The 72,089-nt window shown below is 36.4% G+C and overlaps 6 protein-coding genes across 6 annotated transcripts; 4 read left to right on the forward strand and 2 right to left on the reverse strand.

Moving 5' to 3' along the window:
• Nucleotides 1–8,929: 8,929 nt before the first annotated feature.
• Nucleotides 8,930–13,348, forward strand: LOC126794800 (mitochondrial inner membrane protein OXA1-like). The gene is made up of 9 exons (XM_050521582.1): nt 8,930–9,637; nt 9,855–9,945; nt 10,128–10,184; nt 10,548–10,606; nt 11,065–11,140; nt 11,227–11,358; nt 11,672–11,779; nt 12,499–12,553; nt 12,744–13,348. Exons 1-9 carry the CDS (start codon nt 9,162–9,164, stop codon nt 13,007–13,009), a joined length of 1,320 nt encoding a protein of 439 aa, XP_050377539.1. The 5' UTR covers nt 8,930–9,161; the 3' UTR covers nt 13,010–13,348.
• A 6,954-nt stretch (nt 13,349–20,302) lies between these two features.
• On the forward strand, nt 20,303–28,147 carry LOC126794795 (long chain acyl-CoA synthetase 4-like). Its single transcript, XM_050521576.1, has 19 exons — nt 20,303–20,536; nt 21,141–21,204; nt 21,316–21,405; nt 21,489–21,545; nt 21,773–21,821; nt 21,961–22,037; nt 22,243–22,282; nt 22,380–22,474; nt 22,880–23,047; nt 23,173–23,283; nt 23,368–23,455; nt 23,775–23,841; nt 24,087–24,162; nt 24,266–24,383; nt 24,531–24,776; nt 24,868–25,007; nt 25,322–25,504; nt 25,600–25,719; nt 27,773–28,147. Exons 1-19 carry the CDS (start codon nt 20,379–20,381, stop codon nt 27,824–27,826), a joined length of 2,001 nt encoding a protein of 666 aa, XP_050377533.1. The 5' UTR covers nt 20,303–20,378; the 3' UTR covers nt 27,827–28,147.
• Nucleotides 28,148–29,429: 1,282 nt separating this feature from the next.
• On the reverse strand, nt 29,430–32,433 carry LOC126794797 (receptor-like protein 53). The gene is made up of 6 exons (XM_050521578.1): nt 32,206–32,433; nt 31,973–32,127; nt 31,547–31,764; nt 30,677–31,286; nt 29,870–30,415; nt 29,430–29,787 (listed from the first exon to the last, which is right to left on the reverse strand). Exons 1-6 carry the CDS (start codon nt 32,373–32,375, stop codon nt 29,675–29,677), a joined length of 1,812 nt encoding a protein of 603 aa, XP_050377535.1. The 5' UTR covers nt 32,376–32,433; the 3' UTR covers nt 29,430–29,674.
• A 17,098-nt stretch (nt 32,434–49,531) lies between these two features.
• Nucleotides 49,532–50,581, forward strand: LOC126795391 (probable protein phosphatase 2C 8). The gene has a single exon (XM_050522234.1). The coding sequence runs from the start codon at nt 49,532–49,534 to the stop codon at nt 50,579–50,581; it is 1,050 nt and encodes a 349-aa protein (XP_050378191.1).
• An 8,116-nt stretch (nt 50,582–58,697) lies between these two features.
• LOC126795392 (uncharacterized) lies at nt 58,698–59,345 on the forward strand. Its single transcript, XM_050522235.1, has one exon. It carries the CDS (start codon nt 58,698–58,700, stop codon nt 59,343–59,345), a length of 648 nt encoding a protein of 215 aa, XP_050378192.1.
• Nucleotides 59,346–67,326: 7,981 nt separating this feature from the next.
• On the reverse strand, nt 67,327–71,387 carry LOC126794796 (endoglucanase 6). Its single transcript, XM_050521577.1, has 8 exons — nt 71,048–71,387; nt 70,723–70,935; nt 70,277–70,477; nt 69,478–69,567; nt 69,204–69,368; nt 68,713–68,997; nt 68,276–68,624; nt 67,327–68,181 (listed from the first exon to the last, which is right to left on the reverse strand). Exons 1-8 carry the CDS (start codon nt 71,249–71,251, stop codon nt 67,826–67,828), a joined length of 1,863 nt encoding a protein of 620 aa, XP_050377534.1. The 5' UTR covers nt 71,252–71,387; the 3' UTR covers nt 67,327–67,825.
• Between the last annotated feature and the right edge of the window lie 702 nt (nt 71,388–72,089).

Below are 72,089 nucleotides of genomic sequence, written 5' to 3' on the forward strand. Positions count from 1 at the left end.
GTCAAGCCGCACCGATCCACCGCTACAGGCTCGAACCGGCGTGATCTAACGCCACAGGGAGGAGCAGAACTGGGTGGGGAACCAATATGGGTCGGCACCGTCAGCACCAGATGTCGGAGGATAGAGATAGAATTCGGTCCAAACGGTTCGGTTTTGGGCTCAAACCGGAAACCTAACTGAAATTGAACTTCGGTTCGGTTTGTTTCGTGGTTCTCCGATAGACCAAACTGAAAAACCGAACCGTTCGGTTCGGTGTTTTCAGCTTTTTTTTTAACCGGACTGAATCTGGGGCTCGTCAACGGGCCTTGTGGGCTTGTATATGAAAAAAAATATAATACTCTAATTTAAGGGTTTTAAACAATAAAAGAATTATTATAAAATATTCTAAAAAAAGTCACAAATAAATTCTAGTTTCGAAATATTATCTATCGACACCAATACATGTGATCGATATATATATTTAGGGACCATGTAAAAATTTTATCCATTTTGAACATGGTTTGACCGTTCATACTAACGGTTAACTAAAAAAGATGCGTTTTCACATAATAAAATTCCATTGATCGGAGCTTTTCCAAATGAGTTTCCTCGTTGCGACCACACACGATCGATGACAAAAATTTAGTGATTTCAAATATGTAAACAGTTTTCCACATTCGCATTTTGATAATGGGTCCCCCCTTATGGCATATTAATGTTGTTTTTGGTTTACCGAAAATTCTGACGGTCAAACGAGGTTCGAATTGGATGAAATTTTAAAATGCTCACTAAATATATATAATGATCACATCGGATGGTGTCAATCAGTTCCGAGAAGTTTCCTTCATATAGTCGTTTCATAATGTGATATTTTATTATAAACCTAATATAAAAGTTATGATACATTAGTGGACACTTTGGCGATCGACAACTCCAATTTGAAATATGGTCGATCGACACCAGTAGATGTGATTGGTATATATATTTAAGGAACCCGTAAATATTTCGTCCATTTTGGACATGGTTTGACCGTTCGTACCAACGGTCAACTAAAAAAAGTGTTTTGACATATTGAAACCCCAATGACCGGGGCTTTGCCAAATAAATTTTTTCAGTGCGCCCACACACAATAGTTAACAAAAATTAGGTGATTTCAGATATGCAAACGTCTTTCGGCGTTCGCATATTTGTAATAGGTCCTCCCTAAGAGCATATTAGTGGTGTTTTCGATTTACCGAAAATGCCGACGGTCAAACGAGGTCCGAATCAGATGAAATTTTTATAGGGTCACTAAATATATATACCGATCAGATCGGCTGGTGTCGATCGATCCTGCAAATTTTTCTTTATATAGCCGCTTCATAATGCGATAGTTTTATTTTAAACCTAATGTAAATGTTTTAGTAATTACACAACCGCTTATATATATATATTTGTTTTAGCAAACCTATTTGAAACATACATATATGGGCATACATATATATATATATATAGATGATTATATATACATATGTAACACTACAAAAGAGAAATATATAATTATATATTATATAAACCTAAAATCACATTAATCAAATTAAATATTCTTTAAGATAAACGTAAAACGACATTGTTTTATGAATAGTTAGGTTTTTCGGTTCGGTTCAGTTTCTTATGTGCCCAAACCGGAAATCAAACTGATTGATTCGGTTAGGTTTGGTTCAGTTTGTGTTCGATTCGATTTTTTTTTGGATTCGGTTCGGTTTTTTTTGGTCTGAAGTGCCACCCCTATTCGGAGGAGACGGTTCCAACCGGGTCGAATCCCTAAATACGGGTTGGCTGAGAAAGATTTCCTGGGTTTGTAACTCTTTTGGTAAATAATTTTCTCGTATAATTACCGTTCCCTGATTTAGTCTTTCTTCCAAAAGTTAAATGGTACAAGTTAAATCAGTAATTAAATCAATAAATTGGAAAGTTATTTGTGGAAGGTAAATTAAATTCGATTAAATCACATATATATGATTAAAGTGACTAATCATGTATATATTGTTATTTTTGCATGTGATATATTCATAACTATGTGACGAGCAACGTGTACTTATGAGATCGAGAATAACTTGATTTGCAGTTTATTTGGCAAACTTGCAAGTAAGATCTAAATTAGTGTTGCCACTTTTATTAAATTGCATTCATATAAATGAAATTATATATGTTATGTGAGCAAAGTACTATCTGAATATTGTGCATGTTACATGCTATGCTTATTATCAAAATTTGATTGCTTAGCATGTCCACTAAAGAAATAAGGATTGAGACCATCTTATGCAAAAGACACTTGCATTCTCATTATGTTCATAAAGTACATTGAATCCAACAAAAATTATGTGGATTAATTCAACCAACTTGCAGACACTTTAAATAATTTATGGTGTTGGTTGATGTGTCAACACGCTGGTCACGTGTCATCACATCATTCACTACTAAAACAAATGTTGTTTATATTAAATACAAACCCACTTGGTCTCACAGAAAACGACTATAATAATAGTCTTGATAGTGGTAATGTGCACTAATGTTTCCATTTACGGTAATGTAATTTTTGCAAATACCTCTCATTCACGTATGCCAGACCATCACCATCATCATTGTAAATGAACTTACAATCAAAAATATCAAAGGATTGAAATATTTGAGCTCGCCAGGATTGACACGGATTTACAATCCTTGAATCTAACCAGATTAACCTATGTGTCAAATGGCGACGCCACATCGCATAATGGTGAAGCCAATTAATGTGAATACGTGTCTTATTGGAGACAAGCATCCAGATAGTCCGCTATATTGCAACTTTGACAAGCGATCTCTTTTTCCGCTAGATATGTGGAATATCACTTTGATGAGACAGTCTTCCCGTTGTTACGGGGAGATAAGAACAAAGAATGTTCAAGTGGAACGACATGAATTGTCGTGGTTTGTCCCCATTGTGTCTCATCTTGATCCCCACTATTGCACAAAGTGATGAGATCACAGATATTAGCTGCAAATATGCTTGCAAAGTTTAATGTCCTAAGAAGAGGGCATGACGCCACCCAAAAGCAATTGGGCATTGCGTTGCCGCCATAGATGGTGGCATGTTGACACCATAAAGTGGCATAAATAGTGTCATAGGCCGTGGCTCTCCAAGGAAGAGGGGGAGACCACCTTATGTTCGATATATGCTCGATTAAAGGAAGAAAGCGAGTTTGGCACAATTGGATCCATTGATCCATAATCTCAAATCCGCTTCATGAGAATTCCTAGATTTTGGTTATCGCTGGGGGACGCCTCAGATGTTAGAACAAATCCTTGCAAATACAGAGATATCTACAAATACAAACCACATGAGGATGTATGATATTGAGTCTTGATATCGAACTATACTTCGTTGAGAAATACCAACGTAGTAATTTTGGCCTAATGTAAAGAAGCGATCCAGCATGAACTAAAGTTCACTAGCAAAGAGATAGGTATTTGGGCAGGTGAAGCCAACACCGCAAGTGTAAACCCTATCATATATCTTTATTAGGATGCGTATGAGAATTAAGAGTATAGACTCACCTTATGGCGCAATGTCTCTCACTAAACGCACTTGAATCGAATACGAGAAAATATTCATTTGTAATTAACCACAATGAGATATTCTCATAATGGGTGTCATTGCACTCCACTACTATATCAGTTTGGTAATTTCCGAAAAACTGACAAATGCAGCTCTTGAATGTTGTAACAAGATATCTCTATGTGAGATTGAAATTAAGAGATATACATGAAAGTCATAGAATAGACTTTATTCACCCAAGAAATGGTACTAGACCACGTTACGCTACAAAAGGAATTGAAACGTGCACGAAGTAAATACTTGATTTTGAATAGGGATCAGATGAATTATGTCACTGCGTATTCAATATAGATTTGCACAGTCTTTTGATGAACTAAAAAAATGTCACCATTGTAAATCCTAAGTCAAGAATGAAAAAGATCATTGGGAAAACACAGTCTTAAAATGGATTTTGAGGACTGTAATATTGATAATTAACCATCAATCGCCTTCAAGCACTCTAAATGTTAAAAGTGAGGCTCATATAACTCCCATGATCAGTCAAATTCTTTAAAGATAGACCCGTCTTCGTCTAAATGGAAGATGACGAGTGAGTGTTGGGAAATATGATTCCCTATACAAGTGCAGAGACGCATCATTGCACTTAACACAATATGCAAGACTTGACCTCTCATTCGTTGTATAGCTTTGCACCCACGCAATAACAATACCTAAAAGTTTAGGCTTATTTAGTCCCTATACAGAAAAGAGAATACAACATGGTAAAGATGAACAATATCTACGTTGTCAGATATGCTTAAAGTAAATATGCAAAAGTTATCAAAACTCACACGATTAATATAAAGATCAGGGGGAGGTGCAGACATCAGGGGGAGTTTAGCACATATATTTTAATCTCAAATGTCATATGTGCATTGTGCACTTTTCCCTTAGACCAAGATTTTATTTTCTCACATTGGGTTTTGTTACTTGATAATGTTTTTAATGAGACAACACCTTATGCACCATTATATATTCAACTCGGCATAAGGGGGAGTGTTGAAGGAAAAACACCATTAGTGTGCCTTCGTTAAAGTAAATAAAATAATGAGTTATAACGTTTATGGTCAACGAATGTAACAGATCAATCACCATTATGTAGCCTTAATTACCATTGTAATTATCATTTGCTTCTATTGTAATCATGACCCCTATATAAAAGGGATCATCAATGAGATGAGTAAAACCAATTTCATTTTCCCTACAACACCTACAAATATATAATTAATAAAATAATAAAGATTACGAATCTATAATTAAATATTAATATATTATATTTGAAAATTGTCTTTGTATTTATCTGTATTAGACTGCAACCATTATTTTCATACTAGTTGCATATACGGTGGCTTAGAAAGAACCCGACGCGCCCTCTTTATCGGAATCCACCAGAGCGCTGGATGAAAATATAAGTCCCCGATGACAACTCTAATGTTTTTCGGACTCTTTCTCTATTTGCACTTTGCAGGAATATGTGCATCAAAAGTCAAAACACACATGAAAGGTGTATATGGGTGTTTAGGACTTTAGGGTGTGGATTTCCACTTTTCAGTGTAGATATTAGATTCTCACCCTCTAATTGGGCTGCATGAGGCATTTGGGCCCAAACTTTTTACCAAACTATACATGTAGCTCAACCAGATTTTTTTGTGGTCTGAAATTATCACTTGCTTCTCTTTCTTTTAATGAGCAGTGAAGGAAGAGTGTGACCCCAAAATTCCAGCGTACAATACAGGTCTTCAGTCTTAACAACAATCCCTATACTCGGAGCATGAGATTGACGTGATGATCAAGCTAACAACTACAGCTAGTAACACACGCCTTTTTAAGCTTATACAATTGCAACACATTACCCATCGATCTTAGCTACTTCGATCATAAGCTTGCAATCAACTTGTGAATTCTTGCCATCATTAATATCAGGCCAAACATGTCTCAGTTAACCATGATCGCAGCCTTCTTGGTAATTGTACTCGTCTCCTCGTCCGCCATGGGTGCACCCGACTGTGTGTCAATCCTCAGGACAATAGATCCCTGCCTTCCCTACCTGGTGCAGAACCCGGGCCGCGAGGACAGTCCAACGAAGTCTTGCTGCAATGGTCTGACAACACTCAGCGCTTTGCCTAACATTAAGGATGAATGTGAATGCATCAAGGCCTCCGTGCTGCTGACTCCTTTTGATTTGCCTCGATTTGCCGCTCTTCCCACTGTTTGTGGCGTCAAACTGAAGATACCAGCAATCTCCGGCGACATGGATTGTTCTGAGTAACACCGCAACCCTCTGTTGATCATGTGTTCTTTCACTACTTTTGTTATTAATCATGTTCTCTAAAGAAAATAGTACTGACGAGTTTTTCCGCTTGTTTGTACAGGATCAACAAGTAGGGTTAAAGTCGAGGAGTTCCAAAGACTGGCCAGCTCGAGTATATTGGCAATAGTAAATAAATGTGGTTCTTTTCGGTCAATAAGCAATATGGAGTTGCTGCAAAATGAAAATATACACCATGTATAGAATTTCAACATATAAATTGCAATGAGAGTAATACACACATACTCGTTTAATCTAGTACCTTCTGCGGGATCTCTTACTAATATATAATTTCAAGATCATACCATCTCCACGAAATCTAATCAATCAAACATGGTGATTAATTATTGCTACAAATAGATTAATGGAATGAAAACCACCCAATGTGTTGGAACAAGAAACCACATTAGATTTTAATCGAATAGATATATATATATATATATATATATATATATAGTCCCTATCCAGAGTAAAGGTTCACTCTGAAGTTTCAGAGTGAAGTTCCAATTTTGACACACTTTTCGGTCAAATTTTTTCAGTATAAGCGATTCAATATTTAGGTATGCTATTCAAGATCATCTCTACAAAATTTCATCTAATTCGGACATCGTTAAGGTATTGAAATTAAATTAAATCAATGAATGAATTAAAACTGTTCAACGTGAACCGTTCGTGTAAATCTCAATTTTGAAAGCTCAAATCATTGTCAAATTGGATGAAATTTTATAGAGATGATCTTGAATAGCATATCTAAATATTGAATCACTTATGGTGAAAAAATTTGACCGAAAAGTATGCCAAAATTGGAACTTCACTCTGAAACTTCAGAGTGAACCTTCACTTTGGATAGGGACTGTATATATATATATATAGTCCTTCTTGGCTGCGGAGGTCCGCACCAAGATTTTGGTGTGGATTTCCATTTTTTTACCACTTTTTGATCAAATATTTTCATCTCCACCGTCCAGTATCTAGATAATATTGTGTATATTATCTCTGGAAAATTTCAGCCAATTTGGTAATCGTTAAGGCCCTCAAAATTGCGTTTTTCTGTTAAAAATATGAACGGTTCATGTTCGACAGAATTCGGTCCGTCCATTTGTTATTCGATTTTGAGAGCCTTAACGATTACCAAATTGGCTGAAATTTTGCAGAGATGATCTACACAATATTATCTAGATACTAGACGGTGGAGATGAGAAAATTCGATCAAAAAGTGGTACAAAGATGAAAATCCGCACCAAAATCATTGGTGCGGACCTCCGCATTTGAGAAAATCCGTATATATATATATGTATATACTCTATAGTATAGATTTGTTCTTTTTTATCAAGATTATATTTGAGCTCTAAATCTCCACTAGTATTTCATCGAGTGTTGAAACTTTCAGTCAATTTTAGGGTGTGTTTGGATGAGGGAAAAAAAAACTGGAATTTAATTAAAAGTGAATATTTTATAATTTCAAAAGACAATTTCCTTTTTTTTTTAATCAAACGCCAACTCATTTGTATTTCAGTAGGTAGAACAAAGATAACACACCTCAATGCGGACAAAAAGAGCTACCTCTGACTCAACTAACCAAGACATCCCTAGAAAAGCTAGTAACCACTAGCACTCCCGAGAAGAACACTAGCTAACAAAGCCAAGATTCACCTACTTTTTCATGGTCATGAAGTACAAGAACACAAATTACAAATAATGTAGAAGACACAATAAATTTTAACAACTATATCATTGTAACACTGCGACGCGACTCAAACTAAGCCAGTGCAAAATGAGCCATAAAGACTCAATCCAACCAAATCCATACTAGTAGTGGAGCCCACACTTGAGCAGCCCCACGAGTCCAGATCCAGCCCTCTGGTCCAAAGAGAATCCCATTCTCAACCGCCACCACCAATCCTTGCCGGAAAGCAATCCCCCCCCCAAGATTCGAAAAGCTGAAATCATCACCACCAACAACACGCTTTTCCAACTCGGCTTCCAACCTCTATCGTTGTAACCTAAGTCACCAGATTCAGAACCACCAGCCATCTCTCTGAATCCAAGTCGGATTTGAGTCTCACATCCGAAAAAGAAGGAAGAAACTAAGAAAGCCCCCCAAGATCCAAATAATTCGAACCCTCCCAGAACTTCAAGAGAGTTCTTCCTCCTCGAACAAACCTGTCAAAACCCCGCCGATCCACTTCAGTGGCCATAGAAGAATTCATCACCGTCAGTACACCGCCAACCACGATGCACAAAGCCCACCATGGCCAAAAATGCCAACACCAGTCAGCGAAAACTCACCAGAGAACGAGATCCTTGGGCACCACCAAGGATCCAGGAAGGGGGCTCAAAAACGCCACCACCAATCAACTACTAAAACCAACAAAGTCGAAGTAAGTCCGGATTCAAAAACACAACAAAGAAATATAAGGAAAGTGACAAACCCAAGCACAAGGACGCAAGGGTAGAAGGTTTTTGTGGCCACCACCATAAAATTTGAAGATTTTTTCGCCTCCGCTAGAGAGGAACCCTGGTAGAGCGATAGTTAGAAGAGTACACATAAAATTCCCTCGTTTGACAACTATAAATTGGAAATTCTAGATTTATTTGGAAAATAAAAAATAAGGAAATCGTTGTTTAAATTCCACACTTGAATTCCCCACAAAATATTTTTCATTTGCAAATTCATTTTTTCAGTGTTTAATTATCTTTCCAAAACAATATTTTTTTATAATTCATCTCTTTAATTTATTTCAAACTTTATTAATCTATCATAAATTTCAAGTTTCACATAAATATGAATAAACAGTAGAATTCGTAAACTTCAGATTGATGGATTTTAAGATACTATTATTTATAAACTCCTATAAATTTAATAATTTCTTTATCCAAACGCAATATTACATAAATTTGTAGGGAAAGTTCTTTAAAAAAAAAAAAAAACCTTTTGTAGTAACATTTTCTAGTGCACTTTGACCGGTCTACCCTTTTAAGCAATTAAAAGCAGGAAGTCACCCAGTTACAGTACAACTAAAACCGCCTCTCACGAATCTAAGAACCCGCCATAGCTCATCAGCCTCATCTACTAAACCCCAGCTCATCTTAAAGTCCGATACAAACCTCCGACTGTCTCACGTTCGGTCCCAATGTTCCCACAATCATGGAACTCAAACTCTAACCAGGTTCATGATCCATATTTTTCTTCTGGGTTTTGTTTAGGGTTTTAAAGATTCAATCTTTCACCCAATCGATTTGAACTGAGAGACCCACATGGCTTACTGGCGAGGCCTCTCGTCCAGAGCAACCATCATAGCTCGGCGAAGGCAGCACCATCCCTGCCTCTCTCACATTCTCCACGACGACAACGACAACGACGTCGTTTTGGAACCCTCCTCTCCTTCCCCATATACCAATCATTTCCTGACGCAAAAGCGCTTCTTTGGAAGCACTTTGGATCATAAGGTTTCAAGCTTGGGTGGATTTAATCAGAACCGGAGGATTTCGAATGCTCTGCTTTTGTCGCCGGCTGCTTTCGGGTTCGGTCGGAACATGTCGACGGCGAGTGGGGGAGGGTCGGAGAATGTTGGTCGGGTGTTTAGTGATGTGCCGGATATTCTGACGGAAGCTGTGACTTCGCAGCTGCCGGCGGTGAATGAGGTGGCGATTGCGGCGGCTGATTCTTGGTTGCCGGTGAAGGGCTTGCAGTACTTGATTGATTATGTTCATACTACTGCTGGAATGGACTGGTTAGATAGCTGTTTTAGTATCTGATTTTTGGATTCTTAGTTTTCTTTGTTTTATGAGTTCTCTGTGAATGTAGAGAAATCAATGTGAAATTTGCATTTAAGTTTAGATGAGAACAAATTCTGAAGTTAATCTTTAGAGTTGTGCAGCATTTAGAGGGTAATCTGGTTTAGGATTGCATAGTGAAGGTATTTAGTTCTGTTTCTTTTATTGTTTCAGGTGGGCTGCCATAGTGGTAACAACTCTTATGATTCGAACGCTCACGGCTCCGCTTCTTGTGAACCAAATGAAATCATCAGCAAAGCTCACTGTAAGTTTTGTTCCTGGTGGTGTATTTTCTGTTAAAGTTTTCTAATTATATCAATCATGTCGGCCACCTTTTCGTGCCTTATGTCTCTCACTTTGAGTGAGAAATTCTAGATGAAGTAGTTTTTACGTTTACGACTGTCTGTTCTAATTGAGACTTCTTGTTGTTGGTGTCACTTTCTGCAGCTCATGAAGCCACGCCTAGAGAAACTTAAGGAAGAGATGGAAAGCAAGGAAAGCAATGTATGATGCCTGATTCTTGTGTTAAGCTCTTGCTTATAAACTTTACATTTTCATGCCTTAACTCGTCCCGTCATTACCACACCATCCACTCTTTAATGCATAATGCCTGATAAAATACTGATAATGAAATACAACTACAACTTAGCAACTCTGCTGTCTTTCTGCTAGTTTAGATTTTGTTCTTGTTATGATTTGCTATGCTTTCCCTTGATCATGTGAATAATTACCAGTAAGATGCTTTAGAATGATTCTGGTATGCATTTTATGCTCAAACCAAGGAAAATACTGGATATACTGAGCTGTCCCTACGATTATAGTAGGAATGCGCGAGGGGATTTATCAATTGTCTTATATCTTTATCAGGGTATGGATGTCCAAGCTAGGATTGAATATCAACAGAAAGTAAAGGGGCTATTCAAAGAGTAAGCGACTTTTACTTGGTGTTAGGGTAGAGTATCTGCAGAAATTTACACTTTTTTTAAATCTTCATCGCATGTACTTGTTTGATGTTGAAGAACACAAATGTTTTGGCCAAAGTAATTTTCATCAATTTTATGAAGCAATTGGAGATTCTATTGTATTTGCTTTCTATTGAGCTTCCCTTCTGTTGGCTGGCAATGCAAAGCCTTTGATTTAGTTTCACCTTACTTTGGTTGTACTTGGGTTGCCATTTATCACATGAGAGATTTTGTTTACTTTAATGTTGCCTGGAAAGAATTTGATTGTTCAATTCTTCTTGAATGTATTAACATCATGAGATGCGTGTGTATTGATTTTTTTCAAGAAAACCTATAATCTTTCTGCATATACCATTTTCTCATTTACGAAACCTTTCTTTCCCAATCATTCTCATTTCTGTAGATTAATTTTGATTTTGCAGATATGGCTGTACTCCTTTAACTCCACTGAAGGGACTCTTTATTCAAGGCCCTATCTTCATCAGCTTTTTTCTAGCAGTAAGATCTCTATCTTAAAAGCTTCCAGCATATAAGTCTGATTCTAGACTTGGGCTTTCATTGTCTCAACTAGATTTGTTTGGCAGATATCGAACATGGCAGAGAAAGTGCCATCGTTTAAAGAAGGTGGTGTCTTTTGGTTTGTTGATCTGACAACTCCTGATCATATGTACATTTTTCCAGTTTTGGCAGGATTGACATTCTTAATAACAGTGGAGGTAGCTTTTCTCTAACCGTAGTTTCAAATTTTGTTCGGTTTTCCATGATGAAATAGCGACATGCTTGTCGAACACTCAGTTGCGCTCTAAAATCTTTCCTTAACTTATATTAGAGTGAGTTTGCATAGGTATAGATCCGAATTCAGCATTTTCTTTCCTTGTAAAATCACCAATAAAGTTGAGAAAAAAAAATAGGTGTACTTCCATTTGTTCATTTTATGTTACTCTTTTTTGTTGTGAGGAGGTTGCATCTTTTGGTGAGAAGCTTGTTTCAACCAAAGTTATGACTTAAATTGTTTATTTTGTTCATTAGTCCAATATGCTAGAAGGTATGGAGGGAAATCCAATGGCTAAAACCATGAAGAATATCTCAAGAGGGATGGCTATTCTTACAGTTCCATTTACCATGAGCTTTCCGAAGGTACTTTGGCTGATATTTTGTTTCTTTCACTACATATGCTGTATGCGCATCTTTCCGGTCCTTTTTAGAATAAATATGAATTAAGCTTTGCGCTGTCAAGGCAGGAGATCTGAACCTAATGGCACCTCCTCCTCCTTGAAACCAGGGTGGAGGCTGATTCCAGGGTTCAATTACCAAGAGTGGTGTGTGTTGTAATTTATGTTCTCAAAGCATCTTGCACTGCCCATTGAATTCAATGAATTGGCTGTGTGTTATGTTCATATCTAGATAGTATGAAATGCTTCAGTTGCTATATATACTGCCTTTGGTCAATCTCTGTTGGAAGTTATGCTATTGAAATGTGTATGCCTTCTACTTAAAAAAAAAATTTAGAATAATAATACTAATTTGTGTGAATGCCAATATATTCCGAAGGCCAATCCATCTTCAACCATATGGCACTTAGTTCCATAAGGCTGGAGAGTCACGAAATGGTCTGATACAAGTCTTGAACTGTTGCATGTTTTTTAAGGTTGTAGTGGTGTCAATTCTGGTATCTGTTGTATAATATTTCTTTAACCTTTTTATTAATGAACATAGCTACCTTCATAGAAGATTTTGTATTATCTCTTATTGAGTTGTGTGGTTTCATTTTTATACCGTCAACCAAAGTTGTGAAGCAAAATAGTGTATTGAAGTCAGACTAATGAAAACTTTACTTGTTCTTATCAACTCTGCAGGCCATATTTTGTTACTGGGTTACATCCAACTTGTTTTCGCTTGGATATGGAATTGGTGAGTCCTTTTTTTAATATAGTTTATGAGCAGTGGAACTTTCCCACATCCTCCCTCCATCCTCTTTTCCTTCTTTCCCCCAGTTCAGTCTCTTTTCTGGGAAGTGATTTGCACATTATCTGTGCATGCACAAAAATTCTCCACTGATAACACTTTTCAACTAATAAATGATTCCACATTTTGTTTTCAGCACTTAAAAATCCTGTTGTGAAGAAGAAACTGGGTCTTCCTGACCCGCCTCCTCCTCCTCCTCCGTCACCACAGGGATCACAACAATCTGCATTCTCACTATTTTCACAGATGAAACAGCTGGCTGCAACCTCAGAGGCCGCCTCATCAGCCTTTCAACCAGCGAAGATTCAAGATCGGAGAACATCGTCGACATCAGATCTCAGTCAAAGGATTAAAAGTTTAGAGAAAAAAGTAAAGGGAAAAAAGAGAAACAAGAAGAGGTAGAGAATTTGCTAGTTTTACTAGGTCAACCAATAGCATCACCATTGATGAGGTTTCACTGCCTAAATTTTTTTATATCATATTCTTTACATCGATGACTTGATATGTATCTTACCAAGAGAGAATTTTTGGGTTTAGGGTTATAATAAACAGACAAAACAGTATGGAAGGTATCACTGCCTGAAATTTTTACAGGAAAAGCTGGAGAATTTTGGTGAAACTGGAAGTGCTCAACTACTCTGGTTGAGGGAGGTGTTTTTTCTGTATCTTACTATGGATGAATTGTCAAGGTCCCCATTTTATTGTAAAAAATAAAATCAAGTTATACATCATCGAATTAGTTTGTTTTCTTGAAAACTTGTGGTGGTGTGTTGAGTGTGTTCCTATGAGCTTATCTTTTCCATTCCATCAACTCATGCTCCTTCCCTTTCTTTATTCTTAACACGACTATTACTAACAAAAATGAAGAAAAAGACCCTGCATTTGTCTCTGACGTTTTAGGACCACAATAACAGCTATTCTGCTGTTTGGCAAGTCTCCTCTTCTTCAATCTAGACCCAGCTCTAATTAAATTTTCTCCTCCTCCTTTCAGGACCCCATTATCAGATTAACAAGATTTCAATGCCATGCTCTCTTCCTTTTAATTCACTTCAACTTCCATCTACCAATCTCAAGTCAAAACATATCAGCTATCCCTTTCTGGTTTGTCTTATAGAGTCCTAACCATAACAGCTTGTAGCCCTCTGCGGTTCTTCCTTTTTTGGGAAATATTGCAGCCAACAGTTTCTAGTTGTCGGTACATTGTTGTAAACAAACTATCATCGAGTTGCCGAAAGTAATTTTTTTCCCTAACTAATCATTACATACCTAAACATATCAATTCCCATCAAAATTATCGGTATGTGAAATGTGACCAAACCAACTATGATGAAGATGTATTGCTTGCCTGATAAGAAATTTGGAAAATTATATGATCTTCTTGTAGTTTTTACTCCACAGTGCTGATGAGGGTGAGCAGATATTATTGTAAACAATGCCGATTAATGAAAGATTATGCTTTTGAAACGGTTTATGATGATCATATCTCAACAAACGTGTTTGGAATGGACCAAGGTTGCTACAACCCACAACTGCTTGATGTATTTGCTTCATTCATTATCCACCATTAACGTATTCATTTGGATGAAGAGAACAAGAAAAGGAAATAATGTATTCCCTTGGACGATTAGGAGTCCATCCGCACCGACACCTTTCCTATGAGAATCATTTTAAAAGTACCTAGGAGCGTTCAATCAATATATTACACCAAGAACAAACATCAAAATATTAGATAACACAAGAATTGAGCCACAATGCAAAAGCCTCTTTGAGGGAAAAAGACATTGTGATTAGTAAATGAATTTAACTTAAAATCCTTTACAATCACACTTGTCTCGTTCTAAAACACAACCAAATGATTTCATCAAGTAGCACTACAACACTGCTATTGTTCTAGACACCTTAGTTCTATACCACAACTAAGACCAAGAACAACCTACTCTAACACAGTAGGATTTGATGAGCAACTCTTTTTATCACAGTTGCAACCTCTTTAAGAGAACAAGAACTTTTTGTCACAGTCTTGATCTCTACACAGGTTCTCTCTTCACTCTTTGATTGACATCTCAATGCTTTTAAGCTACAGTGTTCTTCACAAAAGCACACGAGCACACATGATGCAAGATGAGATTGTTCTAGACCCTTTGAGCACTCTTAGATGCATACAGCTAAATCAGTGACATGCACAAAAGAACAAACACAGCTATACATAGAGGCAAAGTCTAAGATCCTTAAATCTCAGACTCCCCCATAAATGATAGCAACAATCAACTTGATCACAAAGATAATTTTCCGAAACCGTTTCATTTATTTCTTTAGTCACACACCTAAACAAGGAAAAGATAATATTTTGAAAACCACCAACATAAAAAGATTATCTTTTTCCAAAACAATTCACAATCAGTCATTATCGCTTCCTAAATAAAACAACTTTACCAAGAATATATAAGATTAGGAAAAAGATAAAAAGATCTCACAGTGTTTGAGTTTTGCACAACTCATCAAGATAGGTTTCCTGAGTTGACTAGGAAAGCCAATATCTTCACTTTTTTTTCGGTCTGGAATTTAGGACTATATTTTTCTTTTTAGGTGTGCAAAATGGATTTTTTTTAGGACTATATAGGTTCACCTTCTTGAATTTTGCTGACTTGGCATCACCACATCCACAACTTTGAGGCCATCCCTTTTCTTTGACTAACAACAATTTGTCTTCCGTTTGAGGGGTTTAAGAGACCAAAAAAAGTAAATTTATTTGACAAAGTTATTAGTTCTTCTCAACATCAACTCTTCAATTACCACCCTCTATTTCTTATCTTTCTCTGAGAACCCAACAACCTCTTTAATTTCTAAATTCTTCAACATCTAACTCCCTCTCTTATTCTTAGTAAAAACACACAAAATGTGGGATTTTGGTGAAATCGAAAATGTTGTCGGGTTTGCCTCCTTGAGTTTGATGAGTGATTTGAGAATGGATAATTAGATTTGATTTGGAGATTTGGTGAGTCACAACGTTGGAGGGGGGAGTGAGCGGCGATGATGAGGAGGAAGATGATGGTGAGGACTAAGGAAAGTGGTAAACTGGTAATGAGTTTTATTTGATGGGGTAAAGCTTAAAAGTTGGAATTTTTTGCTGAGTTTACTAGAGAAAGAGGGTTTTGGAGTGCATGCCATGAATGGAGTAGGACGGCAGACGACAACATATGGTTTTTAGGTGGTCAATCATTTTGAGTTATAAAAAGATTTTATTTTGTAAACACTTGTAATTTTGGAATGAATCACAAAATGGAATTAAGTATTGAATTTAAATACTTATAATCTTAGAATGAATCAGGAAAGTTTCAATTGCACCAATTGCTAGAGGGTGGTATTGGCAATGTATAAATTTTTGCGGAATTTTTCGGGTAATTATGACATTTTAAAATTATTTAAAATAATTAAAATAAAAATGACATAGACAAATAAGCGGCCAGATTTGCGGCGCGTGTCCCTTTATTTGACTTTAAGTTAATTTTAAATTATCTAACATTTTCTAAAAATCATTAAAAAAATAGTTCTGACACTCTAAAAAAATTCTTCAAAAATTACCACACAATCATGATAATTAACTCTATCTACCCATGTAAAAACTTTAAAACAATTTTAATTGCGCGACACGGCTTCACTTAAGGGGTAGTGTTTAAATTAGGGTTGTCGGGTAAATCGATACCCAAACGATTACGAAATTTGGTGAATTTCATACTGTATCAATATCTTAGTAACTTGATAACATCCAACGGTCAAAATCTTATTTTATCAAATTTACTCACGTGAATCACAATGTGCTTACTAACGTTGCATAACATTCATATTAGGTTATATATAAATGCGTCTGTTTATAAACTAACTATAATAAGAAAATAAAATCTGAAAAGATTAACCGTAGGATATCATCGCTATAGTGTATTATGGTTGTAATAGAAAATTCACGTGTGGCTCTTAATCCACATTTAGTTCATTGTACCCCATGCCCTCTTATTGAGAGTTATGTTATACAAACATAATTATCTAAAAACATTTGCATGAGTTGATAAAACACGGTATTGGAAACGCATAGAAAATTTTGCAGAATTTTTTGGGCACCTATGATATTTTTAAATGTTTTTTGAGTTACAAAATCATTTAAAATAACAAAAACAAAATGACAGAGACAAACAAGTGGTCAGCATTGCATGTGTAAACATTTAAATATTAATCATTCTACCTCTCTAAAGGTAACCATATCACGCGGTTATAAACATGTCAACGTATAAACGTGAGGGATTAATTTTTAGAAATTTCTTTTGTAGCGCCGAAATTATTTAGAAAGATTTTCACAAAATTATAAAAGTTTTGTTAAGGTCTTTAAATTATAATAAATGTGTAACAAAAAAATTATAATAAATGTGGCAGCTTATTATTAGTCATGCGGAGTCTTTCTCTAGGTAGATTTGGCCACATTGAATTTTTCCTGAATTGAATTGTCAACTGCTTATTGATACAAATGATTTCTATCAAGGCTTTGACACATTGAATCATGTCCTTTATCCTTCTCCCACGGACCCGCCCCTTCTCCCTTCTCTGCACATCAATGTCTTTGTTCTCTTCAGGTTTTCAATGGTTCAAGTCTTAATTAACAATTAATCAACTTCAAAAGAATCTGAAACCACAAAAGATCCTTCAAGCAATCTAATTATGTTTGAGGCATTAGCGCCTTTAGGTTTGTTTCTTTCTTTTGACCGGCCAAAATTTACGGGATGGCACAGTAGTGATGCCAAGTTTTGGGTAGAGTTAGAATCCTAGTTAGCCATGGAGAGGCCGAAGATCAGGCGAGGGTAAGTGAGAATCTGAGATAGAATCGGCGACGGAGAATGGCAGCGATGGTGATGGTTGAAAACTATGTTACCGGGAACGGTGTAGTTTGGGTGGATAACAGGGGTAAAATTGGGTTTGGTCTTGACAATCTGCTTTTGCATTTTGCAATTAGGGGTTAGGTAACAAATTGTAACTCTGTTAGTGCATGTTGTACACGCGTCGTTAGTATATGTTGCTACCAAATTGATGAGAAGGAAGAGAGACTTCGAGAGTCGGTCCACCGTTTGGAAGGTTCTAATTCAATGGAGGGATATCGACGGTGTGGGCCGGACTGTGGACCGAGCATCGTGTACTTCTTTCGGTCCTAGTTATTGAGCTGCGGTCACTTGCCTCCATCTACCTTTGAGATTTGTGACAACGGCCACAACTACCAAACTTGCTCAAAGGAGCTTTATTTTTGATATTACAGATCTTCTTTTGGTTGTAGAGTATTTTGAAGTTAACTCGTTGAGTAAGTTTTCCATAAAATGTGGTAATTTAAATGGACTAATGACACGTTTACTAATTTAGAATGAAATTAAGAATATATTAATTGATTCCGGATTTATATAATTAGATTATTTACTAACACATAAATTAATTAGATTTAATATGGGTCTCACCTTTTTATCAGGAAATTGATTCCTAACAAACTCCCTAACTTGATACCCAAATGGGGAGATGAGTATCAGAATAAATTCCTCTAATAGTTCAGGTATAAATATTTGTTACTAAAACTACCCTAATGTAAATGAAAATATTTCTAAAGTGTCCAACTCAAATTGATATATATATATATATATATATACATATATAGTATTGCTTAAACTCAAAAATAAACAACCACATATATTCTTTGGGAGTATTTAAGGTAACTTCTTCTCTTTCTCTAATATTTTCTCAATTTTTTTCTTTTATTTACATACTATTTGATCGATAGGTGAAATCTAGTTGAAATTATATTTGTCTTATTGAGTGCTAAGAAAAAAATTCTTGTAGTGACCTTGTTTGTCGTTTTGTTGGCAAAAGAATTGGTGTAGCATAGTAGCACTATTGGTAAGTAGAAGAAATAAGTATATATATAGAGGTATTTTAGTAATCAAATTAATTTTAATTTGATTCCGATGGCCGGTAAACAACATCAATCGTAATTAGTAAATAATATATTATAATTCCATGTTGTAAGTGAACATGTCAATGAAATTGAGATCTCCACATCCAAATCCATTAAGTTTCTCATTCTTGATGAGTTATATTCCAAAATTAGTAAACATGTCATAAGTTACTTATTGTTCAGATGACTTTGATCGAAAGACCAACACAATAAAATTCGAATCATGATACAAAAACTAGTAATGCCAACACAATCTGTGGCAACAAAAAGAGAAAAAAGAAGAGAGAAAACGACATAGGCTCATGACATATAGGAAATATGGAACATTGAAGGAGGAAACTATTTTAGAGTCCCGATTTGTCATCACAAGCTTGAAGCTTCACTAAATGGCTTGATTTTTTTTTTTTGAGGAGAACAATACTTGCAAAAGACGTTGTATCAATAAACCAAACCAAATGCAATATGGCGTCACAAATTGTACAACTCAAGAAGCAAAATGTCCTTTGTCTTTTAGAAATATATATTTTTGGTTAATTAAGCCGATTATCCCAAATCCATAGGAATTTTCTGATAATTGAGCTAAAAAAAATAGGAACACGTCACAGGCATGATTTCATTAACGAAACGTATGAAAGTCGACGACGAAATCCGACCGTCAAAACCATCGAAATCTCAACCAAAACCCGCAAATCCAGAATCCCCCGGTTTAACGTGGGACTGAGATCCTCTCCTAATACCATTTCTCCTAATATTGCCTAATAAACAAATCTTAACCATTCATTATTAATTAATGGCTAAGATGAGTCCAGTGGTTCATAAATGTCTCCTACCCTATCACAGCCAATTCTCTCTCTCTCTCTCTCTCTCTCTCTCTCTCTCTCTCTCATATCCCAAATACTCTGTTCGATCGTGTGCTTTCCTTTTAGTGTGGGATTATGACGGATTCTATAATTGATGTTCCTAGGAGCTGAGAAATGATGCTCCAAATTATATGGCCTCGATTGTTTTGTAAATGATAGAAACCGAGCAGAAGTTGCAGTAGGCCAACACAACCGTGAAGTAATTTGATACTGAAAAACCAGTGTAATAGCCATGTCATGGTATCCCGAACACCATCGAACCAATAGTTGGGTCATTATAATCAATCAAGTATAAGTGAATGCTGCATCTTTATGACTGGCCACCAATCCATGCCTTTGGTTATATGATGTAGAGAGTGATATTGTTTAGATGACCAGAAAAACACCAGAGAGATTGTAAAAAGGTTTTTCGCCAGGAATCGAACTCGGGTCTCCAGGTTTTTGGGCAGAAAAACCAAATATCCTAATTGCAGATGATGCCGGAGACGAGGGTTTATGGGCGGCGGCAGATGTCCATCTCGGCATCCCAATTTATTTTTTCTCTCAGTACGTTGTCGAAGAGTTGAGGATGAGAGAGAGAACTGGCTGTGATATGGTTGGAGACACTTATTAACCACTGGGCTTATCTTGACCATTAATTAATAATAGATGGTCAAGATTTGTTTATCAGATAATATTAGGAGAAATAGTATTAGGAGAGAATCTCAATCCTTTAACGTGTATCCCACAAGTCAAAACCTCCCGCTGACAGCCGTAACCTCACAAAACTACGTCCTCAAATTACCAAAACACTCCCGCCCACTGTCTCCTATAAAATATTGACTCCCTATTTCTCAGGTAAAAGTTTATATTGGACTCAAAATTCTCAAACAGCTTCTGTCGGATTCTTCAGAGTCTGCTACATATTCCATCCGGTTGAGATTTGAAGAGAATGGCGCAGACTAAGTACAAGTATCTGATCGAGGTCGAGAAGAGCAAGGCGGCCAAGGACGGCCGGCCGTCGAGCGGTCCGGTCTACCGGAGCGTCTTTGCCAAAGACGGTTTTCCGGCGCCGATTGCCGGAATGGACAGTTGCTGGGATGTTTTCCGGTATATATGTTACTCTCTTTTAAGATTCTGTATCAGCTTTCGAAATTAGGGGAGTGAAAAAAGTTGACTGAGCTTGGTGCTTTGTAATTATCGAAGTCTGGATTAGGATGATTCTGAATTTCGGGGTTGTTTTTGTTGAAATATTTAACTGGTGCTGTGACTGTTTTGCTGAGTGATTGAGCATATTCCGATCACGATTGAGTTGAGGAGCATCTTATGATTCTTCACGGAGATTTGGAGTGTTGGAGTTTTAATTTTGTGGCCGGAAAGCTTCTGGCTCTGACTCTGTGAGGAAAAAAATAATTCTGAGATTATTTAGCTTTGACATTTTGTGATGTAATAAATGAACTGAAATCAAGCTATATTGCTTCAGTAAAAAGCAATGAAGTAAGAAATTTTTTACTTTTGGAAGCTGAAAGTGCAGTTTAGTTGGCCGTGTGATGAGTTGATGCTCTGCTTGTATTTGTGTGTGAGCCAAGTTAGCTCTGGATTTGGGTTGATTCGGTTCCTAATGTCGCACGACACTGTTTTTGTGAAGGAATTGAAAACTGAAGTGAATCTGGATGATGAATTTTTGTTTGATCTGAATTTACTTATTTTGCAGCATGTCGGTGGAGAAAAACCCTGGAAACCCAATGCTTGGTCGTCGCGAGTCTGTGAACGGGAAGGTATATGATAGATTGATAGTTGGGGACTATTTATGACTTTTTTGTGCACAGTTAGCTGTCTGACTTGCTCTTTAAGCTTGTAGCTAATATGGAGACGTTGGCTCTTTGCAGGCTGGTAAATATATGTGGCTAACTTACAAACAAGTATATGACGTGGTGGTAAAAGTTGGAAATTCCATGCGCAGTCTTGGTTTGGAACAAGTATGTCATAATCTGCTCTGATTGGCTAGGGTTGTTGTCAAAAGTCTTGTTTGTGTTAAATTTTGAGTTATCGCTGAATGCAGGGAGACAAATGTGGTATATTTGGCGCCAATTGTCCAGAATGGGTTGTGAGCATGGAGGTATATTGTCTTTGTTGAAGTTTCATTTTCATGTGTAGCTTCTTCTATTGTCTGCATTCTCTCCATTGGATGTATACTTTTTCCATAATCTTAAGTATACAAGGTAAAATATATGTAACATTTGAGCACTCCGGTTCTTCATCTGTTTTCGTTTTTGCGTTCATTACTGTTTTATGTTGACTATCATTCTTATGTTAGGAAGCTTCACTAATAATGAACTTATGCAGGCTTGCAATGGTCACGGACTATATTGTGTTCCTTTATATGACACCCTGGGTAGGAATGTCTCTTCTTTACAGTTTATCATCTACCCATATCTATCAACTGGTTCCACACCTGGTTTTATTTGACACAAGGTGCATTCAGCTTAACGCAGCATCTTTAAAAGCCTTCTAATCTCTGATGCATGGTTTAGGTGCTGATGCTGTGGAATTTATCATATGTCATGCTGAGGTTCCACTTGCCTTTGTAGAAGAAAAAAAGATATCTGAGGTACACAGGTGTTTCATGATAACTGAATAAAGTTTATTTGTGGTACTTTGAACAATACTGATGTAGTGTGATCTAACTATTGGCATGTGGAAATTACTGCGTAATAAAATGCTAAGTTGGGGCCAGGACAGAGCTAAAGCATTCTAAAGCTTGGAATGGTCATTCTGTAATATCGTAATTAAATTATATACATGCCCTCTTTCAGCTGTTGAAGACACTGCCCAACGTGTCAAAATATCTAAAGAGTATGTTGCATGTTTCACGCATCTTTCAAAATTCTTTGCTCAAGTGTCTTTGGCTGTCTGTAAGCAAAATAATTTATCTTTTCTCATAATCACGCAGCACTTGTAAGCTTTGGCAAGGTCACCCCTGAACAAAAGGAGTCAGTTGAAAAGCATGGATCTGTCATATATTCATGGAATGAGTTTCTGCAACTGGTATGTTGTTTTATCTAATCTTCTAAGCCTCTTGTGCAACTAATTCTATTCTTGAACCAATGAAATTTGTTTGAGAAAAGAAAAACGGAAAAGGTCTCTGTATTGCTAAAGTAGAAAAGTAGTAGTGAAATTTGGTATTGGACTATTCCCCTTGAATTAGAAGAATAACATTTTAAAGTTGTTTGTGCTTCATCTCTATCTAGTATCTACAGGGGAATAACTATACTGCTAAAGAAGTTCTACTGTCTTCTACAATCTTCATGATAATTTTGAGTTATACCTGCAAGTTTTCTAAAGCAGAGTGATTGCCTAAAAATGTCATGTTTCATGTGTAATTTGATTATTAATAAATTTCTGGAATATCAGCATTTTTCTGTTTTTCAAGTTTTAAATCTGTTTCTGCAGGGTGATGATAAAGATTTCGATCTTCCAGTAAAAAAGAAAACCGATATCTGTACTATAATGTATACAAGTGGAACAACTGGTGACCCCAAGGGTGTACTGATATCCAATGAAAGCATCATCACTCTACTGGCTGGGGTGAAACGCCTGCTGGAGAGTGTCAATGAGGAGGTGAGCTCCTATTCATCTCAATGTATGCATCTCATTTTCAGAAAATATAACCAGTAGGTTTCTTTTATTCTAGAATGCTAACTTTGTACAAAATTTCCATTTTTTTTTCTGTTTCATTCATCAAGTTGGACGCAAACGACGTATATCTTTCCTTTCTTCCTCTTGCACATACCTTTGATCGGGTTATCGAGGAGTTATTTATCTGGACTGGTGCCTCGATAGGGTTCTGGCATGGGGTGAGTGCAAGTGCACAACTTCTAGTGGCTGTTATATAACCAACATACTTTAAATCTGATAATTTCTGATTTCTTATTCTGCAGGATGTCAAATTATTAACTGAAGATATTGCAGAGCTGAAACCAACTATTTTTTGTGCTGTTCCTCGTGTCTTGGATAGAATCTATGCAGGTACCAGCAGAATATGGAAACATCATAGTTGTTGTAAAACGCTGCAAATTAAAAAAAAAAACTCGTAATATGGGTACCAGAGAAAGAGAGGACCCTTAATGTAAAAATTTATGACATTAACTTATTCATGAAATTCCAGGATTTGGGGCTAATTAGAATGTAAACTTGAAACTTTTTTAAAGTAATCTTCTGTACGAGGATTCTCTTGTTGGTGTTTTATTAAATCACCTGAACTATGCTTCTTACCTGATGCAACATTGAATAATGTGTCAGTTTTGGCCTCCACTGTCTCATCATTTCATTTGTGTGACTTTTGCAGGTTTGACCCAGAGGATTTCATCAAGCGGCATCATAAAAAAGACAATGTTCAATTTTGCATATTCATAGTAAGTGCCCTTCATTGCGCATGGCCACAAAACCAAAACATAATTCCAAATAATCCTACCTCTAGAGTCTAATGCTTTGTAAGCATTAAATGTTATAGCTGCACGTGGATGGCTATTTCATCCTCAAGAATCATGTCTTTTTGTAATTATACACTACAACCTTTTGAGAGTTAGGTGGCATCTAGGTCTTTAGAAGAGACCAGCTATTCTGCACTGATTTTGACGTGTTTAGTCTATTGCTGCAGCAAGCACTATAACATGAAAAATGGGCATTCACATGGGACAGCATCTCCAATATCTGACAAGATTGTGTTTAGTAAGGTGTATTTTTCTCTGCATCTGATGCCATGAACAATGATTTTACTTCTTTGTATATCTCCCTTGGTCATGAAATTTAGTCTCATTCATGCTATTACAACTTTAGGTAAAGCAAGGATTGGGGGGTAGGGTGCGACTTATTCTGTCTGGAGCTGCTCCTCTTTCTACTCATGTTGAATCTTACTTGCGTGTGGTGGCATGCGCCCATGTTTTACAAGGATATGGTTAGACATCGTTGGCCGTTCTTGTGAACATAACAGCTATTTCTTCATTTTTCCTGTTCGTTGATTATAATTCCTGTTGTAGTTGTTGTGTTAATTTCTGTTTTAGTATGGCACTGTTGACATTCTTCAATATCAATGTAATTGTAGGTCTGACAGAAACTTGTGCTGGGACTTTTGTATCATTACCAAATGAACTTTCAATGCTTGGCACAGTGGGTCCTCCGGTTCCTAATGTGGATGTATGTCTAGAATCTGTACCTGAAATGGGATATGATGCTCTGTCAGACACAGCTCGTGGAGAAGTATGTGTGAGAGGAAAAACTTTGTTTTCAGGATACTACAAACGTGAAGACCTCACCAAAGAGGTCCTGATTGATGGGTGGTTCCATACAGGTTGGTATACTGACTTATTGGTTACTAATGGCTGGCTCTTGTGCTATTAAGTGGAAAATAATCAAAATTGCTCATAATTATTTTGCTTCAGGGGATATTGGTGAGTGGCAACAAGATGGAAGCCTCAAAATCATTGATCGTAAGAAGAATATCTTCAAGCTTTCACAAGGAGAATATGTTGCTGTTGAAAACTTGGAAAATATTTATGGACTTGTTTCAGATATTGATGCGGTATGCTGTTCTGCTTTAGTAATTGTATTTCAAAAGGTGCATTAGATAGTCTGTTATTGTCTTGTGTGTCTTATCGAAGATGGTCTTGAGGCTTCTTATTAGCTCCTTGTTTTTTGTTTTGGGTTTATAAACCCCCATTTACTTTATATATAATTTCAAAGATTGTTATATATATATATATTGTGACTTGTGAATTTTTATGACACAAGCATGTGAGGAAAAGAGTTTCATGATGGTCTGGGTTATAATTTATTCTCTCAACTTCCTTATAATGTAGTTTTCTGATGGCACACCATTTTTTTTGTCTATTTTAGATATGGGTTTATGGCAACAGCTTTGAGTCCTGCCTGGTTGCAGTTGTCAATCCCAGCAAGCAAGCAATTGAACGTTGGGCTCAACAAAATGATGTATCTGGTGACTTCAATTCTCTTTGTGAAAATACGAAGGTGAAAGAACATGTGGTTGGAGAGCTGAATAAGATTGCTAAAGAGAAAAAGGTCTCTGCTTTTCTGAATTGAGGACCTTATTTTGTAATCATTGGTCATGTAAGATTATGAAACCTTTTCTGATGCTGTTGTGTTGTTCTTGGCAGTTGAAAGGTTTTGAGGTTATACGAGCTGTTCACCTTGAGCCAGAACCATTTGACATGGAGCGCGATCTTATCACTCCAACATACAAGAAAAAGAGGCCCCAGTTGCTTAAATACTACAAGGTTCTTACCTTTTTTTTTCCCTTATAAATTTTCTGATTGGTGCTTTTACAGTCCCTATAATATGAAATTTGTGTTCACCCTTGCTCCGTGTCACGGGCCGACTTCCTACGCAGCGGAATATGACCCGTGCGGCGCCAAGGTTACTCTTAACCAAGGCCAGCCTAACTCTTCATTCATTCATGATGCCAACTTTCTTTTCTTACTTGTGCGCCTCCCGTGTCATTCCGATCTTTCCCTCTTACATTCCTTGCTCGTGAGGGTCCACCAACGAAAGCTACTCACACATGAGTCTCACAACTTGTGACTTATCGATCGCTTCCTCGTGTCATGGTACTCCCACGACACTCGCCCAACCGATAGGCTTCAATGCCAACCCCTTACCGATCGCTTCCTCGTGTCATGGTGCTCCCATGACACTCGCCCAACCAATAAGCTTCCATGCCAACCCCTTACTAACAAGCGTGCACCTTGCACCTCGTAGCAAGCGGCATGACAGTAGGTCGAGACATTGATGGTCCTCGCTTCCCTCTATCTGACCGTCCCTTGGAAGCATGCGCACGTTACTTGCCTCCTGAGCATCCATCATCATGCTCACTCGGCATATAGGCATCCTTTGTTAACCCCTCACCTACGGGGTATCCATGTGGGCAACTCTGCCCTTGGGTCTTAACTTCTTGGGCGAGGCTCGCCTCCCCGGCTCACCTCCCACATGTCATCCGACATCGTATCCGTCTTGCCAGCATATTCTTTCATAGGCCACTTGCCCGCATCTGCCCACTATAGGCTTCCTTCCTTCTAGCACGGTGTCGCCCTTCCGTGCTTGCTGGCAACTCTTTCCTTTGGGCAAGGTCGAACCCCTAACCTATGCCCACGTCGCTTTACTCCGTGGCCATTGCGCACCACGGGGTTCCGACACATCTTCCTTAAGCCCACAAGTTCGCCCATGCCGATGGCATAAGGATCGCCCACGTACGAACCTCGCCACCTGCATGAACCCGCAATATTGGCCTACCGGCCAATACTGTCCATGAGACTTCCTGACTCATGGAAACGCATGCCGCCACTCTTTGGCGACATCCGCCCGGCTCCTAGGTTCCCCAAGGTCCCCCAGGAGTGACTCGCTTAGTGCCCCATAAGGCCGGCACCGAGGGTGGTGGAGAGTCAGACACCAGGTACCCCCCCTATAGAGCATATTGGAGAAAACTGGACTTTGCAGGAGGAAACATCAAATATCCGAGGAGGGGCAACTTCCATAATTAATTCATACAAGCTCATAAAAATATGCCATCAAGTGCGTTGAACTCTTTTCGACGTCCCGGACATTTTCCGTGTTCATACTTTTCCCAAATTCCGAGCCTAAGTGCCTCGAACCTAGAAGTTCGTCTTAATTACGAAACTGCCACCTGGACATGCCATTGACAGCCAATCACCTTGCAAACAGCCTGCATGCTTGTCGCTCGACACCCTTTCTTCGGCATAGCGCCTAGGAAGTGTCACGATGGCACAACCAATTGTGCAGCTCGTGACACTCCGCATGATAACCTGATTTACTCTGGCATGGTTTTCTGCATCATCAAATAGCCATGTCACAGTAATAGATACATCTTTTTATTTTTTTTATTTTTTTGAGAAACAGTAATAGATACATCTTTTGCTTCATCTGAAATTATTCTTGCTGTACGGTCTTTGTATACCTGAATGCATCTCTTTACTTGTGACATACATTGTAATGACAATGGGTAATATCTGCCTTAGGGGACCCATTTGAACACTTCTGTAACGGTCTCGGTACGGGTCTTTTTTCTAATCTATCCACCGAGACATGTAGCCAGGATGGCCGTAATAGTTATAACCGTGATCTGGCTCATCTATGTGGATAATCTATCTTAATTATTGGAAATATAATGTCCTGTTAATAATCAATTTGCGTTAAACACTGAGTGGATATAGTAATACCTCTGGGTTGCAGTTTATATAACCAGCATACCGGGACAACATTATTTATGCTACTTCCTGTACATAGAAACTGCTGACTGTAACATTTCATGCACAGGGTATGATTGATGACATGTACAAGAATGTAAACCAGCCGAAGCCTAAGGCCTGAAATATATACCTGTGGAGCGAAGACCTCGGATGGCATTGTTTAATTTGACACTGTTCCTGTCCTAATTTATGTTTGTTTGATAATTTTATTTTTCTTTTGACTGTACATGTAGCTATATAAGCATACCTGCCCATTTGATAACTTTCTTCTGAAAAGAATATGGGTGTACCGTAGAAAGTTACAGATATGTTCATGAACTAGTCAAGTTTGAAGTGTTGTCTTGATCACTTGTAAGCTTGCTTTGATTTCTTTCCCCAGTTCGATTTACAATGTAGCAAAAGTGCAGAACATGGCAGATGACATAATTTAAAGAATTTTATGGAACTAGAAATACAGAAAGGACCGTACCTATCAACTTGGGAGTTTTTTGTTTTTTTGATCAACTTGGGAGTTTGTTGATCTGAAATTCTGAATCCCGGGACCTGCTGATTTGGGATTATGTCTTGTGGTCGCACAAAATTAGGGGTGACAATGGTATATAAAACCATCCCAACCAATTCGTATACCAACCGTGCTAAATACGTTGGTATACCAAATACTTGGTACATGGTTTATGGTACAGTATATCGTACTAACATTAAAAATATGGTAGGTAGGTGGTATAGATTTTTCATATACCATGATATATCATACCTACCAACTTATATTATATTAAATTATTTAATTAAAAAAAATATATATATATATCTTTAAATTTCAATCGTAGACTTATTGAAAAATAAATTTAAACCGTATAAATCTACTGACTTTAATCTAATCTCTCTGAGTTTCTTTCTCAAGTACACTCTTTTTCTCGTCTTCAATTTCTTTATTTAATTATGAATGAATCGATTCAATCGAATTTCTAAGTACAAATGCTTAGACCTATTAGTAGCACCATCACTGCTTACAACATGTCAACATATATCGCATTTAAACCTAACATTTATTTTTTCAATTGTTTTGAGAATTCATAAGTACTTTAAAGTGTTTGAATATTTGGACTTTGGTTTTCTATTTATGAATTTGTATTTGGTAATTTAGTTGAAGTTATATAAGACTTTGGAATTCTATTGCTAATTCACTTATTTGTTATTACTTATTTGGATTGGGCCTTTTAAATTTTTGGGCCTTAAATATGTTGGTACAAGTCCATTACCAACCGTACCACTTAATTGGTATACCAACGTTATTGGTTGGTATAAATTGTGAATTTTTCATACCAAATATATATTGGTTGGTATATGGTATTGGAAAATTAAGACTGGTATACCAACCAATCCAGCCCTACACAAAATGAAACAAACTGCCCCCATATAATGAAACTTGTTCTTGAAGCGTATTTATGATGATGATATATGGGAATAAAACCGATAAATTTGTTGGCAGGGTGACTGATTTCTTTCAATGAGAAAATTTTGAATACTATCTATCCAATATTAACGAAATATCATCGAGAATTTTGCTCTTAAAACGCATGTTCAAAATACCATCCATCTCTGCTTCATGAAGATTTGAAATCCCATCAATAACCAGGCAAGGCTTCATCTGTCTGGGGAATAAATGTCATTGCCAACCCAAATCCCCACCTCCGAGTTCCCATCCAAAGTTCCAAACAGCATGGGAATCAAATGTCATTTTTAATAAACGAGACCACTATCTTCAACAGTTCAATACATAGTATTGATTGTAAACCCCATGTGTAGAGAGTCTAGCTAGACTTCTAATCATCCTAGGAATTACCGAATGCAAAAAACAGACAGAATTTAGCGTACAACACAAGTACATTGGTGCTGAGTACGGGATATGACTTGAAAGCATACAAGAGGTTGCAATTAATATGGATGGAACTGATGAATTTGCTCCAGCTTAATCGGATTCTGTGTTGCATATTCCGATGTCTCTATCAATATGAGCTGCGAGGGAAACAGATGAGAACTGCATAGAAAGAAGCTCTTCTCTGCTATACTTCAATCTTTGATCTGGTTCATAAAAGATTGAAGAACTAATTAGATGCTGCATAAAATCACTGCTGCCAGGAAATATATCTTGTACAAATCTTACCTAAAAAACATTCCAACATGGGAATACTTTCATGCTTCTTCACTCGTGAAGTCTTCAAAGTTGATCTTGGAAAAGGGGTAGTATTAGAAAAAGTCTGGTCCGATCGGGAGATGTGCACAAGATCATGCCATAATTCAATCTGGGGGTGAGTTTTAGAAAAGGATGTGATAGCATCCTCAGTTAAGAGCCAACAACCTCTCAGGTCCATCATTCTTAGACTTGCTGGGGGTTTGAACGAATTTAGCCCAGAGTTTGTCAGAACACCATCATAAATGCAGACACTTTTCAGCTTTGATATGGATGACACGTAGTTAAAGGAGAAGTCTGTAAGAGAAGCGCTCTTAAGAGATAAATGGCTTAACTCTGGGAAGCTTGTTAAAGGGTAAAGAGCTGCATCTGTAACTTGCGTATCTGCCAAATTCAATCTTTGCAGATGCCTGAGACCTTGAAGTGCTGACAGTGAGAGGACTGAATCTGACTCAAGCTCAAGCTCAGACTCAGGCTCAGGATCGGGCTCGGTAACAGGCTCTGCCTGGTATATGACACCTGAAAGAAAAGGCATATATACAAGGACAGACAATTTATAACTCTCTCTTTTTTAACATCTATCAAAATAGTAAATTACCCTATAGCTGAAAACTTCTAACTTTTCTTTCCAGAAACTAAAATGCCTAGAAAGTCGCTTGAAACTGCTATGAGGAAGGCTGAATAATGCAACCTAATTATTTGAGCTTCCCTCCTTTTAAATGCTATATATATTATATGAGAAAAATCGGAGATATAGGATCTGTATTTAGAACTTCATACCTTTAATGTTGGTATTGCTCAAGTCAACATCCTTCACGGAAGGCATCATGCCAATGTAAGATATGGTAACATCATCTACTGATGTATGAGATATAGAAAATACTTCAAGGTTAGGTACATGCCCTGATAAAATTCCAACTCCTGCAGAGCTTACTTTGGTTTTTTTAAGATTTAGATATTTCAAATTCACACCAATACATGCAATAAGTTCAAGAGAATCATCTCCTATCACAGTTGAGCTGAGATCCAAATGTACCAGAGCAGTTAGATGAGATAAGAAGCTGAAGTCTTGAATTGTGGACTTGGACAGATCTAAAAAGGTTAGAAGGGTTGTTTCTATATAATGGAAATCAGCAATTTCTTCTCCAAATGTAGCCCCAGAAAGAATAAGCTTGAGTAAAGGAGCTTTACCACTATCACCTTCAAGTAGCGAATTTATTGTACAGTGACTCATGTTTAAACATTCCATGCTTAACCAATTTGGCAACTTCGTAACACTGGTCCAAGCTAGATTGAGGAAACTCAACCTAGGGAACATATGAAGAAGAGCAGCACCCTTGTCAGATATCTTACTCCCCCAAAGGTCAAGGTACTGGAGTTTAGTAAGTACCTATACAAAACAATACACAATAGGGAAGATGAGAACTGAAATCACACAAATTGGATACATGTAAATACCTAGAAAGCAACTCATAGCACTAGACCAGTGAACCACGCAATGAACAAAAGCAACCATAATTTATTGCAAGATACAGATAAGAACTAAATTACAGAATCCACACTAAACGAAATATCCAACAGCAGTTTCAACCATATAAAACTTCAAAACATCATATGTTTGGAGAATGCAGTATCTGAATTCTGGATTACCTTCAGAGAACTCACTGCTTGATCAGTGACAGGCAAACCACCCAAGTCAAGAGCAGACAAATTTCCAAGCGAAGAGAGAAGCATAACCCCTTTAGCAGACACCCCCGTCTCCGAAATACACAACATCTCCAAAGTTGTCAGAGATAATAGATGTCTAATGCCACTATCATTGACCTTGGAGCATCTCGAAAGATCCAGCTCCCTTAAACTCGGCATCCCTAAAAAACCCCATTAAGAAATATAAAAAACATGAGACATTCCCCAAAACAACAACCTCTGCCAAATTCAGTTAACAACTATGTTATGCCCACCATGAAACTTCCACAACAAAATCCAAATGCTAGCATACATGATCAAGATTCCAACTTTCTTGGTTTATATTTCAGGAAGCTGAAAAGACAGAATCTTTAGTTGATGAAACAATACCTGCTAAAGCCCAAACAGCTGAGCTTGTGATTTTACGGCAGTCAGAGACATTCAAACTTCGCAGGTAACGAAATGCTCCAATGTATGCAAACCATTCGGCGTCAACGTTGTTGTCGCCTCTCAGATCAATCTCCTCAACACTGTTTTTGAACACCCTGAAAAATGGAACTTTGCAGATTAACATTAGTTAATGATTAAGATAAAATCAAAGATAGAGTTGGTGGGAGACGCACTCGAGCAAAGAAGGGAAGAGGAGGCGACGAGAGATGAGGCGGCGGAGGAGAGAGTCGGCGAGCTGAGAAGGCAAGTGCTCCAGACTCCGCCGCTGCCTCCGCCACTTATCGACGCTGTCTCTGCTTTCACACGCGGCGTTTAAGCAGAGCTCCACCAGTTGGGTCTCCATAGCTGCAGCTGAGCTTATTGTTTGGTCTTCTGAGATTGTCTTCGTGTTTGTGTTTCTGATCTCCGGATATAGGTTGGAAAAGGAACAGAGAAGATTATATGATTATATTTACTTTTTTATTTATTTTCTTCAGGATTTTAAGAATTTGTTTCTTAATAGACCTTTTGACTCCTCGTGAATTACTTGTTCAACAATTTGGTTTGAGCCCCAAGAAATCACATGATCACATCACAATGATCACATGCCTTCAGATTAAATTTCAGTTATGGTATTGCGTTTAAGCATGGCCAAATTATTGTTTAATACAAAACTAAACTAAAAAATGATCTTTACATTTAATTGAAAATTAGAAAAAAAATCAACAAACTTCAAATAAAATTTAAAAAAAGTCACTTTTTAAATAGTGTGCTGATTGTTTTGTCATTTCTCACTATTTTTCTTCGTCTTCTTATTCCGGCCATAACTTATCGTCCAGCAATATATTTGAGCGTGGTTGGTACTGTTAGAAAGATTTTTTTCCCCTTCTTTCATTTGATATCATACACACTCGAAATCGACTACCGTATAAAGCGCAGAAACCCCCGAAAGGAGCTTCCCCCGTTCGTGGTAGTGCTCCAAGCTTTTCCAGCGAAACCGGAGCCCAAGACTATAATTTTAGCTATTATCTTGATTCAGATGACATTCATACCAATCAAGTTTTAATTTTTACAAAAAAAAAATTCGGATTTACAAATTTCTCTCGACATGCACAGTTGTAGTCACACTAGTAGCTACAATATTGACATTGTAACTGTCATTGTATCTAGTAGTGTGACTATGTTGTGACAAACATAAAATGTGAAAAAAAGAAGATTTGAGTAGTATTAACGAACTTTTGTCACACTTACAGTCACAACACCAGTCACATTACATGTAACACTTGTAATCACACCACCAGTCACAGTTGTAGTCACACTGGTTGTTACAATAATGACATTATGATTGCTAATGTATCTGGTAGTGTGACATTTGTGCATATGATAGTGTGACTACCCGTGTATCTGGTAGTGTGACTATGTTGTGACAAGAAGAAAATGTGAAAAAAAGAAGAAGAAAAGAATGAATAGAATTAACGAACCTTTGTATGTTGTTATGTGATCTTGAATTTTTCAAACAAATTAAATATCAACATTAATGTTGTCACACTAGTAGTTACACCAGTAGTCACATCGGTGGCCACACCAATATATACATTAGGAGTCACACCGGTAGTCACACTGGTGGTCACACTGCATCATTAGATGTCACATTGAGAGTAATATCGGTAGTCACAGTACTTTTATAACAAAAAAAAACTAGTCAGCTATACTACTAGTCACACTATCAGTCACATAACAATTCACACTAACATTGTTTTGTGATGGAAACTGTGACTAATAATGTAACTGTCATTGTGACCGGTAGTGCGATTCACATAATAACTACAATCTACAAGAAAAAGGAAAAGAAAAGGAACAATTTCGATGTGGGCACCCAAAAATTGCTAGAGTAAGTCCTTATCACCAAGAAACAACCTCCTTCGGCATACTCTTCCTCCCATAGCCACAAATCAAACTAGTCCAAGACACGGTGTTCCTCTCAAGCATTTCATCAAACATCTTCCGGGCATAACCCAACCGTTGTTGTTCCAAGCTTTCCTTAGCATCGTTTGTCCTCTCCTATGTGCATCACTATTTCTAAACTTCAATTCCACATGATCAAAAGCAATGAACCACAAAAAATTCTCAATATACACATCTCTCTCCAAACCCAGCACATGAAAGAATCCTTTGGAAAATCTCAACTGTGCTAAAAGCAATGAAGTTCACACCCGTCGGTTGTCTTTCTCGTCCTTATCCCTGTACCTACCTCATCCCCACGCCTTTGACCTTGTTCTATCACTGCGCTTGTGTCGTTGTCCCCGCGCCTCTTAAGATGAAGGTCTGCGAGATCTGGTTGTCGCCACCAAAAGGAGCACGATGAAGGTCTGCGAGATCTGTTTTAGATTTAAGTTAGTGACAGGTTTCGTAAATTATTTGAAGTTTATGGGCAACGCTGCATCCGTTTTAAAAAAGTGACTAAATCCTAATTTCCAATCTGACTTTTTTCTAATTTCAGGTGTCCATATAGACTTTTTTATGATCTACCCTTTAAGCATTAGGAAAAGCTTGTTCATTAGAACTCTTGAATATCTATAATATTTTATCAAGATATATATAACGTTTAAGAAAACAATTGTATTCTCTTACATCTCTGTTGAGAAAAAAGAGCGTCGGCCTCTCTTAAATCTTTATTGTCGTTCGATGTTATATTTTCGGGTTATGCTAACACCAATTGTTGCTGTTAAATGGAAAATTTTGGCAATATATAGATTTTGGGGCTCCATCGAAAAAAGATATGGTAGGGGACCTGACAATTGGCTTTTGACTAGAATAGGCTAGCTAGGTGGTGGTCGTGCTACATGGTTACGGCATATTGATAGTGATTATGGTGATCGGTGGTAGCATTGGTCTAGATCGATGGCTAGTTAAAATGGAAGACTAGTATAGGGTTGGTTTAGTTTCCATGATGCCATAGATTGTCGCTATATGGCTTGTAGCGTTCATTCGCGTGGTAGCGCGTATCAAGCGGTGTGGTTGTGGGATCGTGGTAGTATGTAGTATGGTGCACTACATTATTACGATGATGATGATTGGTAACTGGTAAGGTGGACTAGACCAAACCAACTTAATGGGTTGTTTTTGAGCTTTTTTTGGTGTTCCCCTATTGGGCTCTGAGTTTTGAGCTCTTTTTTTTTATAGGTCATTAGTCCATTATCTATGTATTAGATTTTCTTCCTTTACAATAAGGTGGTGTTATTGATACACCCTTTTTTGTTATTCACACACCCCACTAATAAGATGAATCAATGAAAGCCAAGTAAAAATGGTAGGTTAAATAAAATAAAAATAACATAAAGTGTGTTAACAAAAAAAAAGTGTAAATAACAATACCCTACAATTATTATCATTCCTATTTGTGTGTATGTTCTCTCTATGTTTCACTCTAGTGTCTCTGGAGTAGTTTTAAAGAAAGAAATTGCAACATACCTTTACGATCGAATTTCTATAGAGATAGGTAGGTTTACTCAATAATTTGTCTATTGGAGTGGCAGCGGTAGGGATATGTAATATTCTATAGGTAATTCTAGTTACACCTCCTAAATTGCTATTTAGACCTCTCACTAATTTTTTTACAAACAAATTTTCAATTCCACCATCTTTCAATATTCTAGTGGTATACCCGTACTAAATCTCTCTCAAACTCTTTCATTATTTCATATCATTTGTTCAACCCACCCAGTTTTATAAATTCTTCTAATAATTTTCCCAATAGGGATAAACGTACCATGAATAGGTTTCTTTCCATTTAGTAGAAAGCTATAGATTTGATTATAGATACACACTTTATTCTTGTTCAGCTCTTCAACCCAAGACTGTAACAAATACTGATTTCTAATACCAGTAGTTCTTGTTGTTCTTGTTAATGATTCAATTGCTACGTACTTAGCAACTCAAATATATAGCTAGGCTTATTATATGAAGGCTTAGCAACTTTGAGGATACTATAAATAGAAATGAGGAAGCTAGGGGTTAATTAGTTTCTTGGGCTTGTAGGACTTTCATATCTTAGACGATGTATTCACAACCAGCTAGAAGATGTGTACGGTGAGAAAATGAGAACCTAGAACATGGGGAGAATATGATGGGAATATGAATTCGTTATATTTTTATTAATTTTTCCTTATTTGTGAAAGGGCAAGTTTGGAACTAAATTTTTACTAAAATTAAGAGATGTATGAATAGTAAATTGAGAGGTGCAACTAGAATTCCCCAACAAAAATTCTTTTGTCGATCTATAACTTATCAAAATTTTCTTTCAAATTATACCAACTTGATATAATTAAGTGATGTGAGCTAAACTAGAAAAATAATAAAAGCTCAGACAATTTTTGTTGGATGAATATTTCGTCACAAATGATTGTTTTCTCTATGCAATCATTTATTTCGTTATTTTCCAGATGAAGGTTGTTGTCAGAAAACGTAAGCTACAAAAGAAGCTACAAAAGATTCGTCATGAAAATGTTCTTAATCTACCATTATTTTATGAGCCAAAAGATCTAGAAAATAAGGTAAAAGAAAAGAATTGATACAAACAACAGTACAATTACTTAATGAGAAACTTTGGCTAAACTACTTAATGTACAACTACTCACCGTAAAATAAGGTAAAGATTGTTCCCTAAACTCATTTTCTTATTAGTATGCGAAACAAATTCATCGATCGAGGATTTTTTTTTTTGAATTTGAATTCATTTATAGATTAATGTTTGATTTTATGAAACTAATTGTATGGTAATAGATGGGAATAAGACTTCTGTTAAAAAAAAATACTTGACCTTCTCAGCATGAACCATACCATGTATGGTGGCTCAACATAACTCGCCCGGTCACTCATTGGAAAAATATGAACTTTGAATTATTTATCAAGTCACATAAAAAAACAAAAAGATTAACTCTCATAATCTTGAACATGACTTAATTTACAAAGGTGTTAACCATTCCAATTGATTTTAGATTATTTTCTTTGTATGCATGTGAACATGTTTATATTATGCAAACATGTTATTTTCTTCATATATGCCAAGTATCGTTTGGTCTAGAGGCATTGTCTCCTTTTTTTTTTGTTGAAAGCTTGTAATGGGATTTTGTGAGTTCAACTACTAGATAAAAAATAAACCAAACCTAACTCGAATTAATACACAATTATCATTAACCTGATTAAAAAAACCAACATTGGGGTGACTCGGTTGAATTAACAGCATTGGAGCTCACATGCAAGGATTTTTCACCATCAAATCCAGTAATGCCCATAACAAACTTAATAGATTGAGATGACATCCTTCGAATAAAGTTTCTAATATACTGGCTCACAAACTTTTCAATTTTCTAATGATTTTATCTTTTTACATATAGATGAAATGAATAGGTGATGAAGTTTCATAAACTGCCTATCTGAAACTTTGCAAGTACTAAATATCAATTCTTTAGCCTTTTTAATTAAGTGACTAGGTTATCTAATTTGGAATCTCTAATTATAGGAGACGTAGAACAGCCTTGAGCCATAGATTGATGAATGCTCACAACAAAAGATAACAAGCTATATATATATATATATAATTTTAGATAGATGCTGACAACAAAATGTTAGAAAAATGCATGAACTTATCAAGGCATAGATTCTCAGAAAACTTATCAAAGCATAGATTCTCAGAAAGTCTTGTGTCTGATATCGAAGAAAGAAGAAACTCTATCAGGTATATATGGTTGAATGTCCATCAACGCCTAACATTAACAACTTATCTTCCTCAATGTACCTTGTTGGTCCAGACAGCTTGATATTTTAGCTTTGTATATATATATATATATATATATATATATATATAATTCTATACACATTATATAATATTCTATCAAACATGTGATGAATATATTCTTTTTTACCCCGTGGGTTTGATTAAACAAAAATTCTTTTGTTGATCTATAACTTATCAAAATTTTCTTTTAAATAATTTCAACGTGATATAACTAAGTGATGTGAGCTAAACTAGAAAAATAATAAAAGCTCAGACAATCTTTGTTGATTGAATATTTCATCACAAATTAGTGTTTCCTCTGTGCAATTATTTATTTTGTTATTTTTACGATGAAGTATTGTTAGAAACGTAAGCTACAGAAAGAGCTACGAAACATTCGTAATGAGAATGTTCTTAATCTTTCATTATTTTATGAGTTGAAAGGTCTTAAAAATAAGGTAAAGAAAAGAATTGATACGTATAATAGTACAACTACTCATTGTAGAAACTTAGGCTAAACTACTCATTGTAAAATAAGATAAAGACTGTTCCTAAAACTTATTTTCTTATTAGTATGTGAAACAAATTCGTCGAGGAAGACATTTTTTTAATTTGAATTCATCTATCGATTAATGTTTTATTTTATGAATTAAAAATATTGTCAATTAATTGTATGGTAATATATGAGAATGAGACTTCTGTAAAGAAATATATATACTTCTCTCTAAAGTTTCTTTTTTCCTTTAAAAGCTTTCTTGTATCCAATATTCTATTATGCACTGTGCACTATGCATATTTTTATGTGACTTGACAAATAATTTGAAGTTCATATTTTTCCAATGGGAGACTAGGCAAGTTATATTGAGCCATTGTATATGGTATGGTTTTTGCTGAGAATGTCAAAGAAAAAAACAAAAAGATTTAACTCCCATAATCTTGAGCATGACCAAATTTACAACGGTGTTAGCCACTCCAATTGACTTTAAAATATTTTTTTGTATTCATGTTTGTATTGTGCAAACATGTTATTTTCTTCGTATGCGCCAAATATCATTTAGTCTAGTAGTATGTTCTCTTTTTACTAAGTAAGATCTTGTGAGTTCGATTACCAGAATCATTGACTCAAATTAATACGCAATTGTTGTTTACATGATAAGAAAACCAAATATGTGGGTGACCCGCTCGAATTAATACACCATTGGAGCTCACATACAAGGATGTTTCACCATCAAATCCAGTAATACCTTAAACGGAATCAATGAATTGAGATGACATCTTTCAAATAAAGTTTCTAATATACTGGCTCACAAACTTATCAATTGCAAAATGATCTTATCTTTTCACATATATATGCAATGAATAGGTGATGAAGTTTCATAAACTGCCTATTTGAAATCTGAAAGTACTAAAAATCAATTCTTTAGCCTTTTAATTATGCAGGAAGGTGGGTCTCCACAACTCTTCGGAGACTCCTCCGCCCTCCCTTACCTTGGTTCTCAAAAATGACGGTCTTTCTCAAATGGAGTTGATCATCTAACTCCACTTTATCTTTTTGCGTGCAGGCTATTTCTTCTTCCTCTCTCTGTGTGTGATTGAGATTTGAGTAGCTGCACTTTCTATTGTATCTGTTTATATTCCAGCTCGTGTTGGTCTTTGTGCTTTCCGCCCCTTTCAATGAAACATTAGGGAGTGTATTTGGTGTTTCAGCAGTGTGTAGGCACCAGCAGCACGTGCTGAGACACGTGACCCTTTAACATGCCTTCGTTAGTCTCTGTTTAGGCTTTACATGACTCCAACTATCTCCAAAAAATTCATTTACCAATGCTTTCTGCCATTGCTTTCTCAGCCCAAATATTTGCATTGTACAACCAGATGATTGGTGAGAGTGTGAGACCCAAGAACCCTATAACCACCACGACCACAACTGCACATTGGATTGGAGAACCAATTTTATATCCTCCCTAAGATTCTACAATGGATCAGGAACTCAAGAAGAAATGAAAAATATTGATTGATCAAACAGATTTATATTCACTTATAGACAGATCTCGCGCCACCCACTCACTCCTCTCAGGTGACCACCGTCTGCACTAATTTCCAGCCAACCACCCTTGCCGAACTTCGACAAAGCCATTATGAATCTGGGTTTTTTTTATACAACACCATGAATATGGGTTGTGGGTATTGACTGTTGAAGAAGGAAACCGATGGGTTCCAATAAAAAAAGAATCTGATGGCTAGTATTTATCTACATATTTTATAGGTTGAGATTGTCTCGAAACTAGTAAAATCTTCACCAGTGGCTGCACACCGTGGTGCATACAATCTGTTTCTGAAACATTATTATTAACCAAAAAGAATTAAGCAACTAGGTTATTCGATTCGGGATTCCCAATTGTAATAGACGTATAATAGCCTTGAGCCACATATCGATAAAAATAGATGTTGACAACAAAATTTCAAAAAAACCGTAGAAACTTATTAAGGCACATAAACTCAGAAAAGTTTTGTGTCTAATATTGAATAAATTCTACCAGGTATATATGGTCGAATGTCCATCAACACCCAACATTAACAACTTATCTTCCTGAATGCACATGGCTGGTCCAGGCATGGCAACTTGATATTTTTGCTTTGTTTATATTGATAGAGCATTAATTAAAACGTCTATAATAAATCCTGTAAATTTCATTGTTAGTATAGAATAAGCGGTGATCGTTCGGTCCGGGGAATTGAAAGGAACTTTAAACTTTTAGTGTTAACAAATAATTGGGGGTTTGAGATTGATTATTAACTGCTAACATAAAACCTAAATTACTATTTACATGATTGACTTCTCTTTAACAAACTTAAACCAAATTTACAATTACACTACATAATTACAAGTTCGAATCTATCATGCATTCTAATTTGACCAATTAGATACTTTTTAGACACCAATACAATTAGAGCCTTATGGGATCATCTAATCATGCAAGATTTCAATTAACATTTAGATTGACTTAGGGCCTAATCTAAATTTGCATGCAATCGAATTCAATAACACTTAAGAGTAGAAATCAAATAAGATTACATTTAAGCACCAAATCTTTGTTGGAGACATGTTTCATGTATGGCGTCACCCATCATGGTTTCACATGTAAATTTCCAGAATTTTTACCACTTTTAATCAACACAAACCGAACCTACTTAGGACATGATTCGATTTGTGTCAATATGGTTGATGAATCTAGCACTTAAACACAATGTTAAGGACTGCATCTAAGCACTAAATTCATATGCACATATCTGAAAATTATCTAAAAGTACGAGAAAGATTATTAGAACACAACAATAGAATTACAAACTCATTAATTATAGGAAACCATCAATTCGGTAAAGAACCAAAAATCCAATAAAACAATCTGAAAATTTTGATTCTTAATACAAAACAATAATCCCACACAAACATCATACTACAATCTTCATAGACAAAGTATTATAGAAAATCAAAAACGAACAAACCCATGAAGAAGAGTTGCGAGAATCACACGTTGTAGGAACCTTGGAGGTGTGTCTTCAATGGTGATTTCGGTGGAGATGGAACTTGTATATGGGGGAGAATGACTTGTTGTTTTGGTGAATGATGTCTGAGGTAGTATTTTGGCAAAAGTTTGGCTCTTGAATGCAAATGAGAAGTGATGATTTTTCTTTGTGAACGATGTGTTATTTATATAAGAGTTTTGGCTCCTTAAATATTATAGCTTGGACTTTTTCTCCTCAATTTCTTTCACTTATTTTTTGTCATTTGTGGGTGCAATCTCCTTTGATAGATTCCTTCTTTTTCTTCTTTGTAGGTGTCTCCTTCTTTCTCTTTTTATTCTCTTCCTTTTTCTTTATCTATTTTTCTTTCACTTATTTTTGTCATTGGTGGGTGCAATCTCCTTTGATAAATTCCTTATTTTTTTCTCCTTTGTAGGTGTCTCATTCTTTTTTTATTTTCCTCCTTTGTTTTGATTTTTTCTCTATTTTTTTTGTTTCATTGTACAATCTGAAAATAATAAAAGAAAATATAATTCATATAAAAAGATCAAGTAAGTTACTAGAATATGAGAGTAAGATTAGGAAAGTTACGGAATAAATGTTTAAGTTCAAGTAAATTTTTTCCAAATGGTACGTTTTCTAGTCTAAAAAGGATTTCTAATGCAAGAATGACTCTCAAAATATCATCAATGCGACCAAAACGTAGAAAGATGAAGACTCCTAATCCAACTAGGTTTCCTAGTCCTACAAGGATTTCTATTCAAACTAGGATTCTAGACCAATTCTGTGTTTTAAACTCATGTAATCACAAAAATGCATTCAATACCGCCCAAGACTCTTACTACGACTCAATGACTCAATTGTACAACAATAAGGGCTAAATAAAGTACAAATAGAGGTAAAAACATGTTAATAACGTCGCACAAAGTGCTCTTATATATATATATATATATATATATATATATATATATATCTCTCTACAATTCAATTCACGTTATATATGGCACAGAGAATTAAGAAGATAATAAAAAGAAATTTGCATGTGGCCAGTGATCATGACATCAAAGTAGCCTTCATGTCATGACAATTTTAAGGTATATATGGATGAGATCAAGTCAGAATCACTCTACAACAATGATATCCTTTTCCCAACCGCATATTTCCAATAAAACCTTTTTTTGTCCGTAATAATGGCAATTCAGACCATATACACTTTTCTATCGGAAATACAATTTTTGGTCGGATTTTATTTTTGACGAGCTGGCAATTCGTCAGAAATGTGGTCGGAAATAAATAAATACGACCAGGTTTCTGTTTGGTCATAAAGTTGTCGGAAAAAAGGATAGTTATTTTTGATGATATTTTGTTTGGTCGGAAAATCGTTAGAAAAAAAACATTTCTGATTAGCCTCTATTTAGTCAGGTAGTCCCCCTGAAAAACTACGTAGTTAAGCTTCTGATTTAGAGGAACTTTAGGTATTTTGTTTCATAAATTGTTACACCTCCTACCTATTTTATTGCAAGTTAGTTTGCTTTGAAAAATTTTAACTTGTTATTTTTTTGTTAGCTTACTTTCAGGAGTTCATGAGAAATCGTTACTGAGAAATTTTAGACAGTCAGTACTACCTTATACGACACTCATTCGTAATCTTACAAGTAATAAAAATAAAAAGATGTCGCATCGGTATTAATTAAGCAAACAACCTTTATCGACTCTAAGACTATAATACCCATCCCGATAAATTTCAGACACCAAACATAATTAAATACCATAAAGGACTAAATAGTCAAACTATTGGGATATAGCTTTCAAATCTCCTATTCAGTCAGGAGACTAATTAAGCTAACAAAAAAAACTTCCTCCCAATTCATCCCGCCATAAATTCCTGAAGATTTAAATCCCTTCAAAACATCTTCTCGTGTCCTTTCCTAAATCGTGTGTTTAATTGTGTTGGTTACACTATCATGGAGCAAATCAGAAAAAACTTCCTTCGGTCATGGCTACCCATGAAATCTCAAAGTACGAGCGGCGGATGAATGAGAATGTTCGCCGTAATAACGAGTTGCTGGCTTCTTTGCACATCCCACCCATCGGTCTCCAACCCGCTGCCCCATCTAAATGTCTACGGTTAAATATGTTTTCCAATTTAATGTTTTTTTACAGTTGTTCATCAATCCTTCTTGATTCATGTAATTTTGGTTTTCATGGGTTTTTCAATTCCACGTATGGTCGAAGCTAATCGAGACACTACAGGTTTGAATTTGGAATTTGGGATTTTGTATGGGTTATTTGAATGACATCATATTGGTTTCACCTGTGAATTGTTTTTGATGATTGCCCGACTTTAATTTATTGTTCTATTGTAATCGTTGTGAATTCTTGATATATTTGAGGATAAACAAACTGGGTCTTGTTCGATTTTGGTTTATTTTTTGTTTCAATTTTCAATGATCTTGATATGGGATTATGGTCATGTTGCAGCCTTTTAGTTGGTACTCGGTACAGTCAGTGACCATTTTAGGTGTGAGAATAGTTAATCAGAAGAAAAGAGAATAAACTTATCCAATAAAAACCCTATCTCAATATTTGGTTGGTTCTCCACCTCTGAGGCACCATGCTTTGGCTTTTGCCTTCAAAAACTCAATCGAAAGTGCTAAAACAGTGCAACCCCCCAGAAACACCTCAACTGTCCCCATTTTTTGGACCTTTGATTTCCTTTTCCTGTGTAAACGTGCTCTTTAGCACAATAGCACTGATCCTTTAAAGAGGAAAACACTGCATGCGGGAATATAAAATCGATGGGTCTCTTTCTACACCCTTCAGAATGCGTGTGTTGTAATGTTTAACCAGTCTGAATAAAGCTCTATATATTTTGCGACAGTAAGTGTGTATGTATGTAGAAGTATATGTGTGTTGTTCTATGTATTGTGTTCTGTGAGTCAGTTCATGTGTATCTGATAAGCTGCCAATGCTAGTGTCTTAGATTCCAATGAAGCGGTGTCAGCTTCTTTGTTTACTTGTTCTTTGAAGATTGCAGTATAGTTAGAGCATAGCTATACATACTTGAATTATTTCTTTCCATTTGTAAGGCAGAGAAGTATATCACCTGCATGATAAGACTGCCTGTATGACTTTCATAGAGGAAGCTGTAGTGAAGTTTCCTAGCTAGGTCCAACTGGTAGTGGTTAGTGTGATATCTAGTTCGAGATTGAGTCTTTGGAGTTTAGCATTGTTTGTTTACCCCCAGTAGGTAGTTTCTGAATTGGAGTTTTGTTTTCCCACACCTGGCTTTGGTAGACTTCAACAGGAAGTTGAATCGTGACAAGCTAACGTTAGTGCATACAACGGGTTTAGTCCGATGGCTAAGTACGTATATGAGGAGGTACATGAACTGAAATTCTCCATGTACTGAAACATAACAACAGTATGATATATCTACATAACTTCACTTAGAGCTGATAAGTAAGTAATGAAGATGTTCAACTATCAGGAGCAGGTGTGTTTAGTTATGAGAAAAATGGAATCCAATAATGGAACAATATAACTGGAAATTGGTTCTTATAGGTGCTACAAATTAATCTGAAAACTGATTATGTACCTGAACTTTGAAATTGCATAACTAATTGAAAACAAATCCTTTTATTGTGATTCCAACTGTTACCTGATCCTTTAGATGTCCTCTACGATTGTTATGAAGATGCTATCTTGTCTTACTCAGCCTAACTATTTCGTTTATAGCAAAAACCTTTAATGTACAAAAACCTATCAGAAAAGTCTAGAACTGGTGTTCAAATTTGAAAATTCATAAGTAATTGTAGATAGATCCCTCTCCTGTAATTTCAGTTCTCAGATGTTGTTTAAGATGTCATCTATGATTTACATGAAGTAGCCAACATGAAATAACTAGCCAATGACTTCCGTATTAAGCCAAAGATTTTATTGACCAGAAACTTAGTAAAATGATTATCTGATTTCAGACTTATGTTCTTAAGTTCCAAAGTTTGTCCAAAGTTCTGACTTGTTTTACTATGATATGATCATGGTGATTAAGTTTTCTACATACCTAGTTGGCTTCTAAAGTTGAAGATAGGAGTACATGGTGGATATGTAGCCATTTTTGATTGAAACTTTGAATTGTAAAACTTTGAAAATTAGTTTAGATCTACTATGCTATCCTATAATCCTATTACAGAATATATATAATATGATAAGAATGTTAAGATGAAGAACATATCGACAAGGCTTGAGGTGCGTGTTGTTGTTTAGAAGCATAACCATATTATCTTCTCTTAACAGGCACAAACTTCTACTTAGTTTTTCTTTGTCGTTTTATGGTCGCTTTGTAATATAAGAAGTCCTCTTTAATCTCTTTTGGGGTCATGAACGTCACAACAGCCTTTTTGTCAATTACATTTACAATTCCAGCATTTCCTACTTCTGGTCTTTACTCTCAAGCTTTTCATTATGCAGATTACAATGTTATTGAACTAGAATCCTATTTAATTCTCGTTCGTGTGTCTTCTGTTATCATGGGTTAAATAAACTTAAAGAAATGTTGCTATGAATTTTGTACTTATTATCATGGGTTTGTGTTTCAGGGTTCTTCTTCAAGTTCACCTCCAAATGACATAATCATTTCACCTACTCATGGAGATTCTGAAGAGGAACATGCACCTTGTTTAGGAGTCGGTAGTTGTCGGACACTTTATCTATCTACTTATCACCTTTATAGTTATCTATAAATATCTATGAGGCAATATAGCCTCTAAGTGACTAAACTCTTTGTTCTTTTTTTCTCATATCTCTTCACTATTTCTACTATTATGGATGTTAAGGATGATGTTATGTATTATTTGTACTAGTAAGGATGTTATGGATAATTTGAATGAATGAAATTTCGTTTGTCTAAATTTTCACTGTGCATTTATTATCTTCTTTATTTTGTTTGAAATATATTTATTTTAATATAATAATTAAAATTAATTGTAATTGAAAATAAGAAATCCATACGATTAATAAAATTCTGACAATATCGGTCGATAAAACTGTGGTCAGAATAATTAGTGGAAAAAAGACCGACGGAACACAGGGTCAAAACTAAACTAAATGGTCAGAAATAAATATTCCAACAATGGTATGGTCGGAAATACTTTGTCGGAAATGATATTCCCGACCATTTTCCGACGAGAGTTTTTTTTTGTTAAAAAAGAGTATTAATGACCAAAAGAAGGTTTTTTCGACCATTTCCAGGGTCGGAAATCATGTTTTGTGTGGTATTCAGTTGGAATTAGAGTGTGTATGTGTATGCAATTACAAACTAATTATAAGAGTACCATCACAGCCTTAATGAGTAATATGCAAGACCCATAATATGGTATTAGTTAGCTTAAAGTAGCAAAGAAACTCGATCACTAGCTTCTGGTTTTCTGATCGATCATGTCTCAAGGGTGAGGTACAAAGGTGGGAAAGTATCCTATACACCTCTCGCATGCTTGGTTCAAACTTCGAAGGAGCTCGTTTGAAACATATGCATCACTGTCTTACATATAACCAAGAACCGCCCTGACATACTTGAGCGAGGCGATAGTTTAATTATACGAAGATTACAAAAGACAGAGTTCCATCAGAAAAAAAAAGATGGCAACATTTGCCCTTTCAGATTGCGGCCGTTGTCGGTCAACATAACAATAATGCACACTGGCAGAGAGCTGAATACTCTTGAATGATGAGCAGCGCAGCCGTAAGGAGGCGACATGCCGCATCTTTATTTGGTCCGATTACCACCACATGATCGACCACTTTACTTTGAACAACGGCGAACTGGAGTTGCACGATTGCGATCACTTGATAGAATTGAAGTAACATAATGCAATGATATATAGTATGCCAACATCAGTTTTGCTCATGTATGACTGTCCGTGGGCAGTGTCTTGATATGAAACTCAATGGTATCTTTTATATATATATATATATATAGTTCCTATCCAGAGTGAACTTCACTCTGAAGTTTCAATTTTAACACATTTTTTTGTTAAATTTTTTCACCATAAGTGATTCAATATTTAGGTATGTTATTCAAGATAATCTCTATAAAGTTTCATCTAATTCGACAATGGTTTGAGGTTTTAAATTGAGATTTACACGAACGGTTCAATTGAACAATTTTAATTCATTCATCGATTTAATCTAATTTTAATACCTTAACAATGTCCAAAATTAGATGAAATTTTGTAGAGATGATCTTGAATAACATACCTAAATATTGAATTTCTTATAGTGAAAAAATTTAACCGAAAATTGTGTCAAAATTGGAACTTCACTCTTTAATTTCAGAGTGAAACTTCACTCTGGGTAGAAACTGGAACTTCACCCTTCTTGGCTGCGGATTTCCATTTTTTTCGATCAAATTTCATCATCTCCACCGTCTATTATTTAGATAATATTGTGTAAATCATGTTTGCAAAATTTCAGCCAATTTGGTAATCGTTAAGGCTCTCAAAATTGCGTTTTTCTGTTAAACATATGAACGGTTCATGTTTGACAGAATTCAGTCCGTTCATTTTTCTTTTTCGATTTTAACGGTCTTATCGATCACCAAATTAGCTAAAATTTTGCAGAGATGATCTACACAATATTACCTAGATACTAAACGGTGGAGATGAGGAAATTCGATTGAAAAGTGGTGAAAAAATAGAAATCCGCACTAAAACCATTGGTGCAGATCTCCGTAGCTGAGAAAAATCCTATATATGTATATATATATATAGGGCCGTTCTAGTGAGAGATACTTTTTTTTATTTAAAAAAGGGATAGGTCACTACCAATTTTTCGATTACATTTCAACATCTCCATTGTTCAACTTTTAGGGTCTGATGTGTAGATCACCTCTGTAAAATTTCAGCAAAGTTTGAGACTTTTAAGGCATTCAAAATTGAGATTTAAATTTAAAAGCATGAACGGTTCAGGTTTAACTCGTCCATTGCTTTCACCAAGTTTGATATCTTGACGATCACCATTTTGGTTGAAATTTTACAGAGATGATCTACACATTAGACCCTAAAAGTTGAATGGTGTAGATGTAGAAATATAATCAAAAAGTTGGTTAATGAGCTATCATTTTTTTAAACAAAAAAAAAGATCATTTAGCGGAATGACATTTATATATATATATATATATATATATATATATATACTCTAATTCAGTTAGCACTATACTGCTCAACATTTTTCTTACAAATGAAGTAAGGCCGGCCTCTATAAATAACTCTTACAGTTCTGAAATACATTTAGTTAGAACAAATATATATAAAATGTGCCGAGTATCACAGGAAAATTCTAATATATATTGATACATGTTATATATCACATATCTGACGGTCTACATTATTTTTTGAGTGAAGCCAAAAAAATAATATTTATTGTCAAACGTCTGAATATTGGATGTATAACATCCATCATTATAGTATATTAACTCATTATCACACACCATCGAAGACTATGACATTGGCAAATTGTCTGACGAGTTCTTCAGATCCCGGTTTCCTTTCTTTCGGTGCTACGTGTTTGTGATCCTTTTTTTTTTTTTTCGCAAGGACTAGTCTAAAACGAACGTTGCCAAAGGAATAGTACTTGCGTGTGCATAGTTCTCCAATTCATAAAAGAGAGAATCAGTTCTGAAAGCCACGTGAGGCAAGTGCCAAGCACATTTCCCCCTTGACGTGTCAAAGACCCAATAGGAAATGAAATTGAAAATGTTTCCATCGAAGACTCGGACCCTCCAAGTTTGACAGTTAATTTGACTAGAGTGATCGAAGAAGAAGAAGAAAAAGAAGAAGAGGAAGAGTGGCCGCCCGCTATTCCGCTACAATTTAAAACCACCGGCTCTCTTCTCCTCTCTCCCGCCGAAACCAAAAACCACTTGTACTCGTGTCCGCTTAACCCGAAATCTGATCTCTATAAGAACGCCATCCTCATCATCAAAACCCTAACAAGAGTACATGACCACCTCTTCGACACATACGTGTTGCCAATTCACAGAAACGCCTGTCACCCACGCTCGAGATCTCATGATCTCTCCCTTTTAAAAGGAATGCCAGCAACCAAAGCTCCCAACCTGAACTAGAACAAGAATCTCAAACCAAACCAAACCAGACATGCATGAGAGAGATTTAGCGACCACTAAAAGATAAAAAGTGGAAGACGATAGACGAAAGAAGCTACCCATGGAGAGCTTGAATCCACAAGACGTCGATCCTCCTTGCTTCGACGAGTGCTTCAAGAACAAGAGGCAGCGTAGCATGGAACCGAATGCCGCCATTTCCAAGTCATGCGAAGCCGGTGATTCCTCCTCCGGTCAATGGTCGGAGGAGACGAATATCACCACCGATATCAGGATGTCTCAGGAGGAAGAAGATAAGGGTATGAGTTCAGGCTATCCGTGTGAGTTGTACGGTTCCATATCGGTGATCGGGCGGCGGAGAGTGATGAAGGATGCCGTGGCCGTCACTAAGCTCGACGGCTACCATTTCTTTGCCGTTTACGACGGCCACGGCGGCTCTTGCGTCTCCAACGCCTGCCGTGACCGCCTGCATCAGCTCCTCGCTCAGGAGGCGTCCTGGATACGTGGCCTCAACGGCGCCGGAGAGGTCGACTGGGAGAAGATCATGACCACCTGCTTCACCAAGATGGATAACGAGGTCGGCGCCGCCGCCTCCGAGGCGAAGGGTTCGGTGAACACTGTGGGAACCAGCGCTGTTGTTGCTATAGTAGGAAAGGAGGAAATTGTGGTGGCAAACTCCGGCAACTCACGTGCCGTTCTGTGCCTCGACGGCGTTGCTGTACCTCTGTCACGTGACCACAACCCCGACCGTCCGGACGAGAAGGAAAGAGTGGAGGCAGCGGGAGGGAGAGTAATAGACTGGAAAGGCAGCCGCGTACTGGGAGTTCTATCGACGTCGCGGTCGATCGGCGACCATTACCTGAAGCCTTACGTGATATCGGAGCCGGAGGTGACCGTCAATAAAAGGAACGGGTTGTGCGACTTTCTGGTGATAGCGAGCGACGGACTTTGGGATGTCGTATCGAATGAGTTTGCGTGTCAGGTTGTGAGGAGATGCTTGGATACACAAACCAGAAGGAGGTGTTCGGAGGGGGTGAGCGGAGGTCCGGCAGCAAATGCCGCGGCCCTGCTGGCCCAACTGGCGCTGGCTCGAGGGAGCAAAGATAATATTACAGTCATTGTGGTTGAGCTCAGCAAGTCCAGGCGGGCCTGAACTCGTTTAAGGGTGCTAGAAGTCAGGGAACAGCGGTTCTTCTATACCTCTATTTTGTTCTGTTTTCGTTTTCATGCATGTAGATTAGTGGAACTTTTTTTTTTTAGAGGATATCGATCTGTTAGTGGATCTTTTCATTATGATGTATGTATTTATTGGCTTTGTAGCGCCGGGTCATAACACCAATGGATATGCAATATGTATTGGTAACGTTCGATGTTTGTAGACATTGGGCAATATTTATTTAGTTTACTGTTTCATATTGTAAACATGGAAGCCCAAGAGGTTTTTCCCTTTAATATATTTCTATTTTGTTATAAAAGAATTTTGTGGCTCGCACACACATTACGTTTAGTACATGGAATGTGATGTTAGTTCAAGAAGAGCGCCTGCCAGTCTGCCCAAGAAGGTGGAAAATTCTACAGTACTAGGCTGTATCGCATACCGTGAGTTTTAGAATAATATTAACCGTTTGATTAGCAAAAGGCATAAATGCCGATTTGCATCCTAAATTTGGCTGAAATTATCAATTTGCACCCCGAACTTGCATTTGAGTCAATTTACCTCCTAAACTCGGTAAAAATTACCGATTTACACTCCGAACTTGTATTTGAGTCAATTTACCTCCTAAACTTGGTAAAATTGCCGATTTGCCCCCATCTGTTAAATTTAACTGTTTTTATCCAATTTTACGTCACATGTCATGCACATGAGGGGTAATGTTGTCATTTTCTATTTATATTTTTCTTTAAAAAAATAAAAATATTCTTTAAAATGAGGATTATTTTGTTAATCAAATTATTTATTTACATCTTTTTTTCTACCTACTTAACCCTACTTTGAATTATATATTCAATATACCCACCCATTAAAATATAGTGTGTTGTGTATAAATATATGTTTATATGTACACATTGTTGGAGGATGAACAAAACGAGAATAATAACGACGTAATGCCTATATATTGGCCTCATTATCAATCAATAAACGGTTACGTTCTGTTCTATTACGTCGTTATTATTCTCGTTTTGTTCCTCCTCTAACAATGTGTACATATAAAAATATATTTATACACAACACACTATATTTGAATGGGTGGATATGTTGAATATATAATTCAAAGTAGGGTTAAGTATGTAGAAAAAAAATGTAAATAAATAATTTGATTAACAAAATAATCCTCATTTTAAAGAATATTTTTATTTATTTTTAAGAAAAATATAAATAGAAAATGACAACATTACCCCTCATGTGCATGACATGTGACGCAAAATTTGATAGAAACAGTTAAATTTAACGGATGGGGTGCAAATCGGCAATTTTTACCAAGTTTAGGAGGTAAATTGACTCAAATACAAGTTCGGGGTGTAAATCGGTAATTTTTACCGAGTTTAGGAGGTAAATTGACTCAAATGCAAGTTCGGGGTGCAAATTGATAATTTCAGCCAAATTTGGGGTGCAAATCGGCATTTATGCCTTAGCAAAATATCTAAGGGTTAAAAATATTAATGGAAATCATATGACTTGCTTACCCGGTCACCATCTAAAAAAATAAAGAGATCTAATTCAGTTGGCGCGCAGCTGATTGCAATTGTTTGATTGGGAGAAGAACCTAGTCTAATTGTTTTGATTAGAATTATACAAGGTTTGAAAAACGCTAGGCGGTAGCCAGGTGGACAATCACCGTCTAGCGCCTAGCGCCTAGACGGCTAGGTTATACTTAGACGGTGGCTAGACGGTTTTAAATTATTAAATAGTTATTTATTTTTATACATGTATTTAATACTATTTATATGATTTAAATATATAATGAGTAAAAAAGTGATCAATATTAATGTTTAAAAATCAAAATAGTCTCAACACATCTAAAGTTCATACCATAATATTAGAAATTTAGAACAAAAGGTAAATATTTTTTTACAATCACAAATGGTCTAATCCCCAAATCCAAAAAAAAAAGATTAAAAAAAAATTTTAAAGTCAAACCTCCAAGGACCGCCTAACCTCGTCTAATCACCCGACCGCCACAGATAACTGAATAGCCTAAAACGCAACGGTGACCCGCCGCCTAGCGTTAGGCGGCCGTTTTTTAGAAGGGTAAATTCCTCCTATGATACCTAATGTTTGAATACTTAGACAATTTGGTACCTGATGTATGAAAACGGACAATTTGATACCTAAAGTTCTCAAATTTAGGCCACTTTGGTACTTATGTCAATTTTGACCATATTTTTCAGGGTTATTTCCGTCATCTTATCTCTCATTTACTTCATTTTTTCATAATACCTCCAAATTGCTTCTAAATTATCACTAAAAATTTGATAACTCATCCACTTAGTATATATGATGATTTACGTATATAATTTTTCATAATGTAGCTATCAATCTAAATTAATTTTAATTATAAGTAATTTAAAAAAATTATTTTAATAAAAAATTATAATTGCATAAAGACAATTTATTTCCTTTGCAGAAAATAATTAGGATACAATAAATATATTAAGACAAAAAACTTTTTCGATATATGCGAAGTATATGCTAGGTGGAGTATATATATCAATGTAATTATCTCTAAAGAGAGGCAATTATATGAAAAAATGAAGAAAAATGTGAATTTAATGAGTTTAGGGATATGATGACGAAAATAACCCTAAGAATATGATCAAAATTGATAGATGTACCAAAATGGCTTACAAATGAGAACTTCAAATACCAAATTGTCCAAGTAGCCATATTTTACTTTAGGTACCATAGGAGGAATTAACCCTTTTTAGAACACTGAAATTGTGTATATGTTGGAATAGTATCCCAACTGATCAAGATGTCGGTGTTTGGTATTCACAGCGGCAAGGTCTCCCTTATACAGCTTCAGATTCTTCCACTCTAATTCTAATTTCCCAATTCCAATTTGAAAGTTAGGGCATCGCATTTAAAGTTTCAGAGTCTAGTATTTTGTTTTGATAAAAGAAAGAAATTTGTCATCTATCTTTGAGTTGATGTATCATTGATAGGATTCGATCTGTTAACTAAAACTTATCCTTGTAATTACAAGTTTATAACACACATTTTACACTGTTTCCGAAGAACAAAAAAAACTCATTTTACAATTTTAACGACGAATGTCTCATATAGATGGTACATTTTCATATTTAGACAAAAGAGACCATGTGTTTACATTAATGTAAGACAGTGCTCGAATGTGTAATTGAGTGGTACAATTTGTAATCTTCCTCATTAAGAATATAATCACACTTGCACACAACGCTTATTACAAATACAGAGACAAGTGATAAAAGTTTTGTAATAAATATCGTATGTGTTGTCATTATAAGATCAAGATCATATTTACAGTATATCTCTTACTTTACAAATTTGAATACGAATGTGTTGTAAATATGGTAAATTTTCATATTTACACAAAAGAGTCAATGTGTCCTTATCTATATAATAGATAATTGGTTTTGTAATCGGATGATATTTTAAATTTATACGATTTTCATAACATTATTACGAATACAAGGAGAATTGATACAAAATTTGTAATAAAATGTCATATAGTTGTAATTTCAAGGGCAGGACCATAAATACATGTTCATGACTCACTATACATACTGAAGAAGAATGTATTGTACAAGTGGTAAATTTTTATATGGGCAAACGTTTGTTTAGTCTCTGTACTTTTAGTCGGTCATTTATTTAGTTTATAAAATTTCAATGTTATCTATATAGTCCTTGAACTTGCAACTTTTAATATAGATAGTCCACCCCGTTATCCTCCCATAAAATGTGTAATTTCCGAAATATCTTTATATCAATGTTTCCTTATATTTTCTTTAGTATATTTTTTTTTCAACATATTTTTAAGAGATTGAAGGCATTTACTTAAAAAGTCATTTCCATTATTTATTTATTTATATCTTCATAGTTGATATAATTTATTTAACTTAAGGTGAAAATCATAAATTTATTAGATAATTGAAGACAATATTGATCTAAGAGTATTTTTGTCATTTTACATTTTTTTGGAGGATCTTTAATTGCCACATCATCATGTTAATGGTTAAATTGACGGAATGGACCTTTTAAATTAAAAAATTTGGAAGTTCGAGGACTATATAGATGACTTTGAAACTTCATGGATTAAATGAATGAATGACTAAAAGTATAGGGACTAAACGAACGTTTGCCTTTTTTTATATTTAGAAAAACTAGTCCATTCATGTAATATAGTGCTCGGTTTTGTAATTGGATAGTATTTTAAATTATTACGTTTTTTCATAATGTTAGTACGAATGTACGAGGACAATTGATAAAAAAAAATATTGTAATAAATATTTTATAAGGTGTAATTACAAGATCACGACCATATTTACATGTTCGTGACTCATTTTACAAATTTAAAGACGAATGTGTTATAAATGTGATAAATTTTTATATTTACACAAATAGTCCATCTGTTCTCATTTATGTAACAAATTGTCCGGTTGTGTAAAAATATCATAACCTATTATATTTACATGATTTACTAATAAATTACAAAATTTACTACGATCATGATTATAAATGATAATTTTTGTCTCATTTAGTGTAATTAATATGTTGATGACCTCTATTATATGTTTTTCGACAAAATTACTAATATGACTATAAATGTGTTTGTTAAATTGGTAAAAATAAAATAAATAATGACACATGTCAAAATCCGAATGGGTAACCTGATGATTCGTTATTTAGGATTTTCAGGTTAGGGTTATATTAAAAAACATGGGTATGTGGTACCATGGGCGGATCCAGCCTAGGCTTGACTGGGCTGGAGCCCAAGTGAAATTGAAACAAAAAAAAACCCAACCCTTTATAAAAAAAAATTTGTTTAAGAGCACGGGCTGGAGTGAGTCTCTCACTCTCTCTCTCTCTCTCAAACTTCTTTAGTTCTTCAGCTGTTCTTGACTCCCCGAGACTCAAGTCTTCTACTCTTCTTCTAAATTCTAATCATCTTATTGTTAAAGGCTTCAAGCCCATCATCACTCGTCGCCGGCCCGTCGCCAGACGCCACTCCCCTGCACCATTGAAGCTCAGATCACAGGTTTAGCTCTTCTCCTCTAAACTCTTTCAAAATTGAATCAAATTTTGGATTATAGAATGATAGATACTAAAATTTGGTGAGTAGGTTAGAGAATTGGAGAGTATAAATACTGGGTATATGGGTTAGTTATTTGTGTGTTTGTTTGGGAGGCCAGGTGAATGAATTGGAAATTGAATCAATTTCCTCACTATTTTCGGAAGTTCCTATTGGAATGGGTTAGCTTCTCTCGTGAATGAGAACTTGGCAGGTACTTTTTCTAAGATAGCTAGTTAATATTGGAATGCTAACCGACAAGTCTGCTTAGCTGGGATCTTTAATTGTTGATACTGCAGTTGGCAAACTTGGGAAGGGAAGTTGATAATTTGTTGAGTCAATCTGTCATATTGACTTATTAAATAGTAGTGGATTATTTGGGAAAGAATTCTCTAGTCCGTCCTTTGTTCCAAATGTGGATTACTGATACTGTAGCTGAAGAAGTTTATTAACTCCACTATATGGAGTTACATACGTTCTTAGTTTGGGAGCAATTTGCTTACCTAACGATAAAAAAAGTGTATTTTACACCTCATAGAAATTTACTACACAGAAATTATGGAAAACTTGTCATCTTGAATTGTACTCACAGGAGATTACTGATGTTCAACTTGAAACTTACTTAAGGATTTTAGTGAGTCATTTTTATTGGCAGTATGGGGGGTGTAGCTGAGACATGCTTAGTGAAGGTTAATCTGAAATAAAGTTATGTAATTTAAACTAGGAGGGATAGTTCAAGGCATAATTTTTTTTTACGGGTAGTGGTTGCAAAAATTCTATTCATCCCCATGCCAGTCTTACATATTTGCCTATTTTGAAGCATATTTTTTTCATGTGAATGAATATTTTTAGGACATCTGTGTAAAAGTAAATGTATATTCTTAGGTATTGATTAATTTAGATGGGTGCAACTAGGTGATTGGAAACAGACCTTCTCCTTAGGTATATAAAACAACCCCCACTTTCTGTGATTTGGATATGCATAGGAATCCCTCTCCTCACTGCATTTTTCAAACTTGGCAAAAGTCGGATGCCTATTAAGTACATGATCCGAACAATGCCTAAGAATATTATAATAGCTCATTTATTAGTTTTAGGCAGAATCCATGCAATGAATATATTCTTGATCATAGTTTATATTCCTTTGGTATTAATGATTGATCAACTGTAGTTTTGTTTTTCCCTACTACAGCTATTGCCACAGTTGTTACAATTGCAGAAATTCTCAAAAACAATGGGATGGTTATTGAGAAAAGTGAGACTACTATCCTTTTATCTTTCAACAAAGCAATTGGCAAATTGTCAATCATATTTACTTTTTGAATGATATGCAGAAATCATGACATCAACTGTTGTATTTTTCAGGATGTCTAATGATAATCACATTAATCGTGTCAAAAGGCCTAGATATAAAGAAATTAATACATGGTTTAGTAGAAAGAGTGATAAACCATTAACATGTTCAGAACCTTCTGTAAGCACTCCAATTTCTATTGAAGTAAATGAAGAACCATCTTCTGAGTCTACTTTACCTAATTCTTTGAGGGACGAGTTTGATCCACTTGGTAATGACAATGTCATTGAACGTGATCCGGGTAAACGGTGTCCTATATGGAAGTATCATGTGACTTGATGGGAAGCCATTCGAAAAGCTTATATGGCATTGGGTCCATGTCAACCTAAGCTGAAACATTATCCTTTTTCAGTTCATGGGGCACAAAATCGTAAGTTTAACTTTAATTGGTTTGAAGGTCATCCTTGGCTTGAGTACTCGGTGGATCAAGACAAGATATATTGTTTTCTATCTTTTCTATTTGATAGAGAAAATACTCCTCACCCTGTGTTTACTATAGATGTGTTGAGAAATTGGAAGGATAAACATGTGCTCAAGGTACATATGGGGGTTAAAGACAGTCCATACAATGAAGCCATGGAGAAGTGGTACTTACTGAGAAATGTAACTACTGAAATTGAGAGAATTTTTGTAAAAAAAAAATCAGCAAAAGAGGTGGAGCATAATCGATTAAGGTTGAAGGCTGCAATAAAGGCTGTGAGACTTCTAGCAAACCAAGGACAAACATTTAAAGGCCATGATGAATCTGAAAGCTCTCTTAATGGTGGAAATCTTAGGCAAGTTAAGAAGTCTTATGAAAGAGCTAGTGAAGAGGATATGATGATATTGCAAAATGGTCTTGGAAATGCCAAGTACACAAGTCCATCTGTTCAAAAGCAGCTTTTGAACATTCTTGGTAATAAAGTGAGGCAAATGATTTGTGAAGAGCTTGGTGATGCAAATTTTGCATTCTTGTTGATGAAGTAGTTGATGCAGCTAGCAAGGAGCAAATGTCTATTGTTTTAAGGTTTGTTGATTGTCAAGGCTTTATTCGAGAACGGTTCTTTAAGATAGTGAGTGTTCCTGACACAACCTCATTAACTCTTAAATTAGAGATAGTTAAAGTTCTCAGTATGTTGAATTTGCACGTGAGAAATATACGTGGTCAAGGATATGATGGAGCAAGTAACATGAATGGTATTTGGAATGGCTTACATGCAATGTTTCTAGCAGAGTGTCCATCTTCATATTACGTTCATTGTTTTGCTCACCGGTTGCAGCTAGTATTGAATGGTGCGGCTAAGGGAGTTCATGATTTATGCCGCTTCTTTTCTACTTTGTTGTTAGTTGTGAACTTTGTCGATTCATCTGCTAAGCGCAAGGGTGCACTAAAAGCTGCTACGGAGGATGAAATCCAAGATTTGATAGCTCTTAACACTTTTCAAACTTGTATGGCCCTAATCAAACTTGTATTATATTAATATCATTAGATTTTTTATATTCTTAGTTTACTTTAAATTCTTACCACTATTTAATACTTATTCTCATTCATCAAATAGGTACGGGGTCTGCAATAACTAGCTAGTACTCGTTGGAGCTCTCATTTTCGCTCTATTAAAAGTTTGATTGAATTATTTGGTTCAACCATAACAACCCCATATCATATCATGGACACTGCATCCTTACCTATTCAGGGAGAAGCTAGTGGTATTCTTAGAGCTATGAGAACCTTTGAGTTTGTGTTTTGTTTGATTATGATGGATAAAGTCATGAAAGTCACAGAAGTACTTTGTCAAGCAGTACAACGAAAAAACATTGACATTGGAGAAGCAATGAAGTTTGTTCAATGTACAAAAGAAATTCTACAAGATATGAGAGATGATGGTTGGGATGATTTAGTTATGGTTCTTACATCTTTTTTTGAGAAACATGATATTGTTATGCCTGATATGAATGCTCGTTGGTTTGATGGTACGGGTCGTGCATGTCAACAGAAGAATTTCATTACCAATGAGCACCACTTTCGTGTAGAGGTATTTAATGCGGTACTTGACTTTCAATTAAGTGAGCTAAATAAGAGGTTCAATGACAGATCTTGTGAACTCCTTGTGCTCACTTCAACTTTGGATCCTCATGATAAGTTCAGCCTCTTCGAAACTCAAAATGTACTCTTTCTTGTTAAGAAGTTTTATTCTCAAGATTTTATGCATGATGACCTTCTTACTTTGGAATTGGAGTGTGCATATTATAAGAAGGATATGACTCACGATGTAGCATTTCACACCTTAGATTCTTTGTCTGATATCGGCTTATAAGAAGGATATGACTCACGATGTGGTCTCCGGACTCTGGTGGTCGTAAACTGTAAACTGATATCGGCTTTTATTGCTGCTGAGTTTGCTGTTAGAAATCGCAATAGTAATCCCATTGTCTTTGGTGCTCGTAAGCTGATCTCGGCGTCCGTTTAGCTTTAAGAGATGTTTAAGGGGAGCTAAAAGTTACACTCCTAAATACATAATTCAAGCTCCATTTTTCTTTTTTAGTTAAAATTCTTATAAAAAGACAAAATTTTGAGTGAGGAAAGACAATTTATGTTACTTAAAAAGGAAGCATGGACTTTGAATGGTAAATTGTGAAGTGTAATTTAGCTCCCTTTAAAGATACCGTTTCCGCCGATTCCCACCGCTTGGAACTGGAGGGAGATTTCCTCTCATTATCAGTTATGTTAAAGGTTTTTATTCAGTTATGTGGAAGATCAAGTTCCTAGCGATGTAAAAGTTGTTGTGGAGTCGTTTACGAAGATCTGCTTCAAGCAGGTCGATCTTCAGATAAGTCAAGGTCCGTGGGTCAAAAACATTTCTACCTGTTAGAGTTATAGTATTCCGACAAACCAATAAGGCTCTTTTATGGGATGTTTTGGCTGTAAGCCGCCAAAGAGGCGCATCTCTGTAAATTTCTTTTCACTTGACAAAAAAGAACACATATGGAATGATAGGCTCTTAACCTTGGCCATGCCAAAGGGGCATATCTCTTGATCATGGCCAACTTAACAGGCAGAGTCTGGAAAAAAAAGTTGCTTCCCTCCGATGTGCTTCAATTAGATTAATTGATGATCCATCATGAACCCAGTTTACAGTATCATGAAGTAGCGTTTCAATCATCCAACCAAGAGATCTTGCCATTATCAAGGCTGTCTAAAAAAGATTTGCATTTCTCCTTCAACTTAAATTTGACCCTTTATCTCTTAAAAAAAAAAACCAAAAATTGACCCTTTGTTACTTGCAAAACCCAGACCAGAGCTCCTACCACTACTAGCACCTTTGGACACCAAGGAATCTAGCATAAGCTAGAATATAACAACGATCTGTAAGTCTGTTGTTTTGAAAAGGAAATTTTTTAGAAGCAGTACATGAAACTTGGCCCACTATGAATTTCTATACATCGTTACAAATTCTAAACTTCAGTACATGAACTTATTATTCTGACTAAGTATTTGTACACCACGTTAATAACTTTGTCAGTCAATGTACCATTATCTATACAGTTAAGGGTATAACAAGATTTACACATAAATTATGAACATAAACCACGACCATACACCTTATCTAGAAAACACAAATCTCAAAGTCTCAAAACCAAACTCATAAAACTGAAATTTCTTGAAAACCTTCTCTACTCCACCAACCTTTGCCTCAGATACCCTTCCTCGTATTATGTCGTCAATGATTACAAAGTCTTAGACTCACCATATGTATTCAAATTCAGAAAAAAAATTCCCCTCCAAACCCATTACAGCTTGGCATTTGTTTTTTTTTTGTTACAACTTCATCCACTCCCGCGACCTCAGTCTCTCCGGGACGATATCTGGTTATTGGTTAAGAAGATCCAACAATGCTTTCAAATTAGTTTCTAAGTGGGGCTGGAAATTTCGAATTGTTTGCCTCTTTAGTGAACACTATAGAAGAGAGGATTGGTACCTCTAATCTCCCTTGCTCCAACTTCACTTTTGGAAGTTCGATCTTGAAGAGTAGCCTTGGAATTCTTACATTCTCTCTCTGTAAAAAAATTCAGGTTTTTAACAAAATCGATGTGTGAGTACAGTGAGTTTATAGTGTTCGACCATATGGTGGTTCATTATGAAGTTGAAGGTGGAAAACATGTCGATCGAACTCAGGAGATTGCGAACACCAAATTTCCTCAGCTTTCTCCTTTTGTTTTCCAGAACTCGAGACCAAGATTAATTATTGTTGGTTTATACGATTTTTTTATCAGAAATTTGGGTGTAGTGGTAAAAGTTTGAAGAGACCAAACTACTCTTCAAATTTTGGTTGAATTCATATTTAATTTCTTTCGTGTTCTTCTTCATTAGATTTTAATGTTGTGTTATAATTATTTATCATTCGGTTTATTAAATTATATATGCAATATTTCATTGTTTTTCTAACAATCTTATGACGTTTATTTTGATATTGCTTATATAATTTGTGTTCGATATTTTATCTACAAATTTTCAAGTGAACTTACACCTTGTGTGTGTGTTTCAGTTTCCAAAAATGACTAATGGAGAAAATTCTAGAGATGGCAAGGGACATTTGGTGTCGACTGTGCATGTTGCCCCCGTTGTACCTGTTTCAGTATCCCATGGAGAAAAACCTGAGAAGTTCAACGGCTAGCATTTCAAGAGGTGGCAACAAAAAATGATGTTTTCTCTGACCACTCTGAATCTGGCAAGGTTTCTGACGGAGAATGCTCTTGATTTCAAGGAAGATGACCAAGGCGATCAAGATAAGATTGCTATTGTGAATGCATGGAATAATTCTGTTATTTATGTATGAATTATATCATGAATGGTCTGGCCGATTCAATGTAAAATGTGTACATTAGCATGGGAACGGCAAAGGAGCTATGGGAATCCTTAGAGAAAAAATATAAGACCAAGGATGACGGCGCCAATAAGTTTATCATGGGCCTCTTCCTTGATTATAAGATCGTGGATTCCAAAACCGTGATGAGTCAACTCTCTGAGATTCACGCTGAAGGAATGCAGCTATGTGAAAGCTTTCAAGTGGGATGTGTTATTGAGAAGTTACCACCTGCTTGGAAAGACTTCAAGAACTATCTGAAGCACAAGCGAAAGGAAATGACCATGGTGGATATGGAGGTTAGGCTTCGCATTGAGGAAGACAACCGAGGATCAGAAAAGAAGGCATGGATTAGTGGTGTCTCCGCTAAGACAAACATGTGGAACATGGTCAAGGTTTCAAGAACAAAAAAGGCAAGTATCAAGGGTCCAAGCTAGGGCCGAAATGAGGCATCTCCAAAAAGCCAAGTCTGTTGACTGCAACAAACCAAAAAGAAACAAGAAGAAGAGGAGGCAAACCTGATTAAAGCGGTCACTCAGGAAGTTGTGGACATGAACCTCTGTTGCATGATATCTAAGATGAACATGGTGGATTCAAACCCCAAGGAATGGTGGATGGACACTAGAGCCACCAAACATGTTTGTGTTGACAAGAAGATGTTCTCCACCTTTAAACCATCTATGGAATGGGAGATTATGTACATGGGAAACTCTGCTACCTCTGCGATCAAGGGGAAAAGAAAGGTGATTCTGAAGATGACATCTGGAAATGAGCTGACTCTAAACAATGTCATGTATGTTCCGGAGATCCGCAAGAATCTGATTTCTGGTGCACTGTTGAAAACTCATGGGTTCCGCATAGTGATAGAGTCTGATAAGCTTGATTTATCCAAAAATGGAATGTTTGTGGGTAATGGCTATGTATCAGGTGAGATGATCAAAATGAATGTAATGACTATGATCAAGAAAATGAATGAAGCTTATACTTCCACCTACATGATTGAGTCTTCCAATTTATGGCATGGTAGACTAGGACATGTTAATTATGATACTTTGCGAAAGTTAATTAACATGGAACACTTACCAAAATTTCAAATTGATTCAAAACATAAGTATGAAACTTGTGTAGAGGCAAAACTGACTAGATCATCTTTCTAAAGTGTTGAAAGAAACGGTGAATCCCTTGATCTGATTCATACATATGTGTGTGATTTAAAATCAACGTTATCTAGATGGAATAATAAATATTTTATTACCTTCATAGATGATAACACGAAATATTGCTATGTGTATTTGCTAAAAAGCAAAAGTGAGGCTATAGAGAAATTCATTCTCTATAAAAATGAGGTTGAGAACCAACTCAACAAGAAAATTAAGGCACTAAGAAGTGACCGAGTGGGTGAGTATGAATCGCCATTTGCTAAGATTTGTGCTCAGAATGAGATTATACATCAGAGAACTGTTCCATACTTACCACAATCCAATGGTATAGCAGAACAAAAAAATCGTACTTTAAAGGATATGATAAATGCTCTGCTATTTAGTTCTAGGATGTCACCCAACATGTGGGCAGACACGATTCTCACGGCAAATTACATTCTAAATAAGGTGCCTAAAAAAAAGAAAACTTCATATGAGTTATGGAAAGAGAGAAAGTCATCCTACAAATACTTAAAAGTATAGGGATGTTTGGCAAAAGTGAAAATTCCCAAACCTAAAAAGGTGAAGAATTGGCTTAAAACGGTTGATTGCATCTTGATTGGTTATGCACATAACAGTTCGGCTTATCGATTCCTAGTCCACGATTCAAATATTCCTGAAATCCATAAGGATACAATATTGGAATCGAGAAATGCATCTTTCTTTGAAAATGTATTTCCACGGAAGTCTAGAGAAGAATCTAATTCTTCTAAACGGGTACGTGAAGACAACAAGCTAAAACTGATGATGCTCAGGATCAAAAATCTGAGTCGGAGTCCGAATCTGAGTCTGAGGCTGAGGTTGAACTTAGACGTAGCAAAAGGGCAAGGACCGCAAAATCCTATGGCCTTACTTCCTGTCATATATGGTTGAAGGTGATCCATATACCTTCAAAGAGGCAGTAAGGTCTACTGATGGTCCTCTGTGGAAAGAAGCAATCAAAAGTGAGATTGATTCCATCATGCAAAATCACACTTGAGAATTAGTGGATTTGCCACCTGGTTGTAAGCCTTTGATTTCCAAGTGGATTTTCAAAAAGAAATTAAAAGCTGATGGGTTAATAGACAAATACAAGGCTAGACTTATTATTAAATCTATAGGCAAAAGGAGGGTTTGGATTATTTTGACACTTATTCTCCTGTTACGAGAATAACCTCCATACGGATGGTACTTGTAATTGCAGCGTTGCGCATTGAAGTACACCAAATGGATGTAAAGACGACCTTCCTAAATGGAGATGTAGAAGAAGAAATCTACATGGAATAGCTGGAAGGTTTCTCTACTCCTTCTCAGAGTAGGAAGGTGTGCGAACTAGTTAATTCATTATATGGCTTAAAACAAGCACCAAAACAATGGCATGAAGGTGATAAATGAATGTGATAAATGTGTATATGTCAAAGACACTGAAAATACATATGTGATACTATGTTTGTATGTGGATGATATGCTTATTGTTGGGAGCAACGATAAGATGATCAAGTCCACTAAAGACATGTTGAATTCCAAGTTTGATATGAAAGACTTAAGACTAGCTGATGTCATTTTAAGGATTAAAATTACGAGAACATCAAAATGGCTTGTGTTGAATCAAACACACTATGTGGACAATATTCTTGGGAAATTTGATAAGGAAGGTTCTGGAATTGTCATAACTCATGTAGATATGAATCTACATTTGTCTAAGAATAAAGGTGAAAGTGTTTCTCAATTAGAGTACTTGAGAATAATTAGGAGTCTAATGTACTTAACAAGTTGTACAAGACCAGATCTAGCTTATGCGGTTCATAAGCGAAGTAGGTACACAAGTAAACCTGGAGCTATGCATTGGCAAGCGATTAGAAGAGTACTCAAATACTTTAGGTATACTCGTACCTATGGGTTGCACTACACATCATACCCAGCTATTATAGAAGGGTCCACTGATGCGAATTGGATATCTACCATGAAAGACTCAAAGTCTACTAGCGGATATGTATTTACGCTAGGGGTGCAGCCGTGTCCTGGAAGTCCTAAAAACAAACGGTTATAACTAGATCCACAATGGAGTCTGAGTTTGTAGCACTAGATAAATGTGGGGAGGAAGCATAATGGTTACACCAGTTTATAGAGGACATTCCTCGATAGACAAAACTTGTGTCTGCGATTGGTATACATTGTGATAGTCAATCTGCAATTAGCAGGGCACAAAGCAAGATGTATAATGGTAAGTCTAGACACATTCGTCGAAGACATAATACCATTAGACAACTACTCTCAACTGGAGTTATCTCTATAAACTATGTAAAGTCTAAAGATAATATTGTTGATCCTTTAACCAAAGGGTTAAACAAAGAGTTAATTAAAAAATCATTGAAAGGGAATGGGACTAAAGTCCATTGGAAATTAAAAATCACTACAGTGGATACCCAACCTAACTCACTGGAGATCCTAAGATCTAGGTTCAAAAGGGAAAACCAAATTGTGGAGATTAGTTCGGATCACTGTGGGGAGTTTCCCAAGTCCATTCCTATGATGAAAAACAGTGACACCCATAAGGATTAGGTTAAGCTAAAACTTTTAATGATTTTTATGCGTCGGGAAACCGAGCAGAGTAATGCGGGTTACTCTTAATTAAGAGATCACATATGCAAGAGAGAAGTGGGGCCGTTTATAGGGAAATTAATGAGGGCATAACTCTTATCAAACTACTTGCAGAACCAGGTGAAATGGGCACAAAAAATGAGAACCGGAATGTACCAGAGAGACTCATGTGTGAAGTATGTCATCATTTACATAAATGACGAATAGTTTAAAGACATCGCGTCTACTATTTAGTTAGTAAAGTAAGCATACTTTCATAATGGAATGTTCAAATGGTCAAACCTACCTATTCTATGCAGGTTTCAACCGTAGAAATCTATCACCAAATTCTATCGAGTCTTTGGATGTCAATTTCATTCATATGGGGAATTTTTGGAAAAATGGTTAAAAAAACATTTAAAACCAAATTTTAATTTATTAATTAAATTAAGTTAAACTTATAATTAATCAAAGTTGAACATAGATTTGAGTTCTTCATAATGAGGGCTACAAGATCATATGTTTGTTTGTGTAATTTGGTTAGTGAGTGAATAAAAAATTGTCACTCAAAGATGACTATTTAAAATGTGTGAAAATGTTTGTTCCATGTTGAAAAAGAGAAGTGTTGGAAATGTTTTATATGAAATCTATTGTTTATGGATTGTAAAGTGTGTAAGCCCCTTTATAACCTCTCGCGCACGCGCAGGGGGCTGTAAATCTCAAGTCACAAGGGAAACTCGTGTATGCCCGTGCGACCTGCAGACACAAATGCAACATCGAATTGAGGGCCGGAACGCAGATTCTTTTTTTCTGAAAATTCTTTTTGGACGTTTTAACTTCTTTTGATTGTTCAAATTTTTCTTTTTGTAACAACTGTAACTGAAACGTTATTGTGTGTTATGGAGAAGTTTGTAACAGATTGAAATCATTGCTTATAACATATGTAACTCATGTATGTTATGATCTTTTGATTTCCTATAAGAGCCATTTTATTCATTGCAGATTGCAAATCCTCACTGTATAAATAGCAACCATCCTTTCATTGTAAATCATTCCAAACAACTCTCTCTCTCTCTCTCAAAGTTTTATTAGGTTTTCACTGGTGATAGAAAGATGTACTTTTCGAGTTCGTTGAGAGTTCTAGTTAGTAGTACAATTTCCTTGAATTGTTTAGTCGTTTTATCCTGGGAGACAAGCGTCAAGTATCCTTGCACCCGTAGAAGAGGCGTAAACATCTTAATGACAGTGTTGTATCACACACGTCTCGATTAGTTCTTCAATCATCAATCGTTCGGTATTTTGGTTGAATTCATATTGAATTTATTTCGTATTTTTCGTCATCATATTTTAATGTTGTGTTATAATTATTTATAATTCAATTTATTATATTAATGACAGTGTTGTATCACACACGTCTCGATCAGTTCTTCAATCATCAATCGTTCGGTATTTTGGTTGAATTCATATTGAATTTCTTTCGTGTTCTTCGTCATCATATTTTAATGTTGTGTTATAATTATTTATAATTCAATTTATTATATTATATATGTAATATTTCATTGTTTTTCTAACATGTGTTTCATGGCATCGGCATGAACATTTACCGGATTTATTTGTAAGATGGCAAGTAATTGTGACCAATATCAGATATGGAGGAAGATCATGAGACAATGCGGTTGCACAATACTATATTTTCCATTCATAAGAGTGATAAGACTTACAAAAGTTGCAAAGCTTACAACATCTTGTAAACACAAAAAACGAAATGACACACTGAAAACTGCTCTGAAGTACCAAGAAACAAAGACTTCTTGAAATAGGTTGAGAAGCCACTTTTTGCCCCTCAACCCCTCACACTTGAACTTTAAGTGTTACTCTCTCAAACCTATCTATATAACTTACTGAAGTGGGAGGTGAAAGAGGATGAGCACACCTTTTAAACCGTCTCTTCACTCCTTTCTTCTCCTATCTTCGAAACTTATTTTTCCGACCTAACTTCGTCTAAAAAGCCTAAGCAGATCCCAATCATCATAAGTAAAGTAATATTCGAAAGGTGAAAAAAAAAAGGACCTTTGTGGACTGATTTCTGTATAACTGCACAATTCTTACATTACGATCCCAGAAACTGTGTGAACCTCTCTCTTTTACTTCATTGAGTGCTTGTGCTTTCCTTAATTACGCTAATGAGTAGTTTGAGACCAGGACATTTGCTGCAGAAGCAGCATGGATGTAGACAAACTCGAGGCTCTTTCCTGCAGGTAAAGAGTTGAGCCAGCTTGGGAAAACATAGGAATCGCCTGTCTTTGTAAGACCCCAAAGAGGACCGTATAGTTTTGATACTGTAAGCTTGAGATTCTGTAGTGTCTTGCCAGACTTGTTAGTCACAGTTGTGGAATATCTGTAATAAGTTAACCCCTTGGCAACCCACGTGGATGTCACCTTCTGTGTTACTGAAACTGGGCCAGAAGATGAAGCTGGAGCAGCTGGAGTAAGCTTAGGTAGAGCAGCTGGTTTTGGCTTGGCTGTAACAACTGCAATATAAATTTGTTGATCAATGACCATGCATTGTGATAGAATTGAAAGGGTTTAGTAACAAACTAACAAAAACCAATAGTCAATATATACCTGGAAGAAGCTGGTTATAGCTGCTCTGACCACCTCCTAGACGAGCCAATATTCCGAGAAGAGGAGCATTGTTGTAGGTAGCAGGTTCAGTCTGCTCATAGTTGTCCCTTTGATCAGCAAAGTTGTCATAGGCATCAGGTCCACCGACAATAGCACCGGTAAGGAGATTGGGATCACTAGCCTTCCTGCTAAACCAAGTAGCATAACCTCCCCTGCAGCTAACAAATGAAGAATCCTTCTTGATGGAAACAATTGAAGAACCCCTGTGGTGAACTTGTCGAGGATAATTATTTCCATATCCAACCATGTAACTAGTAGCTCTTGGGTTGTCTCCAAGAATGTAATCCACCTGATGACATTCACAAAATCATAGTATTAAGTTACATGTTTCAACTTAACATATATATTGCAAAAATCAGATGTAATTGGCAACTTACCTGAGATTTTGCAAAGGATAGAAGCTCGGTAGGTGCAACATTGCCAGAAGCACACTTCAACGTTCTCCTGGAAGATGTAAGATAATCGGAATAGACTGTGGTCAAGAAGGAGGCACTAGTCACAAATTGCATGTTGTTCCACCTTTGGCGGAAAATAAGGCCACCAGGAGTCTTCTGCACATTGCGGCTGCCCTTTCCAAGGCATGAACACATGAAATACTCGGCTTTCGCTGTGTATTTCTGAAATACAGCAGCATGCTTACCAGCTTTGCCTTGCATCAAGAACTGCAGTGGAAGAAAAACAACCGAATTAGCTAACTGCTCAATACCAATAAGCCAATAACAAAACAATAGTCCTAATGTCCTACTATCTCCACCTCAAATTGAAACATTGATTCATATATCTGAAACAAACATCAAGCTAACAATGCTTACAAAATGAAGCAACTAAATCTCTATCAAATCATGTAACAAGTCACAAAATGATATACCTTAGCAACAAGGGTCTGAACACCAGAGTACTTGACATCCCAACCAAACTCAGTCATGCCCCAACCAGTTCCACCCATGGAGTCACCATTGTTTGCAAGGTAGTTCAAGTAGTACTCACTGTTGGAAGCCTGGTACAACCAAGCAGCAGCCCAAAGCAACTCATCCTGCACATATTAAACACCCATGAGATACAAAGGTACAGACTATTGGGCCTGCTGGGACTCTAAAAGTTATGTGGGCTTGTTCATAACAGAAATGGGCCCAAATACTTACATTGTATCCACTGATGGATCGGTAGTACTTCTGGGCAACTGTTATGCTGCTGTCATATTTGCCCCTGTACTTGTCTGCAAAATCAAACAGCTGCAAAAGAAAACAAACCAGTGTCAAAATCGAGTCAGTGGCATGTACCGTAGAAAGTAGAAATCACCGAGGATATTATTAGAAATAAAAACATATTATGTATAAGTACTGTAGGTAGGGCTCTTTGTGGGCGTACGGTATCACCACCGATAGAAGTCGCACGTGACTGAGCTTCTAACTGGTTTCTACTAACCAGTCCCATATTAATGGTGCAGATCTGTTGGTACAGTACTATCAGATCTGGTCTGCACCGTCAATTGCGACAGTACCTATGGGAAATGTCCCCCTCGATCCTAAATACGCGCCGTAAAAATTTACCCTATTTCAATTGTATATGTACCCTCAAACGGCACCGTATTATGTTTTCAAATAGCTTCGTAATGTAATTTTACCGATATAAATCCCCGCAACATGCTCAGTAAGTATCAAGTAAGGACCACACTGACAGAAAGGGTAAATCAAGCGTAACCGCCCTATTAATTACGACATGTGGCTATCATGCGCAAGACCCGCCAAAAAAGCATGAAGTCGGAAACGGAAAGTGGCTAAAATGCGCCGACTACCAACGTTTTTCAGACACTGGTGGTTCATAAAAGCACTTCCTTTCACAGAACTAGAGGCCCAACAGACTATTGGCCTTTTGGAAAGAAGAAAAGCACTTCCACATGAAACAGTTGCGTTTATTAAGTGAAGGAGGAGTGAAACGAACCTGGTAGGCGTGCTGCAAGAGAGTGCGGGAGTAGGCAGGGTTGGTGCGGCGGAAAACAATGGAGGCGGCGGCCATGGCGGCGGCGGTTTCTCCGGCGAGATCAGACCCTGGGTTGCTGGGGCTGATCTTGTAAGCGCGGCGGTCGGTGGTCATGTCCTCCGGCCTCTGCCAGCAGTAGTGGTCTGTGTTTCCATCTCCGACCTATTAACACCGACCAAAACATCATCAATAAACAATCATATTACTTTTAGAAATTTGGGTTCGGTTTTGTTTATATAATTATTACAATAAAAGAAATCCCGTTTGAAAAAAAAATACATATTAGTCAATAAAGAAAAGAAACTCGAAGATCTTTTTCAAAGTGATGGTAACAGAGTAGAGAGCTTTTTAAGTGTTATTAGAAAAATGGGTTCTGTTTTGAGTTTTCAACTCGAACGGAAAGCTACCTCTCCATAGAGAAGGTTGGGTTCTGGGTGAGCTTTGATGAAGTAGTCAGTTCCCCACTTAACCGCGTCCATGGCATGGCCAAGTTCACCGCTAGAAGCCATTTGTTTGCCATACTCTATTATACTCCAGGACATCATTGTAACAGTGAACGCCATCGGAAGCCCAAATTTCACATTGTCCCCAGCATCATAGTAACCCCCGACCAGATCCACCTACATATTGAAAAAAAAATTGAACCAAATTAAGTAAATATTAAGAACATGCCGGGAAATAGCGGTAAATTTTGACAGTAAAAACAGTACAGAAATGAGTGAAATTACTCACCCCGCTGGCTTTGCCGTCGTATAAGCCGGAATGGGATCTCCAAGTGACCCTTTGGTTACGAGGAAGGACACCAGATCTCTGAGCTTCGAAGAAGAGAATGCTCTTGCTGAGTGCTGCGCCATAGTCATGGCCAGCCAGAGCAAGAGGGAAACAGAGAAGCAGAAACAGGGGAGCCAAGGAAACTAGCCTCACAAATTTCTCCATACCAGTAACTATGGTCTATACTAGCAATGTTGGATGGTTTATCAGCTAAAATTTCTGATAAATCCACCGGAAGAGAGAAAGGGGTGAGAGACCTTTAAGGAGTGGGTGGAGAAGAAGAGAGTGCTGGGGATTGAGGGAGGGAGGGAGCTCTAGGACACCTCTATATAATGTGAGAGAATTAAGGAAAAGCAAGTGTGCCCAAAAACCAGCATGGACAATAAAAAAAGGAAAATGGGGAGAAAAATAATTTAAAATTTTCAGAGCTTGAGTTTCTGATATCGAGGGCTGAAAACACTCGAGGAAAAAGAACAGAGTCATGTGGGTGTTCCCGGCTCTTTACTGGGAAGGTCGGTGTGTATTTAATGGTGTGGAGTCTGTAACTCTGTATGAACTGGGAAATTAAAGTTACTAACCTATGAGGAGAAATATTCCATTAGATATAATTTGAAAGAACTTACCAAAATAAGGAAGGTGGAGGAAGGTGCAGGAGTAAGAGTCAAAAAAAGCTCAGTTTCTGTCTTCCGGCGATGGTCCCGCAGTTTAAATGACGGTTTTGCCCGTGGTCGAAGTTTGTGAGAGGTGAGGCCGGAAGTGTCAGTTTTACTTTTACCGGGACAGGGATTAGTTGCTGCGTGGCTTTGTAGGGTTGGGGGTGTGAAAAGTGGTTGACCACTTGATCGGGGTAATCTGAGTTTCGTCGTTCGATGCATGGGGAATCGAAGATGCAAAGGTTAACGGTTTCGATTTACCGGTGGAAGCTTTATTGTCTCTGGCCTTTCCTTTGTTGTTAATGTTTAGAACTTTCCTTGCCTCGGATTCTACTTTGTCACCGGCAACT

Source organism: Argentina anserina, chromosome 5, assembly GCF_933775445.1.
Source record: "Argentina anserina chromosome 5, drPotAnse1.1, whole genome shotgun sequence".
NCBI lineage: Eukaryota > Viridiplantae > Streptophyta > Magnoliopsida > Rosales > Rosaceae > Argentina > Argentina anserina.

Excerpts from the sequence above, each read along its gene's own strand:
- LOC126794800 (XM_050521582.1), top strand. The coding sequence starts at position 9,162 with ATGGCTTACTGGCGAGGCCTCTCGTCCAGAGCAACCATCATAGCTCGG. Across the intron at positions 11,141-11,226 it reads TCATCAGCTTTTTTCTAGCA|ATATCGAACATGGCAGAGAA; the intron begins GTAAGATCTCTA and ends TTTGTTTGGCAG. Across the intron at positions 11,780-12,498 it reads TTACCATGAGCTTTCCGAAG|GCCATATTTTGTTACTGGGT; the intron begins GTACTTTGGCTG and ends TCAACTCTGCAG.
- LOC126794795 (XM_050521576.1), top strand. The coding sequence starts at position 20,379 with ATGGCGCAGACTAAGTACAAGTATCTGATCGAGGTCGAGAAGAGCAAG. Across the intron at positions 23,048-23,172 it reads TGGAGAGTGTCAATGAGGAG|TTGGACGCAAACGACGTATA; the intron begins GTGAGCTCCTAT and ends TCATTCATCAAG. Across the intron at positions 24,384-24,530 it reads CCATGTTTTACAAGGATATG|GTCTGACAGAAACTTGTGCT; the intron begins GTTAGACATCGT and ends ATGTAATTGTAG.
- LOC126794797 (XM_050521578.1), bottom strand. The coding sequence starts at position 32,375 with ATGGAGACCCAACTGGTGGAGCTCTGCTTAAACGCCGCGTGTGAAAGC. Across the intron at positions 31,765-31,972 it reads AGCTGTTTGGGCTTTAGCAG|GGATGCCGAGTTTAAGGGAG; the intron begins GTATTGTTTCAT and ends GGGGTTTTTTAG. Across the intron at positions 30,416-30,676 it reads GAGCAATACCAACATTAAAG|GTGTCATATACCAGGCAGAG; the intron begins GTATGAAGTTCT and ends CTTTTCTTTCAG.
- LOC126795391 (XM_050522234.1), top strand. The coding sequence starts at position 49,532 with ATGGAGAGCTTGAATCCACAAGACGTCGATCCTCCTTGCTTCGACGAG.
- LOC126795392 (XM_050522235.1), top strand. The coding sequence starts at position 58,698 with ATGGACACTGCATCCTTACCTATTCAGGGAGAAGCTAGTGGTATTCTT.
- LOC126794796 (XM_050521577.1), bottom strand. The coding sequence starts at position 71,251 with ATGGAGAAATTTGTGAGGCTAGTTTCCTTGGCTCCCCTGTTTCTGCTT. Across the intron at positions 70,936-71,047 it reads ACGACGGCAAAGCCAGCGGG|GTGGATCTGGTCGGGGGTTA; the intron begins GTGAGTAATTTC and ends TTCAATATGTAG. Across the intron at positions 68,998-69,203 it reads TTCAGACCCTTGTTGCTAAG|TTCTTGATGCAAGGCAAAGC; the intron begins GTATATCATTTT and ends CTTCCACTGCAG.